General features: G+C 44.6%; 4 protein-coding genes across 7 annotated transcripts; 2 read left to right on the top strand and 2 right to left on the bottom strand.

Annotated features, from left to right (window-relative positions):
- Positions 1–26,589: 26,589 nt before the first annotated feature.
- Positions 26,590–27,735, bottom strand: LOC123450171 (E3 ubiquitin-protein ligase ATL6-like). The gene is made up of 2 exons (XM_045127555.1): positions 27,676–27,735; positions 26,590–27,357 (listed from the first exon to the last, which is right to left on the bottom strand). The coding sequence occupies exons 1-2, from the start codon at positions 27,733–27,735 to the stop codon at positions 26,590–26,592; spliced, it is 828 nt and encodes a 275-aa protein (XP_044983490.1).
- On the top strand, positions 27,586–31,567 carry LOC123447149 (GATA transcription factor 18-like). 3 transcript variants are annotated; one of them, XR_006631475.1, is made up of 8 exons: positions 27,586–28,040; positions 28,529–28,615; positions 28,705–28,841; positions 29,797–29,919; positions 30,015–30,120; positions 30,401–30,555; positions 30,913–30,972; positions 31,065–31,096. XR_006631475.1 is itself a non-coding variant. In XM_045123728.1 (8 exons), exons 1-8 carry the CDS (start codon positions 27,768–27,770, stop codon positions 31,310–31,312), a joined length of 954 nt encoding a protein of 317 aa, XP_044979663.1. In that variant the 5' UTR covers positions 27,637–27,767; the 3' UTR covers positions 31,313–31,567. The 3 variants fall into 3 exon arrangements, 2 of the variants coding, with proteins under 2 accessions (XP_044979663.1, XP_044979664.1); XM_045123728.1 differs by lacking the exon at positions 30,401–30,555 and adding an exon at positions 31,240–31,567 and having other exon boundaries at positions 27,637–28,040; positions 31,065–31,159; XM_045123729.1 differs by lacking the exon at positions 30,401–30,555 and adding an exon at positions 31,240–31,567 and having other exon boundaries at positions 27,639–28,040; positions 29,797–29,916; positions 31,065–31,159.
- A 1,461-nt stretch (positions 31,568–33,028) lies between these two features.
- Positions 33,029–43,222, top strand: LOC123447147 (E3 ubiquitin-protein ligase UPL7). Of its 2 annotated transcripts, XM_045123724.1 has the most exons (14): positions 33,039–33,173; positions 33,255–33,377; positions 35,034–35,274; positions 36,661–37,241; positions 37,815–38,795; positions 38,886–39,217; positions 39,508–39,786; positions 39,878–40,130; positions 40,778–40,948; positions 41,038–41,130; positions 41,801–41,908; positions 42,349–42,465; positions 42,571–42,660; positions 42,827–43,222. In XM_045123724.1, the coding sequence occupies exons 1-14, from the start codon at positions 33,105–33,107 to the stop codon at positions 42,908–42,910; spliced, it is 3,522 nt and encodes a 1,173-aa protein (XP_044979659.1). In that variant the 5' UTR covers positions 33,039–33,104; the 3' UTR covers positions 42,911–43,222. The 2 variants fall into 2 exon arrangements, with proteins under 2 accessions (XP_044979660.1, XP_044979659.1); XM_045123725.1 differs by lacking the exons at positions 41,038–41,130; positions 41,801–41,908; positions 42,349–42,465; positions 42,571–42,660; positions 42,827–43,222 and having other exon boundaries at positions 33,029–33,173; positions 39,878–40,138; positions 40,778–40,915.
- A 184-nt stretch (positions 43,223–43,406) lies between these two features.
- On the bottom strand, positions 43,407–46,657 carry LOC123447148 (GDSL esterase/lipase At5g03810). Its single transcript, XM_045123726.1, has 5 exons — positions 46,120–46,657; positions 45,876–46,012; positions 45,554–45,787; positions 44,021–44,285; positions 43,407–43,911 (listed from the first exon to the last, which is right to left on the bottom strand). Exons 1-5 carry the CDS (start codon positions 46,391–46,393, stop codon positions 43,718–43,720), a joined length of 1,104 nt encoding a protein of 367 aa, XP_044979661.1. The 5' UTR covers positions 46,394–46,657; the 3' UTR covers positions 43,407–43,717.
- Between the last annotated feature and the right edge of the window lie 24,228 nt (positions 46,658–70,885).

Below are 70,885 nucleotides of genomic sequence, written 5' to 3'. Positions count from 1 at the left end.
GGCGGAACTCCCGATCTAGGTTTATTTTTGGGGGTTTCTTAATTTATAGGAATTTATGGCGGTGGAATTACGTCGGTTGGGCCCACGAGGAGGTCACAAGCCTGGTAGGTGCGGCCTAGGGGGTCGCGCCTCCCTGGCTTGTGACTCCCTCGTGGCTCTTCTGGCCTTCTTCCAAACCTTCGGGGGTCTCTTTTGGTCCAAAAAAAATCATCGTAAAGTTTTATTCCATTTGGACTCCGTCTCAAAAAGGGTCAAAATTACGGAAAAAAACAGAAAGTGGCACTTGGCACTGAGTTAATAGGTTAGTCCCAAAAAAGATATAAAATAGCATATTCATGTATATAAAACATCCAAAATTGACAAGATAATAGCATGGAACCATCAAAAATTATAGATACGTTGGAGACGTATCAAGCATCCCCAAGCTTAACTCGTGGTCGTCCTCGAGTAGGGAAGTGATAAAGACCGAATTTTTGATGTGGAATGCTACCTAACATATTTGTCCTTTGTAACTTCTTTCTTGTGGCATGAATGTTCAGATCCATAAGATTCAAAACAATAGTTTACTATTGACATAGAAACAATAATACTACAAGCAAACTAGCAAAGTAATCATGAACTTTTGAAATAACAAGGCCAAAGCAAGTTATCCCTACAAAATCATATAGTCTGGCTATGCTCCATCATCCCCACACAACTAATTTAAATCATGCACAACCCCGGTATTGGCCAAGTAATTGTTTTTGCACTCTTACTTTCTCAAACCTTTTTGAACTCTCACGCAATACATGAGCGTGAGCCATGGATATAGCACTATAGGTGGAATAGAGTGTGGTGGAGGTTGTGAGACAAAAAAAGAGGAGATGGTCACATTGACTCGGCGTATCAAAGAACTATGGAGATGCCCATTAATAGGTATCAATGTGAAAGAGTAGGGATTACCATGCAATGGATGCACTTAGAGCTATAAGTATGTGAAAGCTCAAAAGGAGAACTAGTGGGTGTGCATCCAACTTGCTTGCTCACGAAGACCTAGGGCAATTTTGAGGAAGCCCATCATTGGAATATACAAGCCAAGTTATATAATGAAGATTCCCACTAGCATATGGTGGTGAAAAAACAAGAGACTCTCAATCATGAAGAATATGGTGCTATTATGAAGCACAAGTGTGGAAAAAGATAGTAGCATTGTCCCTTCTCTCTTTTTCTCTTTTTTTGTTTGGGCTCTTTGGCCTCTTTCCATATTTTTATGGGCAACTTTGGCCTCTCTTTTTTCATTTCCTCACATGGGACAATACTCTAATAATGATGATCATCACACTTTAATTTCCTCAAAGCTCAATGCTAGAACAATGAAGACTCTATATGAAATGCCTTAGGCAGTGTACCGGGATGTGCAACGATCTAGCTTAGCGTATGACGTTGAAACATCTCACTAGCTATCTTACGATCATGCAATGGCAATATGAAAGGGACGGCACATGTCATGAGACGGAACGGTGGGAGTTGCATGGCAATATATCTCGGAATGGCTATGAAAATGCCATAATAGGTAGGTATGGTGGCTGTTTTGAGGAAGGTATATGGTGGGTTTGTGCACCGGCAAAAGTTGCGCGGTACTAGAGAGGCTAGCAATGGTGGAAGGTAAAAGTGCATCTATACCATGGACTCATATTAGTCATGAAGAACTCATATACTTATTGCGAAAGTTTTATTAGTAATCGAAATAAAGTGCTAAACGCATACTCCTAGGGGAAGGGTTGGTAGGTGTTAACCATCGCGCGATCCCGACCGCCACACAAAGGATGACAGTCAATAAATCAATTATGCTCTGACTTCCTAACATGGCGGTTCACCATACGTGCATGCTACGGGAATCACTAAGTTTAACACAAGTATTTCTAGATTCACAACACCCTACTAGCATAACTCTAATATTACCATATCCATATCCATATCTCAAAACCAATTGAGAGGAATCAAACTTCTCTTACTAATCAATGCACATGAATATGAAGGTTTTTATCCTCTTTGGATGCCTAACATATTAGGACTAGATTCATAACCTAAGCAAGGTACCATGTTGTTTAAGACTCTCTAAATTATCTAAGTGAAGCACGAGATTTCAACTAGTTCTATAAAATAGAACCATTGCAATGCTCTTCAAAGATATAAGTGAAGCACTAGGGCAAAAGACAAACTACTCCAAAAGATATAAGTGAAGCTCAATGAGTAGTTGAACAACTATTTGGCTATGTGGAGAATCTCCCATATAAGAATTTCAGATCCTAAGTACCTTATTCTAACAAAATAAAATGACGCTCCAAGCAAAACACATATTATGTGGTGAATAAAAATATAGCCCCAAGTAAAGTTACCGATGGATTGAAGACGAAAGAGGGGATGCCTTCCCGGGGCATCCCCAAGCTTAGGCTTTTTGGTATCCTTCAATATGGTTTGGGATGCCTTGGGCATCCCCAATCTTAGGCTCTTTCCACTCCTTGTTCCATAGTCCATCGAAACTCTACCCAAAACTTGAAAACTTCACAACACAAAACTTAACGGAACTTCGTGAGATGGGTTAGTTTGATAACGAGCAAATCAATCACTTCGGTACTGTAAAAACAAGACTCATAATTATTTTCACACAATTCCTACTGTATATTATCATTTCCACAATTTATATCACTTAATATAATAAATGGAAACACCAAAACAAGCAAACTATGTATTGAAAACATAATCTGTCAAAAACAGAACAGTCTGTAATGATCGGAATGAGAACCATACTTTTGCACCTCCAAAAATTCTGAACAATTATGAAAATTAGGGAAATTTGTGTATAAATCAGAAGAAAAAATAATCAACTCAAAATCTGTCTTTCGATAGAAATTAAAAATAATTTCGTGAGCAGAAAGTTTCTGTCTTTTTCAGCATGATTAAACAGCTATCACCCAAACTAATCATAAAGGTTTTACTTGGCACAAACATTAATTAAAACACAAAAAACACAATCATAACAGAATTATGATGGTGTGGACAAAATAAAAACAAAAAATTCATTGGGTTGCCTGCCAACAAGCGCTATTGTTTAACGCACTTAGCTAGGCATGATGATTTCAATGATGCTCACATAAAAGATAAGGACTGAAGCACAACGAGAGCATCATGAAGAATATGGCTAGCACATTTAAGTCTAACCCACTTCCTATGCATAGGGATTTTGTGAACAAACAACTTGTTGGAGCAAGAATCAACTAGCATAGGAAGGCAAAAGAAGCATAGCTTCAAAAAATTCAACACATGGAGAGGAAGCTTGATACTATTGCAATAAGTAGAAGCATATGATCCTCTCTCATAGTAATTTTCAGTAGCATCATGAATGAATTCAACAATATAACCAGCACCTAAGGCTTTCTTTTCATGATCTACAAGCATAGGAATTTTACTACTCTCCACATAAGGAAATCTGTTCTCAAGAATAGTAGTGGGAGTATCATAAAAGACTTGAGCACTACAAATTGTGTTCACAATGAAAAATCAAGGTTTAGCAAAGGGGTTCTCGAGAGTATGACAAGTTTTATCATACCTCTTCTTTATAGCATAAGTATCCTCACAATAATCATCATAGATAGGGGGCATGCTTTCATCAAAATGATTTTGATCATTCAAAGTGGAAGAAAAAAAGATCATCTTCATCAAATATAGCATCCCCAAGCTTGTGGATTTGCATATCATTAGCATCATGGGTATTCAAAGAATGCATGCTAACAACATTGCAATCATGCTCATCATTCACATATTCTATGCCAAGCATTCTATGTAATTCTTCTTTCAGCACTTGAGCACAATTTTCCTTCCCATCATGCTCACGAAAGACATTGAAAAGATGGAGCATATGAGGCATCCTCAATTCCATATTTTTGTAGTTTTCTAGAGAAAGAACAAGAAACAAAAAGATTCAATTGCAAGATCTAAAGATATACCTTCAAGCGCTAACCTCCCCGGCAACGGCGCCAGAAAAGAGCTTGATGTCTACTACGCAACCTTCTCCTTGTAGACGTTGTTGGACCTCAAAGTGCAGAGGTTTGTAGGACAGTAGCAATTTTCCCTCAAGTGGGTGACCTAAGGTTTATCAATCCACGGGAGGCATAGGATGAAGATGGTCTCTCTCAAGCAACCCTGCAACCAAATAACAAAGAGTCTCTTGTGTCCCCAACACACCCAATACAATGGTAAGTTGTATAGGTGCAGTAGTTCGGCGAAGAGATGGTGATACAAGTGCAATATGGATGGTGGATATAGGTTTTTGTAATCTGAAATTACAAAAACAGCAAGGTAACTAGTACCAAAAGTGAGCACGAACGGTATTGCAATGCGTGGAAACAAGGCCTAGGGTTCATACTTTCACTAGTGGAAGTTCTCTCAACAATGATAACATAATTGGATCATATAACTAGCCCTGAACATGCAACAAAGAGTCACTCCAAAGTCACTAATAGCAGAGAACAAACGAAGAGATTATTGTCGGGTATGAAACCACCACAAAGTTATTCTTTCTGATCGATCTATTCAAGAGTCCGTAGTAAAATAACACAAAGCTATTCTTTCCGTTCAATCTTTCATAGGGTTGGACTAGAATAACACCTTAAGATACATATCAACCAAGACCCTAATGTCACCTAGATACTCCATTGTCACCTCAAGTATCCGTGGGCATGATTATACGATATGCATCACACAATCTCAGAATGTCCGGAGTGCCCCTCAGTCACGAACACATAGAACTTCAAAGAGTGCCCCGAAGTTTCTGCCGGAGAGTCAAAACTTGTGCCAACCCATATGCATAGGTTCCCAATGTCACGAAACCCGCAAGTTGATCACCAAAACATACATCGAGTACTCACATGAATATCCAAACGTGTGCCAACCCATATGCATAGGTTCCCAATGTCACAAACCCGCAAGTTGATCACCACAGATAGACACGTGCAAGACATACATCAAGTGTTCTCAAAGACTCAATCCGATAAGATAACTTCAAAGGGGAAATTCAATTCATTACAAGAAGGGAGAGGGGGAAGAACATCATAAGATCCAACTATAGTAGCAAAGCTCGCGGTACATAGAGATCAAGACATCTCAAGAACACGAGAGAGATAGAGAGATCAAACACATAGCTACTGGTACATACCCTCAGCCCCGAGGGAGAACTACTCCCTCCTCGTCATGGAGATCGCCGGGATGATGAAGATGGCCACCGGAGATGGATTCCCCCTCCGGCAGGGTGCCGGAACGGGCTCTAGATTGGTTTTTGGTGGCTATAGAGGCTTGCGGCGGCAGAACTCCTGATCTAGGTTTCTTTTGGGGGGTTTCTGAATTTATAGGAATTTATGGCGGTGGAATTACGTCGGTTGGGCCCATGAGGAGGTCACAAGCCTGGTAGGTGCGACCTAGGGGGATCGCGCCTCCCGGGCTTGTGACTCCCTCGTGGCTCTTCTCGCCTTCTTCCAAACCTTTGGGGGTCTCTTTTGGTCCAAAAAAATCATTGTAAAGTTTTATTCCATTTGGACTTCGTCTGAAAAAAGGTCAAAAACACGAAAAAAAATCAGAAACTGGCACCTGGCATTGAGTTAATAGCTTAGTCCCAAAAAAGATATAAAATAGCATATTCATGCATATAAAACATCCAAAGTTGACAAGATAATAGCATGGAACCATCAAAAATTATAGATACGTTGGAGACGTATCAATAGCTTCCGCAGCGGCTATCTGGACACCCAATTCAAGTGTGGGCATGGGATGGCCACGAATATTCGTGGGCTTCCCATCTGCCGCTGGCCCTGGGTTGACATGCACCTTTGCATAAAACCGGCAAAGATGGGGGGCGGGTTCAGACTGGAACACCAAATACACTGGGGGCTTACTAAGGCCAAAGGCTCGGGAGAGCATCCTAGAAAGGATGGGTGGGAAGCCAGCTTATTCTTTGGCTAGGGTTCGGCTGTGGAAAGTGGGTGTCTTGGACGAACTGGCCATGGCTGCTAGTTTGGGGGTACTGGTCTGGGTTCTCTTGCAAGGCTTTGGCTTACTGGGTGGGGAGAGCTACGGCTCAAAAGTGGGAAGGGCTTAAATAGGCAGTCGGGTTCGATCACACCAAGATGGCGTAGATCCTTCTCGTGCTGGGTAGAAGATACACTGGCACGGCCGACAACTGGGTAGGGTCACGTCTAATCTAGAGTGGCTGGGTGGGCGGACAACTGGGTAGGGATACGTCCATTCTGACTGCGCCATCTATTGGTCAATAGTGGCCATGTCGGATGCCAGAGACGGGTCAAATCTATTGGGCTCACTACTGGTCGATCCTAAGGCGGTCTAGGTGCTAAGGTAACCTATAGCCAGCCTAGCTGTGATACCAACTCATGTGGCACCCCGATAGAGGGCCGACACACGTCCGTTCCCACGATAAGACCAGACGCACGTCAAGAGCATGATACAGAAATTCCACGCAAATATGGCTTGATTAATATAATGGAGTATTACAATATTGTTGCTTACAACAATATTACATGACTCGAAGGCTAGCTAAATGGCAGCAAAGGTCTTGATACATCGGCAACGACGTCCCTGGCTGGGCTCCATAACTCGCACGACTGGCTTGGTTACGATCTAGCACGACGAGTCTTCTCCTGCAACTAGCCACGTGCAAGGCCAGGTGAGTACTTTGAATGTACTCGCAAGACAACCAAATACAGGGCATCCAAACAAGCATGTAACAAAGCAAGCACTATGGTTATATAATGGCTATTCTAAGCATGGCATGGAATCAACAGAAAAAATATAAATCAAGCATAGCATGTCATAGACTAAACATGTAATCTACCTCACTAGCATGGCAAAGATCACAACAATTACTTAACCAGCTTACTGTCACCGAATATCAACTTACTCTCTTCTGGGTTGTACCACAACCCTTGACATACTCGTAATCCAACTTGAGTGGATCACAGCACACGGTCATCTGACCACTCATCATGTAGCCTTCTCTTGGCCAACACATCATGTTATCAACATCCTCTGATGTTCATATGAGACGATCATCAATATGGTTGACCATCTAATGAGGTCTGATCGGGCTGTCCATTACCGTGGACACGGCTATTCGAATAGTTTTGACACTCTGCAGAGGTTGCACACTTTACCCACACTCTGGAGCACTGACCTCGAGACCCCATTCGGGTGGACCAGCATTGCTCCAACGCAACTTTCCTGACCCGTGACTCTCTCATCATATCCCCGGCAACCACTCCCTTCCGGAGTCCTGCCCTGGGTGGCCATGTGTCCTCATGACACCTGCCACCGTCGTGGCCAAACAAAACTGTCCCAAACGGGGACGGGTACCCAACTCATCTTAACTGGGCTCACACGGTTATCACCGCCTACCTGATCAGCTCAAGTCACGGCCGTACCATATCGGCAAGAGGTGGTTGTGCGGATGGGACCGGACAGGTGACTCTGATCAACTCACTAGATATCTTATCTCCGAATAATCTGTCACAGCTGACACTCCGATATCATAGCAATCCAATAATTAATAGGATTAAGCCACTACTGTTAAACTACATTCATGACGGTCGGATAAAACACAAAGCAATCATAGACAGTAATCTCAACAGTATAATATAAATGGCAAACTATTACCTTACCGATCATAGCTATAGGTGGGACCTCCGGAACCCTCGCATAAAATGAGCAAATAACTTGGTAGCCACCAGAACGGTCTTTACAACACAGATCTGGGACATTAATGGAATAACTCAACCCCGGCTCAAGACGGCTGGAAAGCAGCTCAGAGCATGAGACGGTGTTGATAAGAAGAAAGTAGCAGTTCCCTAGGACGACCGAAGCACAGCTCAGAGCATAGGGTCACCGCTACGGCAAGAAATTCAACAGTTGCCCGTGACGGCTGAAAAGCAGCACAGAACACGGGACAACTGTTGACAAGAGAAATATAACATTGGCATCCAGCCGGGACGGCCGGAAACAGCACACACTCTGGCATGGTGCCGGTATTGAAAGAAATGTGAGCAAGGGTTCGTCAGTGTCACACACAACCCTCACTATGTACTAGGATATAAGCATTATAAATTAAATATGCAAGAGCAACATCTGCGGGCGTATGTTGGAATAATAGCATTACTAGGGACTGTTATTAATGATGTCACAGTTATATGCAAATGCAGGCTAACAGGTGATACAGATGAACACACAAAGTGCAAGCAAAGTTATCACGCATGTCCGCAGCTCATAGCAAGAGGTTGGCTTGCCTGGGGGTCGATAGTACTCCGGGAAGAAGCGCAATAACACAGCGGAAAGCTTTGCCGGAGAGGGTTTCCCTCTCGGAAGGCTCAAACAAAGGCAAGGGCAAAATGGTCATTTTAACTGCACAAACATCTTATGAAAATAACGCTATCAAAACGGGCTCGACGATACGAAGATGTGGGCGCTGGTTTTACCTCAATCGGAGTTACGAGCACAAAGATACGCCCGTTAGAGCACCAGGGACCAATCTGTAAAAAGAATATCTACAAACAGGTCCTTGGGGCTGAAACCGAACGCGCCTTTCGGGGAAATACGCTTTCGGTAAACCGAGAGCGCATTCCACGCTTTTACGTCTCCACTTACGCGTGCGGCCCCGGGGTTTGACTCCCCCTCTCTCACTTACGGGTGGGGTCACCCTATCCACTCCCGCCTCTCTCTCTTACACAGGGGCCCCACCCCTTCTTCTCTCTCTCCTCCTAGATCTTCTTCTTCTTCCTTCGAACCAGAGCAGAGGAGGCTCGGCAGGCCGGCGCAGGCGATGACTGGCGGCCCCCGGGGCCTGTCCGACGAGCGCCGAGGGGCCGGTGACCCCTACCGCGCCCGAGGGTGGCCTCGGAACCGCCTAGGTGGGCTCCCGTGCCCTCGCTGCCGACAGAGCTATGACGGCAAAGGGGCTGCAGGGGGCCGGCGCCGTCGGGGCCTCTCCGACCAAGGGGGGCGGCGACCTTGCGAGCCCTAAGCTGCTCTGACCGAGGGGAGGGGAGAGGGGGAAGATCCTGGGGCTGGAACCACCATGACGCTCAGATGGGGCTCTCGGCCATTGAAGGGGTGCATAGCTCCTAGAATTCCATCAGGAGGAGAAATGGGACTGCTGGAACTCGCTGCTCGACAGGAGGGGCTCGGGGCACGCTTAAATACCCTTGGAAGGAAGATTCGCGGAGGTGGCCGAAGCTCTACAATGGCGGTCGAAGCTTCAGGACCATGGCAGCGGCTTCCTTGGCAAGGAATCGAGGGGGAGAGAGCTCTAGAGTGTGCGGGAGAGCAGTGGGAACCTTGTCGACACCTCAAGACAAGCTATAACCCACTGTGATCAAGCTCACATCCACTCGAACGCACAGAGCTTTGTTTTGGCATGCTCTGCCCATGGTCACCACGTGGGCATGGCCTTGACTTGCCCCTCAAGCTGTCAGACCTTGTCAAAGCTTATCTACATATTGTGCTGAGTTGACCCATGCACCAGGATGGCACTGCGGAGCACTGATGTGACCACACCAAAGCCAAATAGGTTCCAACAGCAAGGTGTTTGTGTTGTGGTGTCATCACCATAGTGCACCTCTTGGCATGATACTTGGATGAGGTTGACCACTCACTAAGGTCACTATACTGGCCAAAATGCAGCACAATCCAAGAAGTCTATGGGGCACTTCCTTTGCAACTTGGCATACTGAACAGAAATGAAGAAGTTGTTGCTGGGGTCAAATGGCTAAATGGAAATGGCTGAAAATTGGAGGAGACTCGTAATTTAGGCATATGAAGACACTCGCAAAGATTCATACCATTTGCACACACATAAATGGTACTTCCTTCACAATGCTTCATTCTGGACAAAAAACTTAAATAATTTGTTGAGGAAGAATGGGATGATTAAATGGGCTAAATTTTTGTCTAAAAGGATTATTTAACATGATAAACAACTCTGAGAAATTTCAACTCAAGGAGAACAAGGAATCAAGCACTTCCTTTGCAAACAGATGATCTGGACAGAATTTGCGAAGGGGCATTGTGCTCAATTTTTGAATTGGGGAACTTGATGTTCTGATGGAAATGATGATTATATGGATATGAGAAGCTCCACAAATTATTTGGGATTTTTCCTAGCTACCAAAATGGTAGTTCCTTTGGAAAGGCCCCAAATTGCTATATTGGCATAAAATAGGAAAAATGCAATTTTCCTTTATTCTATGATTGCCACTATTTTATGAGAGGTCAATAGGATCACAAAGAATATCTCTACAAGATTTCATGAGCATTGGAGATGGATAACTATTTTCCAAGATTTAATCCCTTAGAAAAGCAAAAGCAGGAATTAATTCTAGGGAGGAAATATTGCATATGACTTGGCAATATTTTTGCACATCTCGGGGCTATGAGGGAATGATGATCTCTGGGAAGACTTGGAGGATCAAAAGAGCAAGGGAAATGATGGCTCCTTTGAAAACACAAAGACATTATTCCCGGTTCCAATACTTCGGAGCTAGGATTTCAAAAAGGGGGGGCGGAGTTTTCTCAGGAGGGACAAGCTGGCACCAGGACAAAGGAAAAGCACAAAGAGGTTGGGGATAGACTGGGTTCACTTGGTCATTTGCCAAATTCCAGAGGAAAAATCCGGGAGAGAAAAGCTAGGAAGGAATAACAACACAAAAATCGATAACCCGATTATTGGGGTGTTACAAAAGTTAAGTGAGAAAAGGTCATTTCTATACAACAAACATGCACTTGTGTCAATGTCATGGAAATCCAACACCGCATATATTAAAAAAAGAACTTATACGAGAGGGTGTGTAGCTATCATCATGCATAGCAAATTGCCTCTCAATGGTATAAATCTATGTTGATTTCCCTAAACCGATAAAACCAAAAATTCATGAATAGAGATGCGATCATATGTCATGATTTGGTTTGGACCTTGAGTATACTACCCAAACATATTCCGTGCAAAAAATACTACCCAATCATGTATCCTTTTTATCGCTTGCTTGTTATTATATCGTACATAGTATCGTTGTCCTTTACCATTGCCATACCCATAAAACACTCTCCCTGGTACCAAAGCTAAATGCCACTTCATTCAACTTATGCTGCACATGTCTTGTATCTTCGGCTAGGATGACGTTGATCCATTCGACCTAGGAAGTTTAACTTATTACACATCTCGTGTCATCGTTTTCTCATTACAGATGCCATGGGGTGGCTAATCGTACGTGATTGGGATTGAAAGGATGTCGTCGGCTTCCGGAAACGGAATTGAGAACGAGCGGTGCGAGACACACGAAGTACCCAGGTTCGAGGCCCTCCGTGGGAGGTAACACCCCTAGTCATGCTGGAGTTGGTTGATAATCCGGATGGGGCTACCATATGCTCCTTGAGTTGTATGACGGAGGAGGAAGAAGGAGTTGGGAGCTCTCTTTGCCTCTCCTACGTGTGTGGGAGTGTGATCGGCCGACCCCTTGCATGGGGCCGTGTCAGGGGGTTTTATAGCCCAACCCCCTAGCTTACAATAGATATAAAAGGTATCGGGTGGGAGCCGGCTGGCAGCCTCTCGAGCCGGCCAAGGGGCCCGCCGCCTGGAGAAGTCTTGTCGCAAGTGGGGACCCGCAAGTTGTTGGGTCCTGTCTGGAGCTGGGGCCCGCGAGCGTGGCGTCGCCATTGGTGCGTGCTTGTTACGCAGCGGCGTGCGCCGCATTGTGTGCACCATATTGTGTAGCCGGCTTCGGCCAGCGTACGGCTAGCTGCACTGTTGCCACGCCGGAGTAGGTAATGGAGTGGACGGGGGCGTGCTCGTCATTGTGTCGCCTCGGCTGGTCGCAGTCGGGGACAGTCAGTGGTACGACCCCTACACTACAGCCTCGCGCGGTCAGGTCAGCGGTACCTGAAACGCTATAGCCATAACTTTGGTGATGATGCCCCTGATGTGGTTTGTCAGGGCGATGTGACTGGGGCTGACCCGCCGGCTGGTGGGGTGCTGATGACGAGATGATGGATATACTTCTCGCTCCTCGTTGGTTACCCCAAGTGGAAGGTGAAGATGTAGTCAGCAGCAAGTTTTCCCTTAAATGGAGAATGTAAGGTTTATCGAACCAGGAGGACTCCTAGGATCAACAAGTAGGTGTCCCCTGCCCTGGCGCTAGCAGAAGACGTGGACCTGCACACACACAAATAACTTTGCTCCCAACGAGTATAGAGAGGTTGTCAATCTCTCCGGCCTTGTAGTTTGCAAAGGATCAAAACACAAGCGAGAATAGTGTTAATGATTGCAACGGAAAAGTAAATGAAAGCAGTAAATGATGGAGGTGTAAGCAATGGTGGTGATAGGGATCGGAGTCACATGATGTTCACTAGTGATGTCTCTCTTCCAAAATACGATAAACAACTATGCTTGGGTAAACAAATTACAGTTGGGCAATTGACAGAATTATAAACGCACCGCAATGCTAATTATGCTACTTGAAAGTTAGAGGCTCAGTAGTAATGGGCAGTACGACAAGACAAGTAGACCGTTTATTCATCAGCATCTACTGACTAATCATCCACCTTGAGATATTTATCCAGAACATCTCGCTGGTATTAAGTTGCGAGCCCCACCCAAAGTGTAAACTCAAAGCAACAGACAACTGCATTAACAAACAATGCGTAAGGTAAACAATCCTTGCAACCATGGTCACAAGCACCGTTGTTTTATCCCTGGTGGCAACAACACATCATGTAGTCTCATGTTTCTTTCACTCAAGCTAGACATCAGGGGGCATGAACCCACAATCATGCATAACGCCCCCTCATGGAGTTACAATCTACTACTCGGCCAAAACAATAAAGAGCAACGGAGAACATGCATGAATCAGTGAGGAACATAATATAAAAGGATAATCAAATATATAACTCATAACAATCTGAACATAATCTCATAGTCCATCAGATCCCAACAAACCGAGCATAGCAATGGCAAGAAAATTACATAGATGCCTTGATCATGTAGGGCATCTCACAAGGCTAACCATGGAAGCACAAGATTGGATAGAAGACATCATATAGCTACTGGTCATGGACTCATGGTCCAAGGGGGACTACTCACGTCACGCCCGGGAAGCGTCCATGGCGGTGGAGAAGCTCCCGGAGGTCAATCCTCCCTCCGGCAGGGTGCCAGGAAGAGGTATCTCGATGCTCCCGATCTCGGAAGCGCTGCGGCGGCGGAACGATGGAGAAATTCGCGATTCTGGATGTTCTCGAAGGGATTCCTCTCGGAGGAGTAAATATAGGTCAAAGAAGGGCGTCGGAAGAGGTGGGGTCCACCCAGGCGGCATGTGGGCGCGGCCAGGGGCCAGGCCGCGCCGGGAGGTCGCCTGGGCAGGCCCTGGCCCCCCTCTAGCCCATCTCCGGTGATCTAGAAGCTTCTGTTATGCTGATTTTTATATATTTTTCTCGGGATTTTTGGGGCTCCGGAAGATTGGGTAAAGCCCTTGCAAAAAAGACATCAACAGACAGAACTGACACTGGGTGCACTAAGTTGGTAGGTTAGTCCAAATATGTGTAAAAAAATATAAAAGTGTAGCAAAACATATAACAATGTCACCCAAAAGATCATGGAACAAGCAAAAATTATAGATACGCTTGGGACGTATCAGGTGCAGTCGAGCCGGAGGGAGAGTGGCCTAGCCCAAGCCGATTCGACCATGCAGCTGGGCAAGCACAGCCGGCCCCTCATGGGGAACCGACCGTCCTGTGTATGCTTTTCAAGGGGGGATGAAGGAGTCCTTGCTTTTGGCCTACCCCGGGGTAATCCCCTCGTCATCTTGTGCACCATAAAATGGCATTGTGAGAGGTGGATACGGTAAATCCATTTACAATTCCTATCAAGCTTGAAGGTTTGTGAGGATTGCCTCATTTTTCATATGAATTGACATGGAAGCTTACTCCTATGTGTGGGTGTGGATTACCAATTGAAGAGGAGGTTGCGAAGTAATGATATCTTATTGTTTATTTTAGTAGTAGCAAAGCAATACTGGCTATTAAGAGGGATAAAATGAGGTTTCAAGGAGCGGGGGATCAATATCAAATTCACACCCCCCAAAAACAAACATGCTTTGAGTTTGTAAAAAATGACATACTTGAAAATCTCTTATTCACCTCTGCCTCAGAGGCTCGGGGTGGCCTTCTGACCAGAGATGCTACTCTATTTACTAACACGTAAAGTGAGCCTTCATAGGCGACAATTATTTCACACACATCGTATTGGACCGACCGTGTGCGATGGTTGTTTGTGTTAGACTTGATGTCTTATGTGCCATTGAACACAAATAATGCATTTTGGGTAGAAGTGTGATGATTCATTTAAAACATGCCATACTTATGAGATAATTAAAGGACTGCACTAAAGTCCAAATGTTCTGTTTATAAGCGATAGATCCGAACGAGTAATCTCCTTCGATCCAACTCCTCCTGCTTCGTTTCCCTCCCGCTTTTTTTCTTTGATCCAACTCCTCCCGCTTCGTTCCCGTGTCTTTTTTTCCACGGTGGTAGAAAAGTTGTAAGAAGTGGGATTCGAAGAAACGAGCCAGTATTGCATGCCTATGCCTCATGCATGCATGCAAGTAAGACAATGATTGCTGACATCATCGAAGATTTCATTAAATTTCATATTTCAAAATGTTTTGTAGCTTAAACCGTTGCTCCGATGGAAAATTGTTTTCACATAAAAGATTCGTCATGGCGAGACCTTCGAAACTAGATCCATGTTGTTATGTTTTGATGACTTTTTTAGGCCAGAAGTTACCATGCCCGTAGTACTAACTTATCATGGTGTTTATACTGAAGTTACCGGAGGTGTTTCAACTATCTTTTTTTGCCTGGGTCTAAAATTTACCATGATGTTTATAAGTAAATTATCATGTCTACGGTATCGCCTACCATTGGTGACGTGCCTCGGCCGTAGGGCGAGGTCCACATGCCGGCGTTCCTCGGCCGTAGGGTGAGGTCCACATGCCGACATGGCATGACTCACTTTATAAACAGAACTTTGCGGGTCGTGGTAGTCTAGGGCTGTTTAGGTGTGTGTCGGGTTGTGTCGTACCCGGGTCGGCCTGTTGGCCACCTATAATCAGGTTTGTGGCGCGTAAAGTACCATGCTATTTACGCAAAAATTATTGGATGTATGTGGAGATATTTCATCAACCCCCACCCCGTCGCCAAAGTTATCAGGACCGGTGTACATAAGTTATAGGGTCTACGATGTGTGAGTTACCATGCTATTCATACAAAAGTTACTGATATGATATTTCATCAACTCTCCCTACCCCGTCACCAAAGTTACCATGATCGAGGTGCATCTGTTATCAACTCCATGATGTGTGAGTTACCATCTATTCACAAAAAAGTTATCGGGGGGATATTTCATTAACCCTCCCCCATACCAAAGTTATCAGGACCGAGGTGCATAAGTTATCAGGTCTGCGGTGTGTGAGTTACCATGTTATTCACATAAAAAGTTATCATGGGATATTCCAACAACCGTCCCCGCCCCCTCTCCCTCGACGCCAAAGTTACCAGGATCGGAGTCTATAAGTTATCAGATATGTGATGTGTGAGTTACCATCTATTCACACAAAAGTTACAGCGGGACATTCTCACCCCACCCACGCTCGTGAAAATTATCGAGGGTGTACGTGTTGGGGAACATCGCATGGGAAACAAAAATTTTCCTACGCGCACGAAGACCTATCGTGTACGAGAGGGGATGTGAGATCTACGTACCCTTGTAGACCGTACAGCAGAAGTGTTAGTGAACGCGGTTGATGTAGTGGAACGTCCGCACGTCCCTCGATCCGTCCCGCGAACCGTCCCGCGATCAGTCCCACGATCTAGTGCCGAACGGACGGCACCTCCGCGTTCAGCACACGTACAGCTCGACGATGGTCTCGGCCTTATTGATCCAGCAAGAGAGACGGAGAGGTAGAAGAGTTCTCCGGCAGAGTGACGGCGCTCCGGAGGTTGGTGATGATCTTGTCTCAGCAGGGCTCCGCCCGAGCTCCGCAGAAACGCGATCTAGAGGAAAAACCGTGGAGGTATGTGGTCGGGCTGCCGTGGAAAGTCATCTCAAATCAGCCCTAAAACCTCCGTATATATAGGTGGGAGAGGGGGAGCCTTGCCTTGGGGCTCAAGGAGCCCCAAGGGGGTCGGCCGAGCCAAGGGGGGAAGGTCTCCCCCCCCCCAAACCGAGTCCTACTTGGTTTGGTGGGAGGAGTCCTTCTTTCCTTTCCCACCTCCTTCTTTTTTTATTTTCTCTTTGATTTTCTTCCTATGGCGCATAGGGCCTTCTTGGGCTGTCCCACCAGCCCACTAAGGGCTGCTGTGCAACCCCCAAAGCCTACGGGCTTCCCCGGGGTGGGTTGCCCCCCCGGTGAACTCCCGGAACCCATTCGTCATTCCCGGTACATTCCCGGTAACTCCGAAAACCTTCCAGTAATCAAATGAGGTCATCCTATATATCAATCTTCGTTTCCGGACCATTCCGGAAACCCTCGTGACGTCCGTGATCTCATCCGGGACTCCGAACAACATTCGGTAACCAACCATATAACTCAAATACGCATAAAACAACGTCGAACCTTAAGTGTGCAGACCCTGCGGGTTCGAGAACTATGTAGACATGACCCGAGAGATTCCTCGGTCAATATCCAATAGCGGGACCTAGATGCCCATATTGGATCCTACATATTCTACGAAGATCTTATCGTTTGAACCTCAGTGCCAAGGATTCATATAATCTCGTATGTCATTCCCTTTGTCCTTCGGTATGTTACTTGCCCGAGATTCGATCGTCAGTATCCGCATACCTATTTCAATCTCGTTTACCGGCAAGTCTCTTTACTCGTTCCGTAATACAAGATCCCGCAACTTACACTAAGTCACATTGCTTGCAAGGCTTGTGTGTGATGTTGTATTACCGAGTGGGCCCCGAGATACCTCTCCGTCACACGGAGTGACAAATCCCAGTCTTGATCCATTCTAACTCAACGAACACCTTCAGAGATACCTGTAGAGCATCTTTATAGTCACCCAGTTACGTTGCAACATTTGATACACACAAAGTATTCCTCTGGTGTTAGTGAGTTATATGAACTCATGGTCATAGGAACAAATACTTGACACGCAGAAAAACAGTAGCAACAAAATGACACGATCAACATGCTACGTCTATTAGTTTGGGTCTAGTCCATCACGTGATTCTCCTAATGACGTGATCCAATTATCAAGCAACAACACCTTGTTCATAATCAGAAGACACTGACTATCTTTGATCAACTGGCTAGCCAACTAGAGGCTTGCTAGGGATAGTGTTTTGTCTATGTATCCACACATGTAAATGACTCTTCATTCAATACAATTATAGCATGGATAATAAACGATTATCTTGATACAGGAACTATAATAATAACTATATTTATTATTGCCTCTAGGGCATAATTCCAACAGTCTCCCACTTGCACTAGAGTCAATAATCTAGCCCTCACATCATCATGCGAATTACATTGTAATAAATCTAACACCCATACAGTTCTGGTGTTGATCATGCTTTGGCCGTGGAAGAGGTTTAGTCATCGGGTCTGCTACATTCAGATCCGTGTGCACTTTGCATATATTTACGTTCTCCCCTTCGACGTAGTCGCGGATGAGGTTGAAGCGTCGTTTGATGTGTCTGGACTTCTTGTGAAACCGTGGTTCCTTTGCTAAGGCAATGGCACCCGTGTTGTCACAGAACAAGGCTATTGGATTCAGTGCGCTTGGCACCACTCCAAGATCCGTCATGAACTGCTTCATCCAGACACCCTCCTTAGCCGCCTCCGAGGCAGCCATGTACTCCGCTTCCCATGTAGAATCTGCTACGACGCTTTGCTTGGAACTGCACCAGCTTACCGCACCCCCATTAAGAATAAATACGTATCCGTTTTGCGACTTAGAGTCGTCCGGATATGTGTCAAAGCTTGCATCGACGTAACCTTTTACGGCGAGCTCTTCCTCACCTCCATACACGAGAAACATCTCTTTAGTCCTTTTCAGGTACTTCAGGATATTCTTGACCGCTATCCAATGATCCACTCGTGGATTACTCTGGAACCTACCTTCCATACTTATGGCCAGGCTAACGTCCGGTCTAGTGCACTTGATAGAACCTATGGCTGAAGCATAGGGGACGGAGCGCATATGCTCTCTATCCTCATCAGTTGCTGGGCACTGAGTCTTACTCAATCTCGTACCTTGTAAAACCGGCAAGAACCCCTTCTTGGACTGTTCCATTTTGAACCTCTTCAAAACTTTATCAAGGTATGTGCTCTGTGAAAGTCCTATCAGGCGTTTTGATCTATCCCTATAGATCTTAATGCCTAGAATGTAAGCAGCTTCTCCTAGGTCCTTCATAGAGAAACTTTTATTCAAGTAATCCTATGCTCTCCAAAAACTCTACGTTGTTTCCAATCAACAATATGTCATCCACAAATAATATTAGAAACGCCACAGAGCTCCCACTCACTTTCTTGTAAATACAAGATTCTCCAACCACTTGTATAAACCCAAATGCTTTGATCACCTCATCAAAGCGTTTGTTCCAACTCCGAGATGCTTGCACCAGTCCATAAATGGATCGCTGGAGCTTGCACACCTTGTTAGCATTCTTAGGATCGACAAAACCTTCGGGTTGCATCATATACAATTCTTCCTTAAGGAAACCGTTAAGGAACGCCGTTTTGACATCCATCTGCCAGATTTCATAATCGAAAAATGCAGCTATTGCTAACATGATTCTGACGGACTTAAGCATTGCCACGGGTGAGAATGTCTCATTGTAGTCAACTCCTTGAACTTGTGAAAAACCCTTTGCCACAAGTCGAGCTTTATAAACGGTCACATTGCTGTCAGCGTCCGTCTTCCTCTTAAAGATCCATTTGTTCTGAATAGCCTTGCGGCCCTCAGGCAGTACCTCCGAAGTCCACACTTTCTTCTCATACATGGATCCTATCTCGGACTTCATGGCTTCTAGCCATTTGTTGGAATCTGGGCCCACCATTGCTTCTTCATAATTTGCAGGTTCATTGTTGTCCAACAACATGATTGATAAGACGGGATTACCATACCACTCTGGAGCAGCACGTGGTCTCGTCGACCTACGTGGTTCGACAAAAACTTGAACCGGAGTTTCATGATCATTATCATTAACTTCCTCCTCAACCGGCGTCGCAACGACAGAGGTTTCCCCTTGCCCTGCGCCACCATCCAGAGGGATGAGAGGTTCGACAACCTCGTCAAGTTCTGTCTTCCTCCCACTCAATTCTCTCGAGATAAACTCCTTCTCGAGAAAAGCTCTGTTTTTAGCAACAAACACTTTGCCCTCGAATTTGAGATAGAAGGTGTACCTAACTGTCTCTTTTGGGTAACCTATGAAGACGCACGTTTCCGCTTTGGGTTCCAGCTTTTCAGGCTGAAGCTTTTTGACATAAGAATCACATCCCCAAACTTTAAGAAACGACAACTTTGGCCTTTTGCCATACCACAGTTCGTATGGTGTCGTCTCAACGGATTTTGATGGTGCCCTATTTAAAGTGAATGTACCTGTTTCTAATACATAACCCCAAAACGATAACGACAAATCAGTAAGAGACATCATAGATCGCACCATCTCTAATAAAGTACGATTACGACGTTCGGACACACCATTACGCTGTGGTGTTCCAGGCGGTGTCAACTGTGAAACAATTCCACATTGTCTTAAGTGAGCACCAAACTCGAAACTCAGATATTCACCCCCACGATCAGACCGTAGGAACTTGATCTTCTTGTTACGATGATTTTCAACTTCACTCTGAAATTGCTTGAACTTTTCAAATGTTTCAGACTTGTGCTTCATTAAGTAGACATAACCATATCTACTCAAATCGTCAGTGAAGGTGAGAAAATAACGATATCCGCCGCGTGCCTCTACGCTCATCGGACCACACACATCGGTATGTATGATTTCCAACAAGTCACTTGCACGCTCCATTGTTCCAGAGAACGGAGTTTTAGTCATCTTGCCCATGAGGCATGGTTCGCACGTGTCAAGTGAATCAAAGTCAAGTGACTCCAAAAGTCCATCAGCATGGAGTTCTTCATGCGCTTTACACCAATATGACCTAAGCGGCAGTGCCACAAAAATATGGCGCTATCATTGTTAACTCTAACTCTTTTGGTCTCAATGTTATGTATGTGTGTATCGCTATCAAGATTCAATATGAACAATCCTCTCACATTGGGTGCATGACCATAAAAGATGTTACTCATAGAAATAGAACAACCATTATTCTCTGACTTAAAAGAGTAACCGTCTCGCAATAAACAAGATCCAGATATAATGTTCATGCTCATCGCAGGCACTAAATAACAATGATTCAAGTTCATAACTAATCCTGATGGTAACTGAAGTGAAACTGTGCCGACGGCGATTGCATCAACCTTGGAACCATTTCCTACGCGCATCGTCACTTCATCTTTCGCCAGCCTTCGTCTATTCCGCAGTTCCTGTTTCGAGTTGCAAATATGAGCAACAGAACCGGTATCGAATACCCAGGCACTACTACGAGAGCCGGTTAAGTACACATCAATAACATGTATATCAAATATACCTGATTTTTCTTTGGCCGCCTTCTTATCTGCCAGATACTTGAGGCAATTGCGCTTCCAGTGACCCATACCCTTGCAATAGTAACACTCTGTTTCAGGCTTAGGTCCAGCTTTGGGTTTCTTCGTCGGATTGGCAACAGGCTTGCCGCTCTTCTTTGAATTACCCTTCTTGCCTTTGTCGTTTCTCTTGAAACTAGTGGTCTTATTCACCATCAACACTTGATGCTCTTTACGGAGTTCAGACTCTGCGACTTTCAGCATCGCAAACAACTCGCCGGGTGACTTGTTCATCCCTTGCATGTTGTAGTTCAACACAAAGCCTTTATAGCTTGGCGGCAGTGATTGAAGGATTCTGTCAGTGATAGCCTCTTGCGGGAGTTCAATCCCCAGCTCAACTAGACGGTTTGAGTACCCAGACATTTTGAGCACATGTTCACTGACAGACGAGTTCTCCTCCATCTTGCAAGCATAGAATTTATCGGAGGTCTCATACCTCTCGATCCGGGCGTTCTTCTGAAAGATAAACTTCAACTCCTGGAACATCTCAAATGCTTCATGACGCTCAAAGCGACGTTGAAGTCCCGGTTCTAAGCCATACAAGACTGCACATTGAACTACTGAGTAGTCCTCCTTACGTGCTAACCAAGCGTTCTTAACATCCTGATCAGCCGTAGCGGGTGGTTCATCTCCTAGCGCAGCATTAAGGACATAATCCTTCTTCCCAGCTTGTAATATTAGCTTAAGATTACGAGCCCAGTCTACAAAGTTGCTTCCATCATCTTTCAACTTAGCTTTCTCTAGGAACGTATTAAAATTCAGGGTGACTGTCGCGTGAGCCATGATCTACAACACAAATATATTCAAAGTGGACTTAGACTATGTTCAAGATAATTAGAGTTTAACTTAATCAAATTATTCGCTAAACTCCCACTCAAAAAGTACATCTCTCTAGTCATTTGAGTGGTTCATGATCCACCTACACTAGCTCAAGTCCGATCATCACGTGAGTTGAGCATAGTTTCAGTGGTAAGCATCCCTATGCTAATCATATCATCTATATGATTCATGATCGACCTTCCGGTCTCATGTGTTCCGAGGCCATGTCTGCACATGCTAGGCTCGTCAAGCTTAACCCGAGTGTTCCGCGTGCACAACGGTTTTGCACCCGTTGTATGTGAACGTTGAGTCTATCACACCCGATCATCACGTGGTGTCTCGAAACGACGAACTGTAGCAACGGTGCACAGTCGGGGAGAACACAATTTCGTCTTGAAATTTTAGTGAGAAATCACCTCATAACGCTACCGTCGTTCTAAGCAAAATAAGGTGCATAAAAGGATTAACATCACATGCAATTCATAAGTGACATGATATGGCCATCATCACGTGCTCCTTGATCTCCATCACCAAAGCACCGGCACGATCTTCTTGTCACCGGCGCCACACCATGATCTCCATCAACGTGTCGCCATCGGGGTTGTCGTGCTACTCATGCTATTACTACTAAAGCTACATCCTAGCAAAATAGTAAACGCATCTACAAGCACAAACATTAGTATAAAGACAACCCTATGGCTCCTGCCGGTTGCCGTACCATCGACGTGCAAGTCGATATTATCTATTACAACATGATCATCTCATACATCCAATATATCACATCACATCGTTGGCCATATCACATCACAAGCATACCCTGCAAAAACAAGTTAGACGCCCTCTAATTTTGTTGCTGCATGTTCTACGTGGTGACCATGGGTATCTAGTAGGATCGCATTTTACTTACGAAAACACCACAACGGAGATATATGAGTTGCTATTTAACCTCATCCAAGGACCTCCTCGGTCAAATCCGATTCAACCAAAGTTGGAGAAACTGACACTTGCCAGTCATCTTTGAGCAACGGGGTTACTCGTAGCGATGAAACCAGTCTCTCGTAAGCGTACGAGTAATGTCGGTCCAAGCCGCTTCAATCCAACAATACCGCGGAATCAAGAAAAGACTAATGAGGGCAGCAAAGCGCACATCACCGCCCACAAAAACTTTTGTGTTCTACTCGAGAAGACATCTACGCATGAACCTAGCTCATGATGCCACTGTTGGGGAACGTCGCATGGGAAACAAAAAATTTCCTACGCGCACGAAGACCTATCATGGTGATGTCCATCTACGAGAGGGGATGTGAGATCTACGTACCCTTGTAGACCGTACAGCAGAAGCGTTAGTGAACACGGTTGATGTAGTGGAACGTCCGCACGTCCCTCGATCCGCCCCGCGAACCGTCCCGCGATCAGTCCCACGATCTAGTGCCGAACGGGCGGCACCTCCGCGTTCAGCACACGTACAGCTCGACGATGGTCTTGGCCTTCTTGATCCAGCAAGAGAGACTGAGAGGTAGAAGAGTTCTCCGGCAGCGTGACGGCGCTCCGGAGGTTGGTGATGATCTTGTCTCAGCAGGGCTCCGCCCGAGCTCCGCAGAAACGCGATCTAGAGGAAAAACCGTGGAGGTATGTGGTCGGCCTGACGTGGAAAGTCGTCTCAAATCAGCCCTAAAACCTCCGTATATATAGGTGGGAGAGGGGGAGCCTTGCCTTGGGGCTCAAGGAGCCCCAAGGGGGTCGGCCGAGCCAAGGGGGGAAGGTCTCCGCCCCCAAACCGAGTCCTACTTGGTTTGGTGGGAGGAGCCCTTCTTTCCTTTCCCACCTCCTCCTTTTTTTTCTTTTCTCTTTGATTTTCTTCATATGGCGCATAGGGCCTTCTTGGGCTGTCCCACCAGCCCACTAAGGGCTGTTGTGCCACCCTCAAGGCCTATGGGCTTCCCCGGGGTGGGTTGCCCCCCCCCCCCCCCGGTGAACTCCCGAAACCCATTCGTCATTCCCGGTACATTCCCGGTAACTCCGAAAACCTTCCGGTAATCAAATGAGGTCATCCTATATATCAATCTTCGTTTCCGGACCATTCCGGAAACCCTCATGACGTCCGTGATCTCATCCGGGACTCCGAACAACATTCGGTAACCAACCATATAACTCAAATACGCATAAAACAACGTCGAACCTTAAGTGTGCAGACCCTGCGGGTTCGAGAACTATGTAGACATGACCCGAGAGACTCCTCGGTCAATATCCAATAGCGGGACCTGGATGCCCATATTGGATCCTACATATTCTACGAAGATCTTATCGTTTGAACCTTAGTGCCAAGGATTCATATAATCTCGTATGTCATTCCCTTTGTCATTCGGTATGTTACTTGCCCGAGATTCGATCGTCAGTATCCGCATACCTATTTCAATCTCGTTTACCGGCAAGTCTCTTTACTCGTTCCGTAATACAAGATCCCGCAACTTACACTAAGTCACATTGCTTGCAAGGCTTGTGTGTGATGTTGTATTACCGAGTGGGCCCCGAGATACCTCTCCGTCACACGGAGTGACAAATTCCAGTCTTGATCCATACTAACTCAACGAACACCTTCGGAGATACCTGTAGAGCATCTTTATAGTCACCCAGTTACGTTGCGACGTTTGATACACACAAAGTATTCCTCCGGTGTTAGTGAGTTATATGATCTCATGGTCATAGGAACAAATACTTGACATGCAGAAAACAGTAGCAACAAAATGACACGATCAACATGCTACGTCTATTAGTTTGGGTCTAGTCCATCACGTGATTCTCCTAATGACGTGATCCAGTTATCAAGCAACAACAACTTGTTCATAATCAGAAGACACTGACTATCTTTGATCAACTGGCTAGCCAACTAGAGGCTTGCTAGGGACAGTGTTTTGTCTATGTATCCACACATGTAAATGAGTCTTCATTCAATACAATTATAGCATGGATAATAAACGATTATCTTGATACAGGAATTATAATAATAATTATATTTATTATTGCCTCTAGGGCATAATTCCAACAGTACGATATGTGAGTTACCATGCTATTAACATTAAAGTTACCATGGGTATATTTCATACCCCCCGCCCCCGCGCGCGAGAATTACCCAGTGGTGTACATAAGTTATCATGTCTTGGGGACGTAAAAAGTCATGTTATCTGCACATAAGTTATTGTGGTGTGTTTCAACAACCCCCCATCTCCATCCCGTCGCTAAAGTTATCAGGATTAGGGTACATAGGTTATCTGGTTTGTAGTGTGTGAGCTACCATGCTATTCACGCAAAAGTTATCGAGTGGTATATTTCATCACCACCCCAACCCCCCTCCCCCCGCGCGTTGCCAAAAGTTACCATGACCGGGGTATATAAGTTATCAGGCTACGAAATGTAAGTTACCGTGCTACTAACATTAAAGTTACCATGTGTATATTTCACCACCCCCTCACCAAAGTTATCAGGACCGAAGCACATAAGTTATCAGGTTTGCGATGTGTGAGTTACCACCCCTGCCCCCTCCCCCTCCCGCGCCAAAGATACCATGACGGGGGTATGTACGTTCCATGGTGAGAAAAAAAGTACAGAGAAAAAAGTATTATCATTGGCACTCGATGAGTGAATCAAAAGATTACGTTGAATAAAAATAATCATTGGCATTAAATGGGATGGCTGCACGGAATATCAAATGGAAGAAGACAATGCCTTGCAATTAAGTGCTCACGCTCGATCGTGTACATTGATAGCTGAACCAAAAACAGGTATGCTTGCCCACGTAGAATGTAGACAAGAAGCTAGGTACCAACGGTGCTCAGACTAAAAAAAGGTAGGCATCAACGGTAAATTGCGGGATCGCGATCCCATCCCGCAGTTGGTCAACGCAAAATTGCGGCGCGCGTGCATGTGTAAAGGACCAACGCAGCCATGAGATCGCGATCCAACGATAGCAAGATCGTTCAGATCTGATGCATAAAGCAGAACGTTCGGATTTTACAAATTTCGATAATTAAAAAAGGTTAGGACTGTGTGCATCCAACAAAAAACAAAGAACGATGACACATGTTAGGGGTAGGATGCTATAAGTTTAACACACCCGACATAGAACCGTTAGAACGTTCATGGAAAGCTCCCGTGACCACTCCCAAAAAACATTAACTAATTGCATGACTCAAAGTGGTAATGTAGTTAGGGCTGTCTTTTCGGGCACACACGGCTCCGTGCATTTTTTATTTAGTCCGTATATTAATTTTGACTGAAGTCAAACTGCATAAACCAGGTTTATAAAAATAACATAAACATTAATATATGATGCGAAAATATCTCAACTATGATATTTTTTTGAATGATGAATTCAATAACATTGATTTGGTACCGTATATGTCCATATTTTCATATGTAAAATTGGTGAAAGTTGATAAAGCTTGACCATAGACAACGCTGAAATATGCAGAGTAAACAAAAACGGAGGGAGTAATATAAGTGTTTCTTTTGATGGTACTAGTTAGCATGCACGTGCAACGCACGACTAACCAAATAATTTGTAAATTACTTTTAGTATTAAAATTTTAGTATATATATATAGCTGCAAAAATATTGAAACATACACAATATACTAAGTCGAGCTGTAATTTTTTTTTGTGTCGCGAAACTTATCCGCTGATTTCTTAAGCAGCGCAAGAACCTCCTCCGAGTTGTTCACACATGAATGAATCTTCCTTTCAATTTTTACTTGTATACTAAATCGATCATGAGGGAGACAATGGAATAGAAAAGACAAGAAAAGGAGAAGATCGACCGAGCCTGACCAAAAACAGGAATCTCACAAAGAATGACGGACATGCCGTAATGATTGGAAAGGCATCAATCACCAGCGGCGCAATTTGCTCTGCCAAATTACACGCATTTTTTACAGTCAAGGTCTACGCCGCAGTTCCGGTGGGGGCGTGGAGTTTATCATGGCCGCGCCACCGCCGGCGAAGCGGCCCCCTTTTTGCTCGACTCGGGATCGTCCCTTCCCCTCCGCGTGGACCCGTCCCACCCCTTCCGCACCGACCCGTTACCTCCCCCTCGGGTCCACGACATCGTCCTCGCCAGGAACGCCTGCCACCGCCGCCCGCCGCCGGCGTTGCCGAAGCTGCCTCCCCCGCCCGCGGGCCGGCCTCCGCGCACGCTCCCCTCGGGGCTCGCTCCGACGAGGTCGATCAGGCTGGTGGCGTGGCGCACGCGGCGCGACCTGAGCACCTGCTCCCTCACGTGGTGCGACAGCCGCAACGTGAACCTCTCGTGGTCGCTCCGCTCGGCGGCCGCCGCCGGTGCCGCGAAGAGAGAGTGCCCCGTCGAGTGCGACCTCGGCAGCATCGCCGCCCGTCGCTCGCTGGGCAGCATCTCCAGCTCCATCGCCTCCTCCTTCCTGTTGTCCTCGTCGCTCTCCTCCTCTTCCCGCACTGGTATCGCCACGGCGTGCGACGACGATGAAGAAGGCGAGGGCTGACGCCGCGCCACCTGCTCCGGCGACGGGGGCGCCACGACGGGCGGCGGCGAAGGCGGCGGCTTCTCGAGGTTGGCGCGGCAGAGCGGGCACGTGATCCGCGCCTCCAGCCAGGGGTCGATGCACTCCGGGTAGAAGGCGTGCGAGCAGTGCGGCAGCAGCCGGAGGAGGAGGTGGAGCACGGTTTTCTTTTGCGGGGAGGTGCAACAGTTGGATCTATTTTTGTTTGCTCGCTGTAGGAGGAGGTGGAGCACGGTCAGCCTTTGGTGAATTTGGTAACTGCACACCGTCGTGGTGCATGGATGGTGGAAGGCCGTTAAATTACAATTTATTGACTAATTGTGTGATGGTGGTTGATATTTGTTTTTTGTGGGTGTAATACATGTGTGTATTTAGAAAAGTTCTCGTTTGATCTTTTATTAGTAAGTATAGATATATCATTTTGTAATACAAAGCAATCCCAAGCAAAGATGAGATGTGGGAAAAGGGAGTGATTCCACGACCCAGATGGCTGCTATTCTATCGCATCACCACACGTTTCATTCACGAACCGGTCCCCCGGTTACACTAGACAGCTGCGCGCGCCGCATCGCCACCTTCCATTCCCGCATCTAGGGTTGCCCGCGCCCCGCCACCGCCGGCCATGTCCGACCCTGCCTCCGCCCGGGACCCCGACGCCGAGATGCGCGACGCCGCCGCGGCAGAAGCGGCAGCAGCCGGCGACGACGACGACGGCAGCGAGGATGACGCGGAGGAGGAGGAGGAGGAGGAGGAGGAGGAGGAGGAGGAGCTGGCACCTGCCGAGGAGCCGGCGGCGGCACCGGAGCCGGTCTCGGCCTTCCCGGGGAGCCCGAACCAGCTGACGCTGCTGTTCCAGGGCGAGGTCTACGTGTTCGAGTCCGTCACCCCTGACAAGGTCTCCTCCCCCCTCCCCCTCAACTCCTCTCTGCACATCTCAGATTGCTAGTATAATGCTAGTATTTGTTTTGGTTAGGAAGTTGAAATTATTTCCCTTGGTCACGTGGGCTTTAAATAGCCACAGAGTTATCAACTTTAATGATGTCAACAGGGAAACCGACTTGAACAGTACTTAGCTCACAGTAATGGATTGCTTCTGTACTGTACAACTGGCAGAAGCCTTTAGCCCTTGCCACTTGTGGCAGTTTGCTATCAAGTCATAGGGTTTCTTTCCGTAACTAGGCGTAAGCCAAGTATATGATGGCTTGTAATGACTACCTTCTGTTGTTTTTTAAGAGGGATTTGTAATTATTAGTTGCTATGGCCATACTTGATATTACCTATATATATCCAGGTATATATAAAAAATCTGTTGTTACATTCAGATTTTAATTTGGTACTCCTTTGTGCCGTTCTGTTTTACCTAAGTTGAATTCCCTTTTCCAGGTTCAAGCTGTCCTGTTACTGTTAGGAACTGGTGAAATTCCACCCGGTCTATCTGCCATGGTTTTACCCAGTCGACGTGAAAACAGGGTACTTGGAAATTGCTCGGCTGTACCTGTATATATGTTAAATCAATAATATTTTCCCCTTTATGATGTAATGTTAGCATTCTTGTGCAGGGTTATGAGGATTTGCTTCAGAGGACAGACATTCCTGCAAAAAGGGTTGCTTCACTCATTCGGTTCCGCGAAAAACGCAAGGGGAGAAATTTTGATAAGCAAATACGCTATGCTGTACGCAAAGAAGTGGCGCACAGGTTTGTACCTAGTCTGCCAGATTTGTCAGTTTGTACCACCAAGCATTATCAGTAAAGCTATGAATGAACCATACACCATGCCGTCTGTATTTTGTTTATTTTGGCTCAGTCATAATCCTTATCATTATATCTATTGAGGAACTAGTTCATTAGTTATGGCATTAATCAGACCCATATCATTGTTGTAGGCCTACTGCTTAATCAGACCCATGCCATTCATGGCTCGAAACCAGGTGACCTTCCAAGAAGTGATTCTAAGATGACCAGTTCTTTAATAGGTCCTTATGTACTGTATGTATTAGGCCTTCTAAACTTTGACATAACCCTCTTTTCCATGGCAAGCACAGACGGATTTTTTGATATACCTTGACAAAGGGAATATATTAAAGAATGATTCTGGATACCCGAGTTTAGAAAAGATCGCATAAAAATTTAGTTTCCATGGTGATTTTTTTAATTCAGAAAAGGTAGGAAGTAAGGTTTTGTGTTATCTCTCTTTTGCTTGCTTTAGGAGTCTAGTAAGCTGTCATCTATCCTCCGGGCCTTTATTTTTGTACTCCTTTGTGTGGATATATATTCACCAGTGTCAACCTTACTATTCTTGAAAAAAAAACAAGACACTGTAAATGATGTACACAGATATGTTAAGTTTACATCGACAGTTAAGTATGAAAATGCTGTAGTTTCAGAAGCATTATATTTGTAACTGGGGAGATATTGTGGCCCACGATTTTTCCTTAGGCTTTAGTACATTTGAACATGTTGTCTTATCTATCTTAGTTCATCCTAAGTCTTGAACCAAGGGAACCACACAATTTGTTCTATCCTGTATTTGCTTGGTCAAAATTTGTTCCAACAAATATTCATAAATTTCTAACTTCTAAGTAGCAATTAGTTATAAGGAACATCACATGTCTTAAAAATCTGATGCTCATATTTCTAACTAATCTCTCAGGATGCAGCGTCGGAAGGGGCAATTTGTTGGAAGTGCAAATTTGGAGGGGGAGTCCCCTTCTCCAGGCTGTGATCCTGCCTCCCAGGGCTCAGGCCAAGATTTCCTGTCTCGAGAATCAAAGTTGTCTTATCTTTGATCACTTGATCCACTTTTTCTGTCGTTATGTTATTGAACGGGAAAGGGATGACCCCTTTTCCCCCATATCATACTTGTTACAGGTGTCAGAATTGTGGCACTAGTGAAAAGATGACGCCGGCAATGCGTCGTGGTCCAGCTGGTCCAAGGACTTTGTGCAATGCTTGTGGACTGATGTGGGCAAACAAGGTAAATCTTATCCTTAACATGCTAGGCTGTTATTTTTACTTCCTTTCTGATGGACATATGATGCATGTTTTTTCTTTTCTTTCTCAATGCCCTAAACAACCCCTTTCTATGCCTTTCATGCTTTAGCAAACACGATAATATTTCAGTGGAGGTGGAATTGCATTGTGTGATTGCAAATTGAAATAACCATGTCTTAACAACATCATCTTAACACCATGCTTGCTGTGATTGTGTCACAGGGCACATGTTAATGCGACTTTGCTCTGTCGTTTTGTCCCAGTGTTGTGGACTTGCAGCAATGGTGCATGCTTGTTAGCAACTTGGTGGATAAGAATCCATGGAATATTTCAACCGAGTCATGGACTATGCTGCCTGTTGAAGTTGTCACATATTTAGTTTTCAGTTTCCCCCTTGTTACTTCCTGTAGTCATGGAGGTATGTGATGTGCCGATACACTTGCTTCAGTAGAAAAGCTCCGAGGTTTCTTTGGTTGTGAGACGTCGGAACCACAAATAAGCTTGCGGAAAAGAAATAAACTATTATATATGAAAAGAAATGGACCCTATCTTTTTCATTGTTTCAGCAGTGTTAGATAAGTTTTACTCATGTGCTGCTATTGTCTCTACTTGAGAGCGGAAAGAATCATAGAAATAGGCGGTGGTGATTCTCTGTCCAAATGACCGTCTTCTGTTTCAAGATTTAATTGTCTTCTCTGACTTCATACTTGCGCTTGTTGGTTCTGCCATTTTGGACTTGCAGCTATTTATTTCTGTATATATTGGATTTATGCAGGGCACCCTGAGAAGTTGCTCCAAGGCAAAAGTCGAAGCTCCTATGCTTGCAATTGAGCAGGTTCATTTGTTCATCATCACTATTGCTTAACCATTGGGCGATCACCACTTTTTATGCATACCGGACCCTGAATCTTTCCATACCCCTCTTAGTGCAACGCTGCGGTTGCCCAGTGTCAGACTGGAACCGATGTCAAAGCACTGCCAGCTCCAAGCAACTACGACGTCACTCCAAGCAAGGGCGAAGCGTGAGCATGCTCTGTTGCTTCCTTTTCAAGTGATTCAGGCAATCAATTAGCTCTGACTCTCTATACCTCATCTTTTGCAGCATGGATAACAGTGTGACTGCAACCGTAGCTGCTGCTGCGATAGAAGGAGCGCCGAAGGCGCAGTCAGAATAAGTTACATCGACATTTGATTATTGAACACAAAAGACCCCAAATTCATCTCGTATAGCCAAACGTCACAAAGCACAAGATTCACTTATCGTGAATACTGATCGTCATCAAGTGCGCATCTCTTGCTTGCCAGCGCCAGATATGTAATTAACATAAAAGCATCTGGCTCAATATGTTGGCATTTGAGGTGTTACATTTGGCTGCCCTTTGCGAGCAGCGCATTTACATAATCACAACATCACATCGATCGTTTTACCATGGGGCTCTCAGCTTGCTCATATGATTCTCAAGGGTAGTTTGTTTGTTCGCCCAATCTTTAATGCTTTCTTTGTGCCCCTCCAAAATGGATTTGTGCAGTTGTGTGTACTCTTGTCTAGCTAACAACTGCCCTAGCACGTCAATACATCATTTTATTTATGTGTTCGTACGAAATTAGCGAATATTTGGTTCTGAGCCCAAGCTCATATACTCCCAATATCTGATTCGTCACCTTCCATTCAGATTTGCATCGTGGGGTGCATTTGTTCATTATATTTGCGTATGTATGCCATCTGGATATATTATGAGAAATCAGTATAAAATATACCATTCTGTCCACTCCGTAATGTAGTTTATGCATTATTTTTAAAAGTCAAACCATGTTGAGTTTGGCCAAAGTTTATTGAGAAAAACATCAAACACCAATAATAACAAATAAATTCTCCCTCCGTCCGGAAATACTTGTCCTAGAAATATACAAAATGAATGTATCTATAACTAAAATAAGTCTAGATACATATATTTTTAGAACAAGTATTTCCGGACGGAGGGAGTATCATATAATAGCATGTTTTAAATCCAAAAGTCATTTGTTATGAATATGCCGTACACCACTTAAATAAACCCCTGGAAAGGCCACCCATTTGAATTAGGGTGTAACATTTTTTAGCAATTGGATTAACCAAGAACTACACCATCTGAACCAATCTTGCCCAAATACTTCCAAAATGCAGCAAGAAACGGCACTAGCTTTTTGACCAGGACGAAAAGAAATCCTCATTGAAATCTTGAAAAGGATCAAGTAAACAATACAAAAAAATTCTATAAAATGAGCACACATAAGAAGCCTGTGCCGTTATGAGCAGATGCAATCAAATCAAGCAAAAGACAGACAGAAAAAGGGGCTCTGATTCGACAATCACGATTCGACACGCTTGACAAATTGTAAAAATCAGATATCAGATTTTTAAGCATGTAAAATTAAATAGGAGTATTTTTTATGACAAATCATGTTGTCGCGATATTGAAAAAATTGTTTCGGCGAGGATGACAATTCCTGACAAAGAACATGAACACGGCGAGGGTTGGCCATACTCTTTTTTTTTCGGGGAAGGGTTGACCATATACTTGTTAATGAAAATTGCCATTGACACGACAATACATACTCCATTCGTTACTAAATATAAGTTTTTTCTAGAAATTCCACAAAGAGACTATATTAAAGGCAAAATGAGTGAATATACATTGTAATGTATGTCTATATACATCCGTATATAATTTTTAAATTAATTTTTTTAAAAGACTTATATTTAGAAACAGAGGGAGTATAATTTATACCATAATAAAGTGCGTTTTGCCATGCCTAAAAATCTGACGTTATGAAAAGTAAAATAGTTATTCAATTTTGTTTTGAGAGGGATTATGCAATTTCCTGCTCAGACCGTCTTCTCCCCCGATCATCTACGGCCTAGTGACGACAGCCCGCTCGCGGACGGACGCGTCCATCTCTCTCTCTCTCTCGGCTCACGCGCCACGGATGCAGAAGCAGCCTCCCTCCACCTCCTCGCCGCCGGCGATGTCGGTCCCGCCCTCCGGCCATCGCCAGGTACCCACCCCCACCTCCCCTCCCCTCCCCGCTCGCCCTCCCCCGCCCATTCCCTCCCCGACTTAAACAGTTTCCCCGCAGGTGTCGCTGAGGGGGTCCAGCGCCAGGGAGATCACCCGCGACGCGCTGCTGCAGAAGGTCTCCGAGGAGCGCCAGCTCCGCAGCCACCTCCGCCGCGCCGCTGCCGCCGCCCTCACCATCCAGGTACCCGCCGTCGCCGCACCCGCGCCCCCCCCCCCCCCCCCTCCTCAGCCTCCCACGCCTGTTGCGTGCCGCTGTGCCCGACCACCACCCACCAGCCCACCCCACCCGCGCGCCTAATTCTATCTGAAATCCCGAAATCTGATCGCTGCTCATGACCATGGGCTGTCTGCTCAGTTTATTTTGCTGTATGCTTTGGTGGATCTGGGCTACGCCTCGTCTGCCTGGCAGAAACAATTGACCTGAAGAGTTTGGGGACACCGATTTGGTTGGCCTGGCCTGGCCTGAATCACCTAGGGAGATTTCTGGAATGCTGTTGTAATTCTGGTTCTGGCTAGCGGTTCGCGAATCCTGAATTCTAACAAAAATTTAGACGCACATTGAACGTAGTAACAATCCTGACCTGGACGCAAGTAGGTTTTGGTGTTGCCGGTGCCTAACCTAGGACTTGGATTCAGGCTTGCGCACCAGCGTCCTAACGAAGAAACTTGAGATCGGTGGGGTTTTCTACTTTGAAGTAAGAATGAAGCCCAGAAGCGATGCAGGAATCCTAAAGCCGTAGTTTCAATTACGCCGCAACCTACCCCCATGTTGGATATAAACTATTGAAGCGTAACGACTCGCTGGTTTTTGGTTCTTGCATAGCCGTAATGTGTTTGATTCACTGTGATTCTCAAAGTGTTCGATCGTGAGATCCTACTCAACTACTCAGAAACTAATAATAGGTTTCAAGCAAGAGCACTAGCAATTCACAGTGTCATAATAAATCTCAGATGACGATTTAAAAAAAAAGGGATTCACAATTTGTTCATCCTATTTTTTATCATCGGTACCATAGTCAATGACATAATTATTATACATAAGAGAGAAGCTTCAATGGTTCTACTGTGAATGGTGAACTCGTGCTTAGCTTGAGCGATAATGCTCACACGGCTAGCAGAACGTGATGTTCGTGACTAACACGAGGCAAAGACCAGTGATAATGTCAAACATTGGTATTGTTAGCCTTTTCATTTTTGTGGCCGATCTTTTTGGCTGACACTGACAGAGCATGAAGTTGTTGGTGCAACTTTTCTGGTGAGGGCTGAATAACAGACGGAAGTGGGATCTACAGCTTTATAGTAGACTCAGGGAAGTCAGGAAGTTCTTGATAGATACGTGAGGGCAATAGAACTGAACGTCATGGCTATGAATCTGCTAACTTCGCTTTATGGGCAACTGGATCGGTACTTGTGGCGTTAACACCTTCTGATTTTTTGTTTAATATCCCTCTATATAGACATCACTGGAAGGTATTTGATGTTAACACCTTCTGAATTTTCTAGTAAGTTGATGGATCTGGAGGCCCTAACAAAATGGAATATTTAATAAATATAACGAAGCACGCCTTTGGTGATCTGTCAGTAGATTATTTTATCGTTTATCCTTATAATCATACCGTTAAGCACCTATAAATTTGTAAATTCTTTCATGTGTTTTTTTGCCAACCATGCAGAAAAAACTTATAATGTATAATTCCCAATGCAGTCAAAATAGATGCTGACAGCCCTTTCAAAGTGTTCATGGACATGAGCTACATATGTGTTGTGCTTTGCTTCAATGATTTTGTGTTGTATACTCATATAATGGATTTCCCTGTTACTGTTTTACTTCTGCCAGCGAGTATGGAGAAAGTACCATCTTATCAGAAAGGTTACAGAACAACTTCATGAAGAGTGGGAAGTGTTAATAAACCAGCCTGACATCAACCTGACAAATCAATGGATATCGAGCAAAATGCTTAGGCCATTTCTTTTCTTCATTACTCAACCGTCAAACTGGTACAAGGGGCAACAGACTAAGACTGTAAAGTCTATCTCAAGATGCTTCAAAATCATCTTGTATAGCATAAACTCAACGGGTATGCCTTTTTACTAATCAAACTTCTGCTTTCAGCGATTCTGGTATGTGTGGTAAGCTTGAACATTTTAGGAACATATTCGGATATTCCTCTTTGAGTCTTTTCCTTTTCTAATTTTGAGGATTATATAAATATACTCCCTCCGTTCCTAAATATAAGTCTTTTAAGAGATTTCATTAAGAGTCTACATACGAAGCAAAATGAGTGAATCTACACTCTAAAATATGTCTATATACATCCATATGTAGTCTACTAGTAAAATCTCTAGAAAGACTTATATTTAGGAACGGAGGGAGTAGTACATAGAATTTTTTATCCCTGTTTGGTCATGTCCTAATTAGAATAAATTAATTTTAAATTTAAGAGAAATAAACTACTCCCTATGTTTATATATGCGAGGTGTATTTTAACCTACCCAAATTCATGCTTTGGCCAATAATTTAATTAATTACATGTGGGCTATGTTTCGCAAAATTGATACCATTGTATTCATATTCAAAATTATTCATGATTGTTATTTGGTACCCCGTCAAGGCGACCCTTTGTCGCTGATGCTCTTCGTGATTTCCATGACGTCCTGAACACTTTGATTCAGCGGGTTGTCAAAGACGAGTTCCTGCAGTGCCTCACCAACCATCATATCACCTTCAGCGTTTCCCTCTTTGCCGATGACATTGTCATCTTCTGGCACCCAGATGCTCAGGATCATGGCACGATACATGAGCTGCTTCGTGTATTTTTTGATGTGCTCCACTGCGCCGACCCAATACCAGCCTGCGGCGATTATGCCATTGGTGACGGTCTGTCCTGCCCCATAACCAATTTCCCCATCCCATATCTAGGGCTGCCGCTGTCAGTTCGGTAAATTCCATCACCCACTCTCCAAGCGCTGGTTGATTGGATCGAAAGGAAGTTTACTACCTGGCGGGCAGGATGTCGAAAAGGGGTAAAGCTTGTGCTGGTCTGACACGTTCTCAGTACCATGCCAGAGCATATCCTCCTGGCCATGGTACTAAATTCATCGATTTTCAATAAGATTGACTGTATCCGACTCGGATTCCTCTGGCATGGTCAGTCGGAAACTAGAAATCGAGGGGAGGCCAATGTTTCTCAACTGACGGCTGGTCTGCTGGCTGTTGGCGCTCAGCTGACTACTGCTAGAAGCTCGCCGGCATGCATATTTGAAGATAAAGCAAAATTATTACATGTTAGTGCAGAATGTGATGATGTCAGCATCATGTAAAAGTGCAATATGGTAAATTAGGCCGAGCATATAAAAATTGAACTGGACTAGATTCAGGCTTGCTGCAAAACACACACAAATTGGGCACGTACCTTTAGAAGATGCACTTTCCTTTTCAACTGACATGTATCTTTTCTATGTAGATCAAAGCAAAAACTTCTGTTCCTTTGCTGTGGGTTTTCCAGAAGAGAGGTCTATTTGGCTCTATCAGGCAAAGAAGCTGATTTCGCTGTGCTCTTGCATCCTTGCCAGGTGTGATCATTGTTGTAAGGATGTAAACATGGTTGAAATTACTACTCTTACCATGCGGTTGGCCATCTCATTAACTGATTGCAAAACATGGAAAAACTTAACAAGTGAGAATACTAGAGCTGCTGATGCCTCTGTGGAGGCTTTGATTGAATTTATTGGCACAAGACAGAGTGGTACATATAGCTGTGTGAGGAGATATATAAAATGTTTTGATCCCCATGTTACCCCAGGGAAGATAGATTCTGCTATTGCACCAGATGACCAGCTCCTGGTTACTGCTAGTGCAGTCACTCTTGCATTGCGCCCTTTCAACTCTACAAGAGCAGACATGGGTGTTGATCTAACTGGTTCTGCAAAGGAATACTTCACACTTATACTCTCAATTCCGTATATTTGCAAACGTCTGCCGCCTCTTCTCTTACCTGCTCTAAAACACATATCCGTACTGCAACCGTCTCTCAGCATTTTACTGGTAAGGGTCTTCAAATTTTGATATGGACATAGGCATTTGGTATGCTGTTGCATTGATTTTGTATAGAAGCTTTTGCTCTCCAAGGAGTCAGACATTGAACTAATAAATTCCTGTGTTTCTGACATGATAGGTTGCAACTTGAAACCTGTATGTTATAGTTGATCTGCTAATATTTTTCAAGTGGTAATTGTTTTATTCTTATTTTTTAGTTATATACTCTGTTGGTGGTCTGTGTACTGCTGTATAATTCTTATGACACCAGCTATTAAATTTCAATTTATCATGCCAGTGGTTAATGTTAAGTGAACCAGTTGCAAATTTGTGAAAGATATTATCCCATTACCATGTTCTACCCATCTGCAAGTCCTTAGGCCTAGTATTTCTATATAGTGACAACTCATCACTCTGTCATCTTGATTAAAAAAGTTGATTCCATTGTAAGTGCAGAATTGTAGTGTCCTGACACGTTCATCCTTCTAGGGTTACAAAAAAGTTCACGGTTTATTTGATGTGGTTTCTTTAGATATTGGAATTTAAATGTCGAACTGATCAAGCCATGGCAGGTGGTAGCAGATCTCGAAGGATAAAATATTTGAAGAGATAAGTAAACTGGAGCTGGCAGAGGTTTCTTATGTTGATAACAGTACCATTCCCTACTGTGGTTGGGCACTTGGAAATCTTATAACTCTAGCCACTGAGCATGATGATTTATCCAATTCGGGTTGCTTCATTCAAGGGCTAGATTGTTGCCTATATGTTCATGCTATTAACTGTATTTCCCAAAACTTATTGAAATGTTTTGAAGAAAGCAAGGGAATGCTTCATTGCATTGATGATAGGGCCACCAATAATACATCAATTACCGAAGAAGTTGACACCAATGATAGCTTCCGCATAAGAACATTGTTTATGGACCTTCTAAAGCCAATTTACCAGCAGTGGCACCTCAGAAAGCTATTGATATTGGCAAAGGAGGATGTTCCGTACGAGAGGGAAACCAACCATGACCTAGACCAAAGGCAGGTTAAATGTCGGAGCCTAAAGTTAACAGATATTATATGCTTTTACTATTACATGCTCAGAATTTTCTCTTCCCTGAACCCATCTATTGGTCCATTGCCTATTCTCAACATGCTCTCATTCACCCCGGGATTTCTTGTTGATCTGTGGGGAACGTTAGAAATATCAATTTTTGGCCAAACTGGCCACAAATCACAGGAACCTGAGCATGAAAAACAATTGGCTGGAAGTAGTTCAGGTGAGCAAATATCCTCCACAAGGCAAAGACGGAATGCCAAGGACGCACCAAAAAAGTGGGCAAATGTGCTCCATAAGATTACAGGAAAATCAACTGATGCAGATGACACCAATTTGAGCGACAGTTTGACTTCTGAGAGTTCTAATGATGATGCATTAATTTTATGGGATATTGAGACTATGAGGCAAGGATCTGAAGGTATCACGAAGGATGTAATGCACATGTTGCATCTGTTCTGTGCAATATATGGACATCTATTACTTGTGCTAGATGATATTGAGTTTTATGAGAAACAGGTAATATTGCCTCATCCACACTCCATCTTTCTGTCTATTTCTCTCCACTAAATGTATTGATGATGTGCTTGTCCTTCTCTGTTTCCACAGATTCCTTTCACTCTAGAGCAACAACGGAAGATTGCATCAGCACTCAATACGTTTGTGTACAACTCTTTCCTTCAGAATAGTGGAAGCGGCAACAAGCCTCTTATTGACGTGACTGTGAGATGTCTTAATCTACTCTATGAAAGGGACAGCAGACATAGGTTCTGTCCGAATTCCCTGTGGTTGTCACCCGCCAGAACTGGCAGAATTCCAATTGCAGCTGCTGCCAGAGCCCATGAGGCAGCCTTTGCTAGTTTAGTTGGAACCACTTCAGGAATTCCTACACGCAGCTCTGTACTTACCACAGTACCACATGTATATCCGTTTGAGGAGAGGTATTTAACTGTCTAGGTTTATTCATTAGCCCTATTATGCTTGTATTGGAGTATACAACTGAATGCAATGCTGCACATGGCTGAACCTTAAAACGAAGTACTTCCTCTGTAAATTAATATAAGGTCTTATATTAGTTTACAGAGGGAGTATATGTTAGTGTATTTTATGGGATTGCTCGATGAGTGGCTACATCAAATTTATTTTTACACGCAGGGCATATTTTTTTAATATTGTAGCAATTTTATCCGATACTAATTATTCTTAACATCATTTGATGTATTTTACTCAGAGTGCAGATGTTTAGAGAATTTATCGAGTTAGACAAAGCATCAAGAAGAGCTAATGGTGAAGTCTCTGGGCCAGGTCCAGGATCCATCGAGATAGTCATTCGTCGAGGTCATATCGTTGAAGATGGATATAGGCAGTTGAATTGTCTTAGATCTAAGCTGAAATCTTGCATTCACGTGTCGTTTGTCAGTGAATGTGGCCTCCCTGAAGCTGGTTTAGACTATGGTGGTCTATCAAAGGAGTTCTTAACTGATCTGTCCAAGGCCGCCTTCAGTCCAGAGTACGCCTTCTGGGAAATTACAAGCCCTTTAATCTTTTCTTTCTCCAATGCAGAAGCTTTGATAGTATCTTTTTTCTTCTTCTTTGAACAGATATGGACTGTTTACACAAACATCAACATCTGATAGTAGCATAATTCCAAGCAGTTCTGCTAAGCTTTTGGACAATGGCATTGATATGATTGAATTTCTTGGCCGAGTTGTCGGCAAAGCACTCTATGAGGGGATCCTCTTGGATTACTGTTTTTCACAAGTATTTGTGCAAAAACTTCTAGGGCGCTGGAGTTTTTTGGATGAATTATCAACACTTGATTCTGAACTTTACAGAAGTCTAATGCAACTCAAGGTGTTCTGGTATTTTATTATGGTCCTTTAAAACGCTGATGAAGTTTAATGTTGTGAGCTTTATCCTTTATGGGTATTTCGAAAATAAATTCTTAGCATGCTGTTCCAATCTTGAAGTGTCTAACCATTTAGTATGTTCAAGATAGGTAGTTACTGGAACCTCTAGCAGTCAATACAAGGGATTTGAAAGCTATTTAAGGATTAGAAACTGCTCCACGGTCGATCCTGGTTCTCGACAACTGTGGCGACAGCTTGAGAACCGCAAAGATTATTTTGGATTCAAATTTGCAAACCGGTCAAACTGGACAAAGTTAAATTTTGATTTTCGAATAGGAGTGATCTGGGATTCTCAGGGAGCACCAAATATTATGAACATTTTTCGTCTGTTTTCTGATCCCTGGTCGATATCATGCATTTATTACAATTCAATGATTCATCATATAACTTTGGCAAATATTTCCTTGTCTATTAAGCCTCAGCAAAATTTGTTGTTGATTTTTGGTTAATAATTCTGTATTAACTCGTACGACAATGGTAGATCTCCCTACAGATATAGACTAAATATGGCATTTAGTGAGGTATCTTTCTGAGTAAAATCTGATGGACACATTTTGACAACAATTCTATACTGGGTTTTCCGTCAAACAGTACTATGACGGGGACGTCGAAGAACTTTGTTTGGATTTTACTCTGACTGAAGAGTTAGGCGGGAAAAGAATAGTTCATGAACTGAGACCGGGTGGCAAAAATATCTCTGTTACAAATGAAAATAAATTGCACTACGTTCATGCGATGGCAGACTACAAGCTTAACCACCAGGTTTGTCACTCTGCTCATATTTGTAATGATTTAGAAGCTTTTATTCTGTATCAGTAAGCAATCTTCTGATAAAATCATAAACTCTGCAGATACTTCCGTTTTCAAATGCATTCTACAAAGGACTCAGTGATCTCATCTCACCATCTTGGTTGAGCTTGTTTAATGCAAATGAATTTAACCAGGTAACTCCCTCATTCTTTGTTGATACTACTGAATCTGAATTGGCCTTTATGGATGATCCTCTAAGCGGATTTAAAATTCCTTAAACCGGAATAATAAATATTAAATTCTGAGATTATAAACTTGGATGCAAATATCAACATTTAAGATCAAAATTATTGAGTTTGCTATATTATGTTACAATTATAAATCAAAATTATTGATTTAAATAGTAGAAATCAAAATAGCACTTTAAGTTGAGTCGGAGAAGACTATTTTTGGGCCAAGGCCCAAACTATTATTAATGTAGTGATAGATGATAAGCCCTTAAAGTACTATATAGTTGGCATGTAGGGAAAATTTGAATATACACACACCCCTTACTAAGATAGTACACTTATGCGATTCTTGAATATTTATATAGTATAAAAACATGTTAGACGGTTAGAGTATTTGTAACTGCCAACCTTTGCAGCAAAATCTGATCAGATGTGAACTTTACAAGGAAAAACAGCTATAAGTCTACTTTCTTTTTTGTAGAGCTCTTAATTGCATGTACACAAATACACCTCGGTTCTTAAAATATATTTGCAAGCTTCTATTCCTGCTATCTGCCATAGCAATTGCAGTTTGGTAGTTTGCATTTTTACGATCCTGTTTACAGTGCTAATGTATGATTGCCACATACAACAGTTACTTTCAGGTGGATCTCAGGATTTTGATGTTGATGATCTGCGGAACAACACCAAGTACACTGGTGGTTATACCGAGTCAAGTCGAACTGTTAAACTCTTTTGGGAGGTATGTGAAGTTATCTCATTCTGGCCATGTAAATAGCTTACCAATATAAAGGTAGTTAGTAAGGAAGTTACTTACCACGTGACACTAATCCCCAACCCCTTATCAAACTGGAAAATATAAAATATAAGAAAAAGTAGACAGGCGTTTGCAGGAAATATTTCTCTGATGTATAGTTTGGTAGTACCCTATGTTATTGCTGTCATACCACACGTCCATGCTATTAGCTCGTGTACTCTTTTCTTTTGTGCTAACAAAATGGTAACTGCGGTGAATATATGATGGGCATGTTTTGCTGCCACCACGTTGGCATGCAAAACACACAACCATCTGGTCTAGCTAAATAAATACCTGTTTTGCCGACCAACTGCAATGCAAATATAACATCTTACCATGCTGAATTGAAACGGTCGTAACAGCGTGTCAAGCACTGGAATATGCAGGTTATCAAAGGGTTTAAGCCGACAGAGCGCTGCCTGCTACTGAAGTTTGTGACGAGCTGCTCGCGAGCCCCGTTGCTCGGATTCAAGTACTTGCAGCCAGGTTTCACAATTCACAAGGTTCGATCAAGCACACCGAGAAAGCCTTTTTTTTTCCTTCCCTTTCTCTCCTAGAAGCTTGCTTGGTATCTTCAAAAGTCGCATGTGTCCTTGTTGTTTGCCTAGGTCCCATGCGATGTGACACTCTGGGCTTCAATCGGAGGTCAAGACGTGGACCGCCTCCCATCCGCTTCGACATGCTACAATACGCTCAAGGTACAACCCGTTGTACGATATCCCTGTCGCCTTTGCGCCGCCCTGCTGCTTTTTTTCATAATAATATGTCGAAGTCGACCTTGTTCGCCATCCTAACTTTCTCCACATCGAGCATTGAGCACCACGGCATATAATTTTCCGTTGTTTCTTTGGAAAATCGCTGCAGCTTCCGACGTACAAGCGGTCGAGCACGCTGAGGAGCAAGCTGGTGTACGCGATCAGCTCGAACACCGGGTTTGAACTATCGTAGTCTCGTAGAGGTATGTCCGCTATGCATGCATGTTGTGCTGAGTGTGAATAGATGGAGAGAGAGGCGCAGCGAAATTGTATCAGAAACCTGAATATCTTTGGCGTAAAATGTATTGTGCTTGATCACTGATTTGGTTCGGGTGGATCGTCATGAACCCACCCATTGACCCCTGCCTATTTTAGCGTTTGTCCGTTACGGTTTTGTCTACTTTTGTGGCTGATTTTGAACTACAAGCTGTATATAAAATAAGCACGGCGCAAGACGGTATGTAAATTTCTGGAGACTTTAAATCGACGGACTTTCTTTTTTGAATTTGTTACTGCTTTTAACTGCCGGAAGGTTTCTCCCACAGCAAGTGATAACTGGGCCGGGCAGTGTGCATGCATTGAAAGCGGCTCAGTTCATGTCCCTTGTTATGCCGTGTGCCATCTTTGAACATATCTTGTGTTTCTCGATGCCTTGTTTCAAACATTTTTATTGATAAATGCCACGCGGATAACTAAAATCAGCGAAAGCCTAGTTTCAGCGCCGTTATATATTACATCACGGATCACATTCACTGATTCACATCACAGAGAGCAAGGAAACAGCATTGCCTAATAGTAGTTGAAAGCAAACAAAACAGCATGATAGATGATCTAGTACTAGTAGTAGAGATCACAAGCAAGAAAAGCTAGGATCGAGGTAAAGGGACAGACAGTGGACAGATACAACGACATGCACAAGACGGACGGTTGATGCAGTGTGAGTCATGGCATGAGCCACCATTGGTCCGTCCGGCGATGAGGAAGAAAATAAAGGATGGAGCTAGGAGATGAGCTGGAGTCCCTGGAGGAGCAGCGCGTCGGCGAGCACCTTGTTGGCGGCGTCGGTGGGGTGGAAGCCGTCCCAGAAGACGTATCCCGTGGCGTTGGCGCACGTCCCCGGCGCGCCCTGGTGGCACAGCACCGACGTCTCGATCGTGCCCGTCCCGCAGCACGCACGCCGAGACTCGAAGAACCCTGCCATGCATGAGTTCATCAGTTCACCATCCGTTTACGCCAAAGATTCGTCATGCAGAGGCACACAATAGCTATCGATTGAATTGAACTGAGAGAGAGCCGTACGTACCGGCGGTCATGGGGTCGGCGACGAGGTTGAGGAGCGGGTTGTAGATGTCCAAGACGACGAGCTTGAGGTCCGAGTGCCGCTTCTTGGCCGCGTCCGACGCGGCCTGCAGCTTGGCGTTGAAGGCCAGGGAGTCGTTGTTGAGACGCTCCACGCAGCCTCCGCCGCCGCCGCCGCCGCCGCCGAAGAGGGTGACGGACGCCGGGAGGCACCCCATGGGCGGCAGCGACGTCACCCCGATCCGCCGTGCGCCCAGCCCGTACAGCCTCTGCGTGCAACCGTTCAGTTCATGGATGCCAATCAGTCAATCACTCGTCACACATCATACTAGTACAGTACTGGTAGTAGTAGTACTACGTACGTACGAAGTGATCCAGGTATAGCCTCTTTGTTTCTGCTCATGGATGGATAATGGATTGCATTTACTACGATCTTGCACCCAGCAACCAACCGTGTCAGCGTCCTCATGCAGAGCAGGGCCGGCCGGTCCGCCATGGATGCATGCTCGGTGCGCTGCTGAAAAGTAATGGCGGGCATGCATTGACCGTGGAGGCGAGAACGGTCGCCATGGCAGGGCCATGCATGTGCGTGCTAGTAAAGGAGGCTGGGAAATGTTGCTGGTTTTTCTCCTTGGCGTGGATGTGAATTAATCCATGGACATATATACATACATGTGTTCATGGCGCAGATGCATTTACGAGGATTGGTGAGGAAGAGGAATTGATGATGCTGCACATGCCTAGTGGCCAGGACATGACCAGCATATATAGGGGCAACGCAATAGTTACCGCCTGTGGCAGTGGTAGTGATAGTTGGGGCCGCCTAAATTTCTGATCGCTGAAATCTGTATCTACCGATGAGGTAGGAGTATTTCACATTCACACTGTTCGTCACAAACAAACCACCCATGTTGGTTGAGCAGCAGAGTAAATACTGAGGCCATTCAATCCCTGCGGTCCTACTATCTTACAAGACGCCATAGGCCGGCGCCCTTCTATCCATAGCACTGCACTGTGACCTTCAGCCCATTTACACACTCTACTGCAGGTTATTCAATTGCATGTCTGCCCAAGATTCAAGTTTCACCATAACTCTCACTGTACAATGTGTAGTACAAGGAACTATCATCATCTCCCACCTTTCATAGTCATGAAAAAACTAGCTAGCTGGCTAATTTGAACGTACGATAAGTCTCACTATGCACTAACCTCAGCACGTACTATATCAACTCAATTTTAGGAGAGCACTAGTAGCAAACAAGCACTATTTTGTTAAGAGGAAAGTCTATGTTGCTTTGAAAATGGTCTGAAATCCAAAATTAATTTACACCCCCCCCCCCCCCCCTAATGAAGTAGCTAGCTAGGAAATAAACCAACTTTGCCTAGAACAGTCGAACAACTTCGTGCCAGCAACTGTGACGATTAAAGTGACCATTTTTTCGATTCATCCACCAAGAGCTAGATTCATGAACATCAATTATTTATTTGCCGGGAATGAACGCCACTTTTGCTTAGTGGCTGGTGATTGATTAGTTACCTCGACGAAGGCCGTGAATGGCTGCATGAGCGCGTCGGCGAACTGGTCGGGGGTGTAGGCGGCGGCGAGCATGGCGTTGACGTAGTAGTTCTGCACGTAGTCGCTCGTCCCGGCGCTCACCAAGTAGATGGACCCGGACGTCAGCGCCGCCGCGCGCTTCTCGCCGGCCACCGCCGCCACCTTGGACTGGTACTCCTTGAAGTAGTCCAGCTGCCGCCCCAGCGAGATCGCGCCCTGCATCCATCCATGCATCATGTCACCGTGTGTCCGTGTGCATTCATAAATTTTTACATGTTTTATTTATGAGTTCGTGACGACTTACGTAGAGCGCGGCGGTGGCGTCGAGGTAGCCGGCGGCGCCGGAGGCGAAGTTGGCGCCGTGGAGGAGGGTCTTGTTGTCGCTCTGCGCCTCCTCGCTCAGGTACGCCGGCGGGTACGAGCTCAGGCCAAGGCTCTCCACTGCGGAACACGCCATTAATTTTGTCATGCAGATTAATGGTCCATTATTGAATCATCCAAGGTGGCAAGCACAACTGAGAACTGAAAGGACCGAGGTGGTAGGGTACCGGTGTAGTCGGTGGCGAGCTTGCCGTTGCAGAAGCGGCCGGTGGGGGCGTGTGTGGCCGGGAAGTCGCGGCCGTAGGGAGGGAAGTCGGCGCGCACCAGCGTGGCCAGCCGGTTGTTGTTGCCGGCGTCCACCACCGAGTCTCCGAAGATCATCACGCCCGGCACCAGCGCCTGCCCCGCGCACAGCCGCGGCGCCGCCGCCGAGAGCAGCACCAGCACCAGCAGCAGCGGCGGCGCCCATGCCGCCGCGGCGGCCGCCATCTGACGGTGCATGTTTGATGTTTCACGTACGCGCGCGCTTCGACCGGCACCGGCACTGGTGTAGGCGCGTGGTTTCGGAGGAGAGAACCGGCCAGGCGCCGGGTAGTAGATGTAGATGGAGCGTGGGGTGCTCTTCTGCTGCTTTCGGTTGACGCGGCCGGTGGTGTGGGTGCGAGCGTGAGTGTGGGTGAGGGTGGTTCTAAAGAGGCGGAGGGCGAGAGAGGGACGCGTACCCTAACGCCGTGGAAGGATCTGCGGTATTCAAGACCGAGTTACTGCTGCCTGTGCGCCTGAGGGTATAGGGGGGGGGGTGTGTGTGTGTGTGTGTGTGTGTGTGTGTGTGTGTGTGTGTGTGTGTGTTGGTTGGGGGGGGGGGGGGGGGGGGATCGGGGTGAAAACATTCAGTGATATTAAAATAAACCGGCTGATCTCTCCCGCAAATAGATTCTACTCTAGGGCTCTTTGATCCTTTTTTGATGATTTATAAAAATTTAAAGGAAAACACTTAAAATAAACCGGCTGATCTCTCCGGTAAGCCGCTCTCTCCTGACGACACGTGCCCTGCACAAGGCCCGCAATCCACATCCCAGCCTTATCCTCTCCACACCCGGATCTGTCTTCCTCGTTCCTTCCTCCCTCACCCACTCCCCCACTCGTTTCTTCCTAGATGGGGAACCGGTTGATCCGATGGGGCGGCCGTCCAGCGCGTCGCCGACGGGGTTGGGGGAAGCCGCGCTGTCGGAAGTGCTGAATTGCGGCGGCGGCAGGAGCGGTAGGGGCTCCCCCGACCTCACCACATCCGTCGTCATTCGATGCGCCACCATTGTTGCGCTCCAACTCCAATGAAGCATCGCTGGAGTTGCGATGGGCCGCCTGTGCTGCATTGGAGCGCTGCCGTGTAGGAGTTCGCGCTCCAATAAAGCATCGCCGGAGCTGCGATGGGTCGCCGGTGCTGCGTTGGAGCACCCCCGCGTCAGTGTCGCACTGCAATGAAGCTTCACCGACGGCTGCAATGGAGCTTCACCAGAGGCGCTAAGATCTGTGAAGCAGCACCCGAGCTACAATGAAGCTCCACTCGCACAGCAATGGAGCTTCACCACGACGAACGGTCGTTGCTCGCGTTGAACCGATCCAACGTCTGTGTGGAATGCATCTAACGGCTGGGGACCCGAATGATTTCTTGGGAAATCAGTCGGTTGATCCGCGTGTAACACCTCTCCGTTACTAAGCCTCTCCCTCTCCGTTTTAAAAACGGCCGGATGGGTTTACTAAGCCTCTCCCTCTCCATTTTTTAAATATAAGCCTTTTTAATTTTTTTAATATAAAATATATATATGTATATAAACTTAATTTAGGGTGTAGATTTACTCATTTTGTTTCGTATTTGATTCATATCTGAATCTCTATAAGGACTATATTTAGAACCGGAGGAACCCTGTGGTAAAAGTGTGATAATCGATGGTTGAAGCGTATGCTCGATGCAGGGACATGTGCGTGTTGATATAGGACACTTGGCCAAGGAGATTACAATAGGAGGTTAGGATCAATCTAGATTACAGTTTAAACACAAGGAGATTGATCTTAACACATATCCTCAACTCAACCTGACCCCACGCAGACCTATGACGTGATACACACGGTTTATACAACTACCGTGTGTATACGTAACAATACATTGTCTAACACTCCCCCTCAATCACAACTTGCCTAAGTTGAGATTGCGACGAAAAACCTTCAATTGCCGAATAGTGAGAGGCTTAGTAAACCCATCTGCCACTTGATCACCAGTAGGAATAAACCGTATATTGAGCAAATTTTGAGCAACACGTTCACACACAAAATGATAATCAATTTCAATGTGCTTTGTCCTGGCATGAAAAACAGGATTGGCAGACAAGTAGGTGGCACCCAAATTGTCACACCAAAGTGAAACAGACCGAGGATGAGATATACCCAATTATGTCAAAAGGTTTTGCACCCAAATTACCTCAACAGTGGCATTAGCAAGAGCTTTATATTCAGCCTCAGTGCTTGAACGAGAAACAGTGGGTTGTTTGCGTGCAGTCCAAGAAACCAAATTACTTCCAACAAACACAGCAAAACCCCCTGTGGACTTCCTGTCATCAGGACAACCAGCCCAATCTGCATGAGAGAAAGGACCGACCAACATGGAGACATACTTAAAAATGCGCAGACCATGAGTTAAAGTTCCTTGTAGATATTGAAGGATGCGCTTTACTGTAGTCCAATGAACAGAAGTAGGAGCATGTAAAAACTGGTAAACCTTGTTGACTGAGAAACAAATATCAGGGCGAGTCAAGGTCAGATATTGCAGGGCACCGACAATACTTCTATATTTAGTAGAATCCTCACTGCCAAGAGGTGTACCTCAAACAGTGATAACTTGTCGGAGGTAGACAAGGGTGTACTAGCAGGCTTGCAACCAGTCATATTAACACGATGAATGAGATCTAGCAGATATTTTCCTTGTGATAAAACAATACCATCATCAGCAGGAGTTACCTCAATACCAAGAAAATAATGCAAAGGACCAAGGTCTTTGAGAGCAAAGTCCATGCGAAGATCCGTGAGAAGAGGGTCAACTGCTTGAACGGATGAACTGGTAACAATAATATCATCAACATAGATGAGCATAAAAATAGTAACTCCATGCCGAGAGTAAAAGAAGAAAGAAGTATCACTCTTGGATGGTAAAAACCCAAGGCTTTGCAGTTTGAAGGACAACCGAGAGTACCATGCACGAGGTGCGTGTTTTAGACCATATAATGCTTTATCAAGTTTACAAACCAAATGCGGAAACCGTGGATCAATATACCCAGGAGGTTGTCTCATGAAGACGTCCTCTTTGAGAACACCATTCAAAAACGCGTTCTTAACGTCCAACTGTTGCATGCACCAATTTCTAGAAACAGATACAGAAAGAATCAACCTGATGGTAGCAACTTTGACAACAGGGCTGAAAGTATCCTCATAATCAATATCATAGCGTTGCTTAAAACCTTTTTCCACTAAGCGTGCTTTATAACGATCAATACTGCCATCAGATTTGCGTTTAACTTTATAGACCCACTTGCAGTCAATTATATTTGTACCTGGGCGAGATGGAACCAAGTGCCAAGTGTTGTTGTCCATGAGTGCAAGATACTCCTCATCCATTGCTGCCTTCCACTCGTGATGAGCAAGAGCTGCTTTCAAATTCTGTGGTTCACCTGTAGCACAAAATGATCCCCAACGAATGTAGCCATCAGTAAATTCTTTTGGTTTCATAACAACACTGCATGATCGTGTATGAGCACGGGTAGGAGGAGGCGGTGGTGGAGGTGGTAACAGTTGCTGATGAAGCCGAAGTGCCGCAGGAGAGTCGGAGGAGACGCCGGATGTAGAAGGTGCCGCAACAGGCGACGATAGCGAATCAGATATCGCCACGTGGTCAGGTAGGCCCTCGGTGGAGGCGTCAGGGGAGAAATCCGCCTGTGAATCAGTCGGTCGGGGCGAGGGCGACCCGCTGTCACGATTATCGACAGGAGACAGCGCCTGGCCCGGTCGAGAGGAGTCGGCAAGGGACCGCGCCAGACCCGAGGAGGAGCCACGTGGATCGGCGCCGAGACGTGCACCGTGTAGAGAGCCGGGGCCCACCCATGTGGTGCGGTCGGGTGACTTGGCACGCGGTGATTGGGGCACAGACTTCACGAGGGGGGAACTCGCGCCAGGCAATCCCGAGGCGCGGCTGGCAGGAGAGCCAGGCCCAGCCAAAGATCCCGAGACGGGACTGACATGCAGATCAACCCCGGTTTCAGCGTCTACCGGAACCTTTGCGGTTGCTGTTTCTGCCAGATTTTCTGCATGCATAAAATCATAACCGTTTGCTACACTATTGCCATCAGATTCCTGCACACTTTCAACAGAATTAGATCCAAGGTTATCAGAAATTGACACATTATTAATACGCACTTCCTCCTGGGAATTAAGAGGTGAAGGATTAAGGAGAAGTGGAGGAAGTAGAAGGAGCTCCTCACGAAGTTGGGCACCTGCATTAGGATGTAAGGCCGCAAAGGGAAATATATGTTCATCAAATATGACATCACGAGAGACATAGACATGCCCGGTGGACACATCAAGGCATTTGTAGCCTTTGTGAAGAGTGCTATAGCCAATGAAGACACATTGTTTGAAGCGATATTGCAACTTATGTTTGTTGAAGGGACGTAAATTTGGCCATACCGCACATCCAAAAATTTGAAGGGAGGAATATTCTGGTGGCATGTCAAAGAGACGTTCAAGGGGAGTTTGATTGTTGATAACTCGGCTAGGAACACGGTTGATAAGGTAGACGACAGTGAGGAAGGCCTCATCCCAAAATTTGAGAGGCATGGATGCATGTGCTAAAAGGGAGAGACCAACTTCAACAATATGACGGTGCTTACGTTCAGCAGACCCGTTTTGTTGATGAGCATAAGGGCATGAAACATGATGGGTAATACCAATGCTTTCAAAAAATTGATTTAGCTTTTGATACTCGCCACCCCAATCAGTTTGCATGGCAATTATTTTTCGATCAAACAAACGCTCAACTAGTGCTTGGAAGACATAATTTTTTTGGAACACATCAGATTTATTTTTAATGAGATAAATCCAACTGAACTTGCTGAAATCATCAATAAAGCTGACATAATACTTTTGTCTACCAACTGAAAGAGGCCCAGGGCCCCATACATCAGAAAAAATAAGCTCTAAAGAAGCATGAGACACACTAGTTGAACGAGAATAAGGTAATTGGTGGCTCTTGGCCATTTGACATGCAACACAGACAAGATGATGATTTGTTTTATTTGACACTGGAAGGCTATGTTTACGAAGAATTTATTGAACCACCGGGAGGGATGGATGACCTAGGCGCCTATGCCACCTAGAAGTAGATGGCTTGATGGCACCAAGAATTTGACGTCCAGACGCAGCCGGTTGGCCAGCAATAGGGTATAGCCCACGTCTACTTGGACCGTGAAGAATTGTTCTCCCCGTTTCCTGATCGTGTACAGAAAAAAACTCCGGGTAAACAACAAGATAGGCATGATTATCTTTAGTGAGTTGGTGACCCAAAAGAAGACTTTTGGATGCGGTAGGGACATGCAATATGTTGTTTAGTCTGAGAGATTCATGAGGAGTAGGAAGAAGTGCATGACCAACATGTGTAATTTCCATACCTTGACCACTAGCATTGTGGATTTGCTCCGGTCCAGTGTAGCAATCACGTACAGTGAGTTTCTCCAATTCACCAGTCACGTGATCAGTCGCGCCGGTGTCAAGATACCAGTTAGTATCGACACCATAGGAGGCCGCCGCCGTGTTTGTAGATTTGTCACGGCGCTTGGGATTGTTGTTGTAGGTCTTGTCGAAGCGCTTCTTGCAGGACCACGCCCCATGCCCATCAAGTTTGCAGATTTGACAGACAAGGGGACCAGCAGGATGTGAGGTAGCGCCGTTTCCTGGAGGAGGCGCCCCCCACCGAAGTTGTTTCCTGGATGAGGTGCACCTCCACCAAAACCGAAGTGGGAATCACCCCCAGCAGCAGGTCGAGGAAAGGAGCCGCGACCGCCGCCTTTGGACGCCAGGTTGAGGGAGTGGGAGAGGCTGCTCTGTTGCGCCTCGAGCCGGGCCTTGGCAGAAAGCAGCAGAGAGAATAGCTCGCCAAGTCCGATGGGGTTGTCTGCTGCCGCACGGGTGGAGATAGCAGATACAAAAGAATTGTAATCTGAATCCAATCCATGCAACAGATGAGAGACCACCTCATCTTCATCGACGGGCTTCCCTACCGCCGCAAGCTCGTCGGAGAAGCCCTTCATCTTCGTGTAGTAAGCAGCAGTAGAGAGGTCACCCTTGCGGGTAGTAGAGAGCTGCCCACGAAGTTGCATGACACACCCACGAGATTGGGACGCAAAGAGTTGGAGAATCATGTGCCAGACACCGGCGGAGGAGGTGATGTCGTGGACTTGCAGCAGCACCTCTCGAGAAAGAGAGGCTAGTAGGAAGGTGAGAACTTGCTGATCTTGTGTGTACCAGATGGTGTACGCAGGATTTGAAGTGGAGACCAGCTCCTTCTTCTCGGAGACCATCGTTTCTGTTTGCAGGACGGTAGGGGGCGCCATGGACGTACCATCAAGGTATCCCATCAAACCGGTAGCCCTGATGTGGGGAAGAACTTGAGCTTTCCACACCAGAAAATTGTCTCGGGAGAGCTTCTCGGTGATGGTATGGCCGAGGGCAGCAAGAGAGGGAGAAGAAGTCATGGCGGCGGCGGCAGTGGAGGAGGAGGGGTTGTACATAGATGGAAGAGGGAGGCTCGATACCATGTGATAATCGATGGTTGAAGCGTATGTTCGATGCAGGGACGCGTGCGTGTTGTTATAGGGCACTTGACCAAGAAGATTAAACAAGAGGTTAGGATCAATCTAGATTGTAATTTAAACACAAGGAGATTGATCCTAACACATATCCTCAACTCAACCTGACTTCACGCACACCTATGACGTGATACACATGGTTTATACAACTACCGTGTGTATACGTAACAATACATTGTCTAACAAAAAGGAGGAGAGGGTTGTTGTGAGCATCTTTTCCAAAACCATTGCTATTGACTTGTCTACGCGCCACTCTGTCTCCTGGATGAGACGATTCTACCACTACTGCATATAAATGACAAGCATGGGCCAGCAGCTAGCATATTCCATTCATTTTTGTACGTTACATTCTTGGCCATTCAATTTTCACCGTGTATCGGAACACTAAATTGTAACCAACCATGCATGTGAAAGATGTCGTAATACGCGTACTTTCCACTTGCTGCATATATGCCTCCAAGCTGAGCTGCTTGATTTGTGTTTGACGACCTCATGCGGTCAAACGGATTCAGTTTGAAACAAAAACATTTGGTATTTTTATATATTACGTTGCTACCGACTACCGTTTGGAGAGGCGCAGGTGAAAACCAACGAGTTTTCTTAAGCAGTATAGTGTCAACGAAGATTGCGTGCGTGTCTCTATATGTGTGATCACGCTCTTTCACACCGTCTAATTACCTAATATCATGAGTACAACATATTACTACCGGTAGTACTAGTAAGAAAAAATCCTAGAGCTTTCAATCCTCCAAAATTTCTTCGCAAATCCTTTGAATCAAACAAGACTTAACCCTTAGTTATTTTTCCTATATGCATGTTATTTGGTTCGTAGCGATTCAATCATAATGATTTTCATTTGTACTAGATCTCAAAGGGAAACTTCATTCACTCCAACCTCATGTGAAGATTCCTATGCTCGATCAAAATCCATGCGATCATGTAGCACCGAAGATGGCATGATATCATATTCTTGTGTTTCGCGAACCACAGAGGCTCCGTGGTAACAATGCAAATGGATGTTTCTGTACCCGAAACATTACCAGAAGTAATTTATAAGAATTTGAAATGAGAATAATACAAACCGAACTCCGATCTGTATCCTCCAAACATAGTCTTCAATCACTCTTTATCTAATACAACCACATATTAAAGAGGAGGCGTTGGGGATTTTCAGCTTGATATCATATGCATACACAAAAGGAATCAACACAAGAACTTGAAGGAAAGATCAAGAACACTTACTTTTAGATAAAACTTAAAAGGCGCAATGAGAACCTAGCTTTTATAAATGAATAAAGTCAACAAGGCCAGCGTAAAACACATAAGGTTCAGTACAACAAACCAAGCAAAGAATAAACAAAGATTACACGCCGTCTCAAAAGGAAAAAGATGCTAAAACAAACTACAGCCGAAAGGCAAAATCTACAAATCTGACCCCTGAGGTAAAAAAATTCACAAACTGGACTGTGTTTGAAATTTTTTCGCTGAGCTGACCTCTGTGTGACACCTAAGCCGTAGGCGCCACACCCCCGTCCATGCTGACGTCCGACCCCACCGAACCCCCCAGCAATGTGACGTCTAAGCCTTAGACGTTGCACTTGCGGCAGTGTGGCGCCGAGCGCTTAGGCACCGTGTTGGAGTCTAACCTAGCCCGCACGCGCTCGCCTGCCTGCTCGCCCTCCTCTGCTACTCGAGCCGGCGATCAGAAGGAAGAAGAAGGGGGGGGGGGGTAGACGGGGTAGACCTAGGGTTTCCGGCGCACGAACGCCTCCTGTTTGATTCCCTCGAGCACGAACTTGATACACCGCTGCCATTACAACGATGCCCTCCGCGGCTTTATACCCGAGCCAGCGCACTGGGCAGGAACCCACGCCTCCACTCGCTCACGGTGATCCGCCCGCCTCGCTCGCCCAGGACGCGCTCTGCCGCGCCCAGTCCACGCACGACGCCGTGGATGCTCCCGCGATCACCGCGCCCTCTCGCCAACGGCCTCCTCCTACATCCCTGCGTACGGTGCGCGCGCACCCGGGCACCCCAGTGCACCACACACACCTACACACGCACACCTACACCGTGTACCCGATGCACCCGACGTGCCCGGCGCGCGCCCACACACGAGCCCGACGCGCCAGGTGCACCGCCACGGTTTATTTCCTAACACGCCACGCCCTCACTTATGCAGCCGCAGGCCGACCCTCCCCCACCCTCACCCAACTCGTTTTCTTCCCCCACAGAGCGTGGCGGCACGTGCCTCATCTCCTCCTCTCAATCTTCTCTTACAAAGCCTTCAGATCTGTTGTCTTCTTCCGTGGATTTATCCCCCAAATTGGTCTAGGAGGTAATCTCTTCTGTTTGCCATCTTTCTATCCAAATAATATTGCAATTTTTTAAGATTTGTATTAGTTTGGATGAGAGCCATGTTTTGCTTGGATTTGAAATACATATGAGGAGTTAGTTGTATTTTATGAATCCTAGATGAGTAGATGAGTATGTACGATTCGTAGATGACTATTCCTATATGAGAAGATGGTGTGGCTTTTGAAGTTAGTTGTATTTTTTTTGTAATATGTAGATGAGTATATGACTATTCCTATATGTAGATGAGTAGATGACTATTCCTATATGAGTAGGATGAGTAGATGACTATTCATATTCCTGTATGTAGATGAGTAGATGATTATTCCTATATGAGGAGTTAGTTGTATTTTTTTTGTAATATGTAGATGAGTAGATAACTATTCCTATATGAGTAGATGAAAATATATAAGAAGATATTTGATTTTTTTTGTAATATGTAGGATGATGTGGCTTTTGAATGATAGCTATGACGTTAAACATCGGACCTACTTGATGTCGGAGAAGTGGATGGTAAATACAACATACTATTATCTTCAAAAATCATGTATTTATCTAAAAAGGTCAATCCGTAATCATATCACTCCTATGTTTGCAGAAGTTTATGTCCTTAAAGATTCGGTCTCACGGGACGAGGCCACAAGACGCGATGAAATCACTAGTGGAAAACGGGCCTTTGCCCGGGACCCTTTAGTCCCGGCCTGCCTCTGGGTCGGGACTAAAGGCCCGACCACGTCGCCCCAATTCTCAATGCCTCCCTCGAGGCTTTAGTCCCGGCCCGTAAGGAGCCTTTAGTCCCGGTTCGTGTCCCAAATCGGGACTAAAGGGCTACACGGTGGGCAGTGGTGGTGGCAACCGTTCGTATCCCCCTTTAGTCTCGGTTGGTGGCTCAACCCGGGACTAAAGGCCTAACACGTGGCCTGCCGTAGTGGTGGCAACCGTTGGTATACCTCTTTAGTCCCGGTTGGTGGCTCAACCCGGGACTAAAGGCCCAAACGGTTTGCATCTCGCGTCGTTTCGGGCGATGAAAAGCACGAACCGAAGCAGAGTCGCCATTTCTCTGTTTCTTCTTCTCTCTCGCTCTCCCTCTCTGTTCTTCTCCTCTCTTCTTCCCTTCTCTTCTTCCACCATGCCAACTCGCTTTGAAAAGGTGCTCGCACATGGCACGACCATGTTCGATGTCGTGTACACGAACGAGAGCAGGGAGGTGCCGTTTTTTCTTGAACAGTTGAAGGAACGATGGCTTGACACCGCAATGGATCATGAGAAGTTCTTGGGGCTTGATCTGGAGTACACGGCCGATCAACGCGGTGTTGCCGTCATCCAACTATGCTTCGCACACCATGTCTTGATCTTCCAATGGGCGAGGTAAGTTTTGAGGCTTTCTTTGATCCAAGATAATGACATTGTAAGTTTATTTGTTTCAATCATAGTTGGTTCCCTTCAAATAGTTGTAGTGAAACAATTTTGATTAGTTGAAGGGGAACACAATCTAATTGGAATAGTGTTCCATAATCTGAAAAATCGTATTAGAATCAACTAGTGTTTAATATGTTCCATTGGAGTCATAGTTGGTTCCGTTCAAATAGTTGTAGTGAAACAATTTTGATTAGTTGAAGGGGAACACAATCTGATTGGAATAGTGTTCCATAATCTGAAAAATCGTATCAGAATCAACTAGTGTTTAATATGTTCCATTGAAATCATAGTTGGTTTGCTTCAAATAGTTGTAGTGAAACAATTTTGATTAGTTGAAGGGAACACAATCTGATTGGAATAGTGTTCCACAATCTGAAAAATCTGATTGGTTCAATATGTTCCATTGAAATCATAGTTGTAGTGATACAATTTTATGCGGTGTTCTTTGACCCCAGGTTATGAAAATTGCATATAGCTAGTGATCTCTCTAGGTTCCATTGGATAGCAATATGATATGTCATAGTCATGAAAATTGCATATAGCTAGTGATCTCTCTAGGTTCCATTGGATAGCTATAGTGATCTCTCTAGGTTCCATTGCATATGTTCTATTTGAATCCTAAAGATAATTTTCTCTTTAGTTGTAGTGAAACATGTTTCCTTATTGCAGCAGTATGTAACATTTGTTCCATTTTAATTTGTTTCTGTTGCAGTAGTGACAAGCATTGTCCAGAACTCATGGACTTCCTTCGCAGCGACATCACTTTTGCTACCGTTGACATAAGGAACGACAAGCTGAAGATGAGGTACAGCTTCGGTATTGAGATACCAACTGGTTGCCTCATTGATCTCCAAACGGTATTCAGGCTTCGACATGTCAGGACTTCGATGGCTCATATGGCATTTGCCTTGATCGACGAGGAGTATGGTGATATGAAGACCAGTTTCCCAAAGTCTCAGCACAAACTTTGGGAGAAGGCCCCACTTGATCGTATCAACATTGAGTATGCAACAAAAGATGCATACGTTTCATACGAGTTGTACCGCAAGATTCGAGTCGTCAACTATGGCCAGCGTCACCTCGAGGAAGGTGGACATTCTGATTTAGACGATTCAGACGAGTAGTGTTCTCAACGTCGAACACTTGTATATATATCTATGGTAGCTATTATTATGTACTGTTTGGACTAGTATCATGTATTGCTTGGACCAATTTATATATGTCTAGTTTCTGTTTGTGCCATTATAGTTTCCAAATTTGAATGGTTTAGCCCTTTCTAACTTCATTTGCTACTTTTGAATGGTTTAGCCCTTTCTAACTTCATGGTATCATGCATTTCGACCACATATATATACGAAAAGTCTTCAGTTCAAATAAGTTCAAAAAATGAAATCCCTTTTGTAACAGATCTGTTTTTGATTAAAACAATCATTTAAAAATGAAAGACCATTAGTCCCACGTGGCGTGCAGCGGAACCACGTGGCGTGCAGCGGAACCACGTGGCGTGCCGCGGAACCACTTTTGTTGTGGGGGTCGCTTTTCCTTCTTCTCCTTGTGCTAGATATTTGTTATGCATTAGGGAAAGAAGGAATAACGACCATCATCGACGGTCAAAAAATCAGGTGAGGGAGTGTCCACCATACATGAGAGAAGAAGAATGCCGACTGTTGTTGTGGGGGTCGTTTCTCCTTCTTCTCCTTGTGCTAGATATTGGTTATGCACTAGGGGAAGTAGGAGTAGCGACCATCATCGACGGTTGAAAAATCAGGTGAGCTAGTGTCCACCATATATGAGAGAAGAAGAATGTCATCTCTTATTGTGGGGGTCACTTCTACTTCCAAAGAGATTATTCATTTTGTACACGAAGTGCATCCAATTTTTGTCGTAGCCCTCTCAACTTGTTAACACATGCTATTTGGGTGAAATTATGATAGCATGCCAACTTTCAACATTTTCAGAGTTCATTTGTAGTGCTTTTCAATTTCAGGGTCAACTAGCTCAAAAAAAATAAGTAAATGCACGAAGAATACCAAATGAAGTCAGAAATTGTTGAAATTTTGTGATGTGCCTTTGAATGGTGCATTTTGAACACACAAAAAGTATGGAGTTCAAATAAGTTCAAAAAAATGAAATCCCTTTGTAAGAGATGAGTTCTCGTTCGAAACCCTGATACTTCGAGAGAGATTGTCCGTTTTGTACACGAAGTGCATCCAGTTTTTGTCGTAGCCCTCTCAAATTTTTAACACATGCTATCTGGGTGAAATGATGATAGCATGCCAACTTTCAACATTTTCAGAGTTCGTTTGTAGTGCTTTTCAATTTCAGGGTCAACTAGCTCAAAAAAAAAGTTAATGCACGAAGAATACCAAATGAAGTCAGAAATTGTTGAAATTTTGTGATGTGCCTTTGAATGGTGCATTTTGAACACATAAAAAGTATGGAGTTCAAATAAGTTAAAAAAATGAAATCCCTTTGTAAGAGATAAGTTCTCGTTCGAAACGCTGATACTTCGAGAGAGATTATCCGTTTTGTACACGAAGTGCATCCAGTTTTTGTCGTAGCCCTCTCAACTTTTTAACACATGCTATGTGGGTGAAATTATGATAGCATGCCGACTTTCAACATTTTCAGAGTTCATTTGTAGTACTTTTCAATTTCAGGGTTAACTAGCTCAAAAAAAAAATAAGTAAATGCACGAAGAATACCAAATGAAGTCAGAAATTTTTGAAATTTTATGATGTGCTTTTGAATGGTGCATTTTGAACACACAAAAAGTATAGAGTTCAAATAAGTTCAAAAAAATAAAATCCCTTTGTAAGAGACGAGTTCTCGTTCGAAACCCTGATACTTCGAGAGGGATTGTCCGTTTTGTACACGAAGTGCATCCAGTATTTGTCGTAGCCCTCTCAAATTTTTAACACATGCTATGTGGGTGAAATTATGATAGCATGACAACTTTCAATATTTTCAGAGTTCATTTGTAGTGCTTTTCAATTTCAGGGTCAACTAGCTCAAAAAAAAAGTTAATGCACGAAGAATACCAAATGAAGTCAGAAATTATTGAAATTTTGTGATGTGCCTTTGAATGGTGCATTTTGAACACACAAAAAGTATGGAGTTCAAATAAGTTTAATAAAAATGAAATCCCTTTGTAAGAGATGAGTTCTCGTTCGAAACGTTGATACTTTGAGAGAGATTGTCCGTTTTGTACACGAAGTGCATCCAGTTTTTGTCGTAGCCCTCTCAACTTTTTGACACATGCTATGTGGGTGAAATGATGATAGCATGCCAACTTTCAACATTTTCAGAGTTCATTTGTAGTGCTTTTCAATTTCAGGGTCAACTAGCTCAAAAAAAAAGTAAATGCACGAAGAATACCAAATGAAGTTAGAAATTGTTGAAATTTTGTGATGTGCCTTTGAATGGTGCATTTTGAACACACAAGAAGTATGGAGTTCAAATAAGTTCAAAAAAAATGAAATCCCTTTGTAAGAGATGAGTTCTCGTTCGAAACCCTGATACTTCGAGAGAGATTGTTCGTTTTGTACACGAAGTGCATCCAGTTTTTGTCGTAGCCCTCTTAACTTTTTAACACATGCTATGTGGGTGAAATGATGATAGCATGCCAACTTTCAACACTTTCATAGTTCATTTGTAGTGCTTTTCAATTTCAGGGTCAACTAGCTCAAAAAGAATAAGTTAATAGTTTGGAAATTACTTTTGAAAATTGAAAATAGTTTTGCATTATTTATTCAATTTCAAACACTTTTCATTATCATAGTTTTGTCAAATTCTCAAATATGCAAAATGAATTTTAATGAACATAGTTTTTAATTGAAAATAGCAAAATAGTTAATAGTTTGGATAGTCAAAATAATTACTTTTGAAAATAGAAAATAGTTTTGAATTATTTATTCAATTTCAAACACTTTTCATTATCATAGTTTTGTCAAATTCTCAAATATGCGAAAAGAATTTTAATAAACATAGTTTTTAATTGAAAATAACAAAATAGTTAATAGTTTGGATACTCAAAATAATTACTTTTGAAAATAGAAAATAGTTTTGAATTATTTATTCAATTTCAAACACTTTTCATTATCATAGTTTTGTCAAATTCTCAAATATGCAAAAAGAATTTTTAATAGACATAGTTTTTAATTGAAAATAACAAAATAGATAATAGTTTGGATAGTCAAAATAATTAATTTTGAAAATAGAAAATAGTTTTGAATTATTTATTCAATTTCAAACACTTTTCATTATCATAGTTTTGTCAAATTCTCAAATATGCAAAAACAATTTTTAATAAACATAGTTTTTAATTGAAAATAACAAAATAGATAATAGTTTGGATAGTCAAAATAATTAGTTTTGAAAATAGAAAATTTTGAAACTATATCAGAATTCATAGAGAAAATTCAATCTAAATTCAAAGTGAACTCACTTTGAATTCAGATTGAATTTTCTCCATAATTTCGAATAAAGTTTCAATTTTCAGTGAGTTTAGGCCCGTAAGCCTGCTTTAGAGAGGAGCTCGATGGAGTAGCTGCGACGGGGCTTATAAACAAGTGTTAGTCCCCCTCGCTGGGCGAGGTGGGACTAAACTTATCGTGCAACCGAGGAGGGGCTTTAGTCCCGGGTGGAGCCACGCCCCGGGACTAAAGACCCCCTTTAGTCCCGGCTGGAGCCGCGCACCGGGACTAAAGACCCCCTACTTCCCGCCTTCTGGTCTGCCCGAAAAAGGGCCTTTAGTTCTGGGTCGTGGCTCCACCCGGGACTAAAGGGTGTCTTTAGTCCCGGTTCGAGCCACGAACCGGGACCAAAGATCCACCTATATAAGCGGGACTTCGAAAAATTCCAACCCAAATCGTCCATTTCTCTTCTTCTTCCTCTCGTTCTCCTGCCCGGCGCGGCACAACGACGAACTCGACGACGCCGTCAGGCTGCCCGCCGTCCTGCTCGCCGCCGCCTGCCGTCCTCCTCTCCGTCGCCGTCCTCCTCCTTGCCACGCGCCGCCCTCCTCGCCGCGCGCCGCGCCGTCCTCCTCGCCACGCGCCGCGCCGTCCTCCTCGCCGCGCGCCGTCGACACCTCCGGCCGGTAAGCCCCCCGCCCCCTCCTCCCCAACACTCCGGCGAGTAGAAGAAAAGAAGAAAAAGGAGAAGAAAAGAAGAAAAAGGAGAAGAAAGGAAGAAAAAGGGAAGAAAAGAAGAAAAAGATTTTTTTTGTCATTTAATTCCTATTGTTATTAGGTTTGTGCTAGATTATTAGGGTTAGTAATATTTAGAATTAGGAAAAAGGAAAATAAGAAGAGGAGGAGAAGAAAAGAAGAAAAAGGAGAATAAGAAGAGGAGGAGAGGAGAAGAAGAGGAGAAGTAGAAGAAGAGAAAAAAATAGAAGAGGAGGAGAGGAGAAGTAGAAGAAGAGAAGAGGAGAAGTAGTAGAAGAAGAGGAGAAGTAGAAGTAGAAGAAGAGGTGAAATAGAAGAAGAGGAAAAATTAGTTTAGGGTTACAAGAAGAAGAAATATTGTATAGTGTATATGCTTAAGTGTTAATAGTGTTTCTTAGATTATTGCTTAATTTTGCTATTGTATATGCTTAAGTGTTAATAGTTTAATTTTGCTATTGTATATGCTTAAGTGTTAATACTTTATTTTTAGCAAGAAAATTAATAGAACTAGTTTATTTTTTAGTTCATTTTACGATGCCTATCCCGCATCCTCGTCGTCGACTCGGCGGAGGACACCTGCTTGATCAGAGGGGCCCTGTCCGGGACTGGGCTCCGCCCGGCTGGTATTGGGAGGTGCTACCTTCCGAGGGGCGTAGGTTGGTGAGGAGCCAGCCCGTCGTTGACCCGATCCTTGTTTGGTGGCGGTCGCGTGGGCCAGTGAGGGTGCCGAGGCTTCCGGACACCGCGGATGTGGTACGTCACCATGTCAGCGAGGAGGATGAGCACGTCCGTCGCTACATGGTTGCGTTGGAGGGCAGGTTCGAGCATACCTGGCAGGTTCTTCGGGGATCTCACTGGAGCTATGATCCTGTGATGGTTCCTTCTCTTCGGGTGTCCACCGCCCGCGCCGATACCTGTCGGGCGCTACGGTTCTAGATGTATTAGTGATGCTATATGTATGATAGTATTCGAGGAGTATTAGTGATAATATTCGATGATGTACGGACAAAAGAGATGATGTATTTGCTTATAATTGAATGCATGCTAATTTGAATACTACTTTATTTTACGACCCGGGACTAAAGTTGTTTTGGAACGGAGTTCCTGATAGAATAATTCTTTTTTGGTACAAAGGTTAAGATAATCCGTTTTTTGCAGAACTATGGATCCACATATCAGGAACCTCGAAGAGGAAGAACTTCTCGAAGATATAATCAAAGACGGCCCCGACGTTGAACCAGCTGAATCTCCGTCGTCATATCTAAACCCCGACGTTGGAATGGAGGTCGAGCGACACGAAGATGAAGCCGATGGGGCAGGAGATAGGTCCAATGACGGAGAAGGTGATAGCTCCACTGATGGAGAAGCCGGTGAAGAAATAATAAAGTCCGGCGAGGTATACATATGAAGTTCGACAATCACTTGTAATATGTGAAAAATATTGGAGATAGCTCTATATTGTATACATATACATTCATTTGACAAATGTTTCTCCCTCTTAGGCCTCCACATCGAGCAAAGCTACGAAACGAGGCCCGACTAGAAAGTTGGATGCACGGACGCATTACACCTTTGAGGTGATATTGCCTACGGGCGAACCAAAGCTTCCTAAGAATGCTGCTGACACATTCAAGAAGCAATGCGGAGTTCTCGTTAGGGATCACGTCCCGATCAGCGTTCGGGAGTGGAACAAGCGCAAAGGGGCAGCCGATAGTGACTATGTCGCCGAAAGGTACAAAGATAATCTTTGGAATGATCTCATGTCACATTTCAACCTGCCAGAATGTGAGAATGAAGACGCCGCAGACAAACTGAGGGCCAAAGTCAAGCAGTGGAATCTAAAGAAGATGGCCGAACTGTTCCGTAGCTGGAAGAAGAAGCTATGGAAAAACTATCTGAAGACAAAGAAAGTGCCAGTATTCGAGGGGTATCTAGCCAAGCAGGCGAATCACTGGAAGGCATTTCAGGAGTACAAGGAGTCAGAAGATGCCCAGGCATTATCAGAAAAGAACAAGATAAATGCCGACAAGAAGAAATATCACCACAAGCTGGGGCCAGGGGGCTATGAGACTACCATCCCAAAGTGGGATAAGAAAGAGCAAGATCTGCTAGATAAAGGCATCGTACCTGAACCACTCCGTGATGAGTGGGAATTGAGAGCAAGAAATTGGTTCCTTGCGCATGGTGGGTCGTACGACGAAAAAACAAGGGACCTCATCTGCAGTGACGGTCTTAGGATACCCAGGGAGAATTGGAAAAGGATAGTGAAATAAATTAAGGAGGGAAAAAGAAAGTTCACTGCAGATAGAGAGAAAGATTTGCTCACACTGGTCCTCGGCCATGACGAACATGGAGGACAAACGCGAGGCTTCGGTCCTTCTTACCCGTGGTGGCTTGGGTTTGCCAGAGACCAAGACACTTACAGAAGCCGAGAGAGAGCAAAGAAGCGGCAGCAGGATGAGGAGAATGACAAGTTCAACCAGTTGCTTGCCAGGATTAACGAGCAACAGAAGCAAATTGATGAGCTTAGAGGAGTAGCGCGCCAGGAAGATCCTGCACTTGATATTACCGGCGCCCCATCTAAGCGGAAAAGTAGCGTGGCTGAATCTGAGGCCCCGCCCGACGATGCACGAAGAATGATAGAGGGCAGTCCCGGCTACCCCGTGGATGGAATCAAGGAGTCAACATCATGTGAACTCCATCATAAATTCAAGAACATATCCATGAAGGTGGCCGTCGGACAAGCTTTACCTTCTGGCCCTGATGCACGCTGGCATGGCCGTGAGATTCCAGCTGGCTTTGCTAAAGTCGGGGTGGATGAAATCATGACGGGGTTTCATGATATGGAGCTCGACATAGCTGGACCCGAAGATGAGAGGACAGTCGGAGAAGTACTGGGTGGAGTCATCCTATGGGACAAGAACTACATCAAGCTTCCAGGCTCGGCCCCAAGGACAACACCGCCTCCGAGTCGTCGCAGGTCACCTACACCTCCATTACCTCCAAGCCCTCCACATGACGTCGGCCAGCACAACACGAGTCCATCTCGATCACCGTCGCCGGACTTGGGTCGTCCGTCTCCGCCGCCGCCCGCACAGGATACTAAGCGGAAGCGTGCCACCAAGAACGCTCCGCCGACGATTCCTAAGCGACGGAGCCCCCCAAAGTGCAAACGGTCGCCCCTCCCAAAGGTACCTCATGCTAATCTTCCTATCATACCTTATGATCGTACCCCCGAGGAAAACGCCAGGATAGCAAAGGAACATCATGATGCGCAGATGAAAAAGAAGGAACCCGAGCCCCGCCCGGAATACACCGAGAAGCAAATAGCATGGGCAAAAGACTTCATGATCCTTCCATCACAGTATGACTTACACCATAAGCCTGATGACTATACACGCACATTGCAGAAGGAAGTGAAAAAGAGTAGATCACGTGCAAGTGCAAGTGGGAGCAAATCAAGTTCAACTACAAGCAAGAAAAAATCAGACGTTCCTTAGCTTGGACAACATGCCAAACAGTCGATCCCACCCCTCAAGGTGTTAACCGAGAATGTTCCCCCTCCGGTGCAGGGGCAAGCTTTTGAAATAGCAAAGGAGTGGGCGGCTGAATGTGGTGTCTCGGTTGAAGATTTGCTGGCTTCCCAAGACGACAAGATACCCAAGGCTGTGGTAGCCCCTAAGCCACAGTTTGTTATGGGAGAGCCTTTGGTCAGCAAAGATGATCTCCCAACAAATATGCGTTACTTGCATCAATGGTACTTAAGTGAATCTAAGAATGGGAGAACGATGATCGTGCTGAGTGTCCCACGGGAGTACTACGGCCGCCCCGAAGAAATCCATATCGACTTTGATGAACTCTTCCAGATATACAATGGCGACACCCTCGACAAATCGCTTATGAGTTGCTATTGTCTGTAAGTTTTTCAATTCGTTGTCTACATATAACTTGTTTAGTTATTTCAATTCATTGTCTATATATAACTTGTACTCTATTATGCAGAATGAAGATTCTGGATTGTAAAAGTAAGAACATCCTAAATATTGGGTCTATTGACCCAGATAAAATACATATAGCGACGCTAACTGATAAACCCAAGGAGATGGAGGAAAACCTTCGAAGGTTTCTAACAGATCAAAATTTCTATGACCACATACTGTTTCCATACAACTTCAGGTGAGGGTCTTTACTCTGTTGTGTCCATTCACTTATAAGTGTAATTGATAAGTTACTAACACATATATATATATACATGTGCAACTTCCATTGGATTCTGTTGGACATTCAAATTGATAAGGGAAGAGTTGATGCCTTCGACCCATTATCGAGACCCTTGGAACAGTTCCAAAGCCTGCAGGACATGCTCCAAGGGTAATTTCAATCATTCTTGCGCTCTATCGGTCTCTTTCAATGATTTTCTGATATATCAGTTAATGAAAAACTTAGCAAATCATTATCCTTGTCGGGCAGGGTTTGGAAGCGGTTCAAGTGCGTGACTCCCGGTAACTTTCCTGAGAAGCTGACCTTTAGAGCGGCTCAGGTAAGTAGTAGTATGATATACTTATATTTTCAATACATTTATGATGCTAGATTATTATTTTGATTATATATATTCTATTCTCGTAAAGTGCGACCAGCAGCCACGGGAAACGCATCTATGCGGATACTATGTTTGCGAGACCATTCGCACGTTTACCTCTGAGCACAAGGATCACAGGTTCGACGTAAGCACTGAACATTCACACCTCTATTTTTACCCGTCATTCTTTGTTATCATGATTGATATTCATATTCATCTCCTCTTCTTATATAGCACACGACCATGAGGACGAAGGTCCTACCAGAGCAACGCGCGATTGCTGTTGCAGAGGAGCTTGCGGGATTTCTGAGGACGGAAGCTATAGATGACAAAGGACGATTTAGTGTAGCTAGGGGCCATTACTGATGTTCGTCCATGTAATCGAATAGACGGGCTCTAGTCCCGATAATTCAGATCTCCATATAATTGTATATATATGCTCGCTTGTAAGATAAGTTAATCTTATATATATATATGCATAATTATTTCTATTTAAATTATATGAAAACTAATTTCCGAACACCAAACGAGGCATCACGTTAATCTCCCGAACACCTAAACCCTAAAACCCTAAAACCTAAAAATAATTTCATTCAAAAAAACCCCCAAAAATAAGCAAAATCTGAAACTCTTTAGTCCCGGCCCGTGTAACGAACCTGGACTAAAGGTCCTGCCCCTGGGGCGCTACGAGGCGTCCACGTGGAGCACCTTTAGTCCTGGCTTGTAACAGGGCCGGGACTAAAGGTTAGGCCTTTAGTCCCGCCCCTTTAGTCCCGGTTGATGAACCGGGACTAAAGCCCCTTACGGGACGGGGCTAAAGGCCCCGTCCCCACTAGTGAATGACTGGTAGTGTTGTCTGTTGTGAGAACGAAGCTACCTTTTAAGTCGTTGAACTAGTAGCAATGTTTGTCTTTGGTTTAACTCGTTGATAAACTTGTATTACCATGAAGTCAAGCTTTCGGTTCTAATGGAAATTATATTAAGCTTATTAACTGTTGTCACTCTCTGGTTCGAATGGACTATTTTGTGAAATTTTGTGAAATTGCCATTATGTGAAATTTCGCATATGTTAATCTGTAGTTGCTATTATGTGAATTTTTTCATGTGTAACGCTTATGTGAAGGATGCCATACATGTGCAACGCCTAGGTGTAAGGCGCCACACATGTGCAACACCTAGGTGTAAGGCGCCACACATGTTAATGTGAAGTTGGCCAAATACGCGGACCGTCTTTCCATTGTGAATCATTGTTTTCTCCCCGTACGGCTCGACCACATTAACCATGCCCGGATTAGTGGCGGCAATAGCTCCCAAAAACCTATGTAGTCGGTTGTATGCTTGCTCCTAATCACCATACAACATCTTGAATGCGGATTGCTTCGCTTTCCACGCCTTCCCATATTTCACCTGGTAGTGAAAGAGGCTTTCACAAGGTCTTGTACGCTTTTTATGCTCATTGTAGGAAGAGAGGAGATGGAGTTCGAAAACCTGTAAGCGATGAACTCGAAGGTGAGTTGTCTATGATTTTGCGACGAAAGCTTGCCATCAACCCTCTTGCCTCGGCACAGGTGAGGCATACAACTCACAATGTTCCATTCGGGCCCTCCTTTCCATGGTCTTGCACGGACAATCCATGGACATCCTGAATCCTCACATGCAACCGTGTAACGCAGCTTCATGTTCGAATGAACAACTTTGTGTGGACGATAATGCGTAACGGAATATTCATCCAACCATATCTTCAGTTCCAGGAATGTTTCGAACTTTGATCCCGGCAAAATAATATTCTTCCCATGTTTGTCCCGGTGAGAAGGTGGCCTAACTCCAAACAATATGCCTTCGCCTCCGTAAACCACGGCTTCATCCGCAAGACTAAGATCCTCGAACAATGGTGTCCGATGATCCCTCCCTAATACCTTCGTGAAAGCTTCAGCCTCCTTTGCCGTGAACCCTTCCTCATCAACTTCTTCATCGAGACTGTCATCGTCCGACTGCGATGCATAGCCACGTGAGTACGGAATAGAATAATCCATTGTTTCTTGCGAATTATATTTGTCCAAATCACCAAAGCTGTTGTCATGGAGAACAATATCATCATTCTCATCTAGCAATGGTTCATGTTGGATCTTCGAATTCCGGGTCAATGTTCTCCTCGATTATTGGGTCAAATGAGGTTTAATGTTGGCCTCTTCGTTGATGCATGGAGGACTAGCATCAACAATCGGAGAGGCAACCCGGTTCAAATCCAAGTGCAAGTTAGGATCATTTTTTATGGCAAATAACTCTAGAACCTTGCCTAGTGATTCAGCCACCGTATCCTTGCATGCAAGCCAATGTTGCTCGGAGTTGACACGCATGGTCTTCCAACGAATGTGCATTCTGAATCCCATATTATGCCTACCATCAAACTCAACAACATCACTTGGGTCTATCCAATTCAAATCCTTTCGGACTTGTTCCAATAATTCAGCATAGCTAGGACAACAATCAAACACCATGTCAACTCATCCGGGTCCGGATCAATATTGCCTTTTAAAAAGGCATCCTTGTCCACGTGATGAACATAAACACATGTTCTTCTCATCCCTAAACAACACAACATACAATATTTTGTACAAGCAATCATCCAAATACTACAAAATCTGCATAATAAAAAAGAATCCCTAATCCTAACATCCAAACAACCATAATCCTAACCCCATCTTACCCCTAACAACCCTAATCCTAACCCCATCATACCCCTTATCCTAACATACAAACAAGTGCAACAATATCATATACATCCCAAATTTCATGAAGAACTAGGGTTTCCTCACATTTGCAAAAAAGTGAGAAATGAGATTTTTTTTGGATGAGAGGGAGGGGGTCGGGGGAGATTACCTTGAGGGAGGGATTGGAGAGGAAATGCCCGGACCAAACCTTCAGATCTGTTGGTTTGGAGATGGATCTGGGGAAGGGGGAGAGGGGACCTCGAGCTGAGAACTCTCTGTGGTGATGGGGTGAATGAGGAGGCGGGTGAGGGAGGGCCGGCCCGCGGCTGTATAAGTGAAGGTGTGGCGCCTAAGTGCTCGGCGCCACACTGCCGCAAGTGCAACGTCTGAGTCTTAGGCGTCACACTGTTGGGGGGGGGGTGAGGTTGGGTCGGGCGCCAGCATGGACGGCAGTGTGGCGCTTACGGCTAAGGCGTCACACAGTGTAGTGTGGCGCCTATGTGTCGGGTGCAACACAAAAGGGTCAGCTCAGCGATATTTTTTTCCGAACACGGTCCAGTTTGTGATTTGTTTTCACCCCTAGGGTAAGATTTGTCGATTTTGCCCAGCCGAAAGGATGGAAACACCAAACACATCAAGCAGGGGTGTTTTTGTTGACCAGGTGTACCTTTTTTGTGCTTTGCGCTGCACCAACCACCTTACATGTCCTTCATCTTTCCCAAAAGACTCTGCTGCCCAAAACACAATGACCATAAGTCAATTTATTGTGGCTTCCAATGAGCCCATGCTAGAGCCACGTTGTGCAATCTTGTGGTGTTACCATTGTGGAGTGGCGTGGCACACGGTAGGGGCAAGGAGGAAAATAAGGCGATAGCGGCGACTGACGTGCTGGGGTTATGGCGATGGGGAGGAGAAATTGTGGCGGCGTTGACAGAGGGAGAAGAGTTGGGGCAAGGAGAGACTTTTTTTAGGATGGGTGAGGAGAGGGTTTCAACATGGCCCCAAAGGTGGGTAGTTAGGCCGGCCCACATGGTTGTAGCACATCCAACAAAGAGGCTCCTAGATCGAGAAAATAAATTTGGCGCTCATTGTAACAAACTGTTGAATAAATACATACGGTGTATACATATGCCAGCCCATGTGCGATTTTTCTGTCGAGCGTTTGTTTGGGCCTTTTCCCCTTCTTTTTTGTATTTTTTGTTACATCCCCAGGCTTTTCCTTACGTTTTTCGTGGGTTTCTGTGATTTTCATTATTTTCTTCATTTTTACCTTTCTTCTTCTTATATTTGACATTCATGATTTTTTAATAAATTTTACAATTATTTTTAAAATTCATCAATATTAATATATTTTTAATTTGATGACCATTTTAAAAACTTTGCGATCATCTTTATATTTACAAAAATATTTTTAAATTAGGAATATTGTTTTTCAAAATTCATGAAAATTATAGAAATTTCGTTATTTTTTATATTCCTGAATATCTTTTTAAAATTCATGATGGTTTAACGAAACATTAGTTTTTTTTTGTAACTATGCAAACATATTTACAAATTCGCATACATTTTCTGTTCACTACTTTCCTTAAAAAAGGCGAACACTTGTCAGAACTTCTGAAATTTTATCTTAATAATAATAATAATTTATCTTTACTCTGTAAAAAGCAGTGGCTTGATTTTTTAGAGGAAAAACGGAGAGCAAAACTGAAGGAAGAAAATAAGTGGAAGAAACTAACTAGAGGAGCGTTCTAGACAGCGCAACGCCATAATGGGCCTGCCCACACGAGCACTATGTGGGTCAATCCGGTGTTTCGAGAAAAGATCGTCAAATAGTGCTCAGAATTGACATT

Source organism: Hordeum vulgare, chromosome 4H, assembly GCF_904849725.1.
Source record: "Hordeum vulgare subsp. vulgare chromosome 4H, MorexV3_pseudomolecules_assembly, whole genome shotgun sequence".
NCBI classification, from domain to species: Eukaryota; Viridiplantae; Streptophyta; class Magnoliopsida; order Poales; family Poaceae; genus Hordeum; species Hordeum vulgare.
The sequence above is the reverse complement of the archived record's forward strand: the minus strand, read 5'-3'. Positions and strand labels throughout refer to the sequence as shown.

What these genes read in the sequence shown, in the direction of transcription:
- LOC123447148 (XM_045123726.1), bottom strand. Translation starts at nt 46,393, where the DNA reads ATGCACCGTCAGATGGCGGCCGCCGCGGCGGCATGGGCGCCGCCGCTG. An exon ending in ACGCCACCGCCGCGCTCTAC is followed by an intron (nt 45,788 to 45,875) that starts GTAAGTCGTCAC and finishes GGATGGATGCAG; the next exon opens with GGCGCGATCTCGCTGGGGCG. An exon ending in CATTCACGGCCTTCGTCGAG is followed by an intron (nt 44,286 to 45,553) that starts GTAACTAATCAA and finishes GGTTGCACGCAG; the next exon opens with AGGCTGTACGGGCTGGGCGC.
- LOC123447147 (XM_045123724.1), top strand. Translation starts at nt 33,105, where the DNA reads ATGCAGAAGCAGCCTCCCTCCACCTCCTCGCCGCCGGCGATGTCGGTC. An exon ending in CGCCCTCCGGCCATCGCCAG is followed by an intron (nt 33,174 to 33,254) that starts GTACCCACCCCC and finishes GTTTCCCCGCAG; the next exon opens with GTGTCGCTGAGGGGGTCCAG. An exon ending in TTGAGTTTTATGAGAAACAG is followed by an intron (nt 38,796 to 38,885) that starts GTAATATTGCCT and finishes CTGTTTCCACAG; the next exon opens with ATTCCTTTCACTCTAGAGCA.
- LOC123447149 (XM_045123728.1), top strand. Translation starts at nt 27,768, where the DNA reads ATGTCCGACCCTGCCTCCGCCCGGGACCCCGACGCCGAGATGCGCGAC. An exon ending in CCAGTCGACGTGAAAACAGG is followed by an intron (nt 28,616 to 28,704) that starts GTACTTGGAAAT and finishes ATTCTTGTGCAG; the next exon opens with GGTTATGAGGATTTGCTTCA. An exon ending in GACTGATGTGGGCAAACAAG is followed by an intron (nt 30,121 to 30,912) that starts GTAAATCTTATC and finishes GGATTTATGCAG; the next exon opens with GGCACCCTGAGAAGTTGCTC.
- LOC123450171 (XM_045127555.1), bottom strand. Translation starts at nt 27,735, where the DNA reads ATGCGGGAATGGAAGGTGGCGATGCGGCGCGCGCAGCTGTCTAGTGTA. An exon ending in CTAGTGTAACCGGGGGACCG is followed by an intron (nt 27,358 to 27,675) that starts GTTCGTGAATGA and finishes CTCCTCCTACAG; the next exon opens with CGAGCAAACAAAAATAGATC.